The 57,979-nt window shown below is 46.5% G+C and overlaps 2 protein-coding genes across 3 annotated transcripts; one reads left to right on the top strand and one right to left on the bottom strand.

Annotated features, from left to right (window-relative positions):
- The first annotated feature begins 4,707 nt into the window (after positions 1-4,707).
- Positions 4,708-8,765, top strand: LOC132427932 (group IID secretory phospholipase A2-like). Its single transcript, XM_060015470.1, has 4 exons — positions 4,708-4,795; positions 6,294-6,438; positions 7,082-7,188; positions 8,620-8,765. The coding sequence occupies exons 1-4, from the start codon at positions 4,708-4,710 to the stop codon at positions 8,763-8,765; spliced, it is 486 nt and encodes a 161-aa protein (XP_059871453.1).
- A 21,638-nt stretch (positions 8,766-30,403) lies between these two features.
- PLA2G5 (phospholipase A2 group V) lies at positions 30,404-52,935 on the bottom strand. 2 transcript variants are annotated; one of them, XM_059995021.1, is made up of 5 exons: positions 52,778-52,935; positions 41,670-41,719; positions 40,332-40,476; positions 31,312-31,418; positions 30,404-30,604 (listed from the first exon to the last, which is right to left on the bottom strand). In XM_059995021.1, the coding sequence occupies exons 1-5, from the start codon at positions 52,819-52,821 to the stop codon at positions 30,480-30,482; spliced, it is 471 nt and encodes a 156-aa protein (XP_059851004.1). In that variant the 5' UTR covers positions 52,822-52,935; the 3' UTR covers positions 30,404-30,479. The 2 variants fall into 2 exon arrangements, with proteins under 2 accessions (XP_059851004.1, XP_059851090.1); XM_059995107.1 differs by lacking the exon at positions 52,778-52,935 and adding an exon at positions 50,527-50,655.
- Between the last annotated feature and the right edge of the window lie 5,044 nt (positions 52,936-57,979).

Here is a 57,979-nt window from a genome sequence, read left to right as displayed (position 1 = left end):
AACCTGTACTCTTTTGTGTCCAGCTTTCTTCATTCAGCATTATGTTTGTGAGATTTTTCCGGGTTGTTATGTGTAGCTGTGGTTTGTCGATGTGGTGTAATCACGCCATCTACCATTCTGCAGCAGACAGACATCGAGTGGTTTCTGGTTGTTTAATTCACTTACTTTAGTTCTGCTTGGGTGCAGCGGGAGAAAAGTGGGTCACTACCCAACAAAGGAATCTCAAATCTCTCCCTCCCTCCTCGCCCCCTGCCAGATGGTATCAGAGATGAAGTTCAGAAGACCCTGAGGAAGTCCAGCTTCTTTATTTTTTTTAACCTGTTTTCCTATTTTTATTTTTTTAATTTAACTTTTATTTTATATTGGAGTGGAGTTGATTTACCATGTTGTGTTATTTTCAGGTGTACAGCAAAACGATTCAGTTCTACATAAATCCATTCCTTTTCAGATTCTTTTCCATATATGTTATTACAGAATATTGAGTAGATTTCCCTGTGCTATACAGTAGGTGCTTGTTGATTATTTATTTTATATAGAGTAGTGTGTATATGTTACTCTCAAACTCCTAATTTGTGTCTTCCCCCTACATTTCCCCTTTGGTAACCATAAGTTTGTTTTCAAAGTCTGTGAGTCTGTTTATGTTTTGTAAATAAGTTCATTTGTATCTTTTTCTTCTTTTTTAGATTCCACATATAAGTGATATCATATATTTGTCTTTCTCCGTCTGACTTACTTCACTTAGTATGATAATCTCTAGTTAAGCCCAGCTTCTTTAAATTTCCTCTTCCCCTGCAAACCTTCAGTAATCCTGAGCTGCATCTCTAACCCCCTCTGGCAGGTTTCATCATGAATGGAATTCAGGCAATGGGATCATTTCAGTAAATGGGGCTTTGCGGGGAGGGCTGCATCAAGTGGAGGACGCTGGTCACTGGCTGAAAGGACATGTTCTCAACCCATGGGGGTGTCTCTTAGGAGATGGGAGTCCACCTTCTTCTCTGCACTGAGGCTGGGGGCAGCAGTCTCCAGGCTCTGCCAGCTCTTCTCATTTCCACCTCCATCTATGTTGGGAGGGCAAGAAAGTAGCCCCTGGGTAAAAGGACTCATCTGTAAAATGGGGATTAGGGCACTACCTGCTTACATTTACTTAGAACAGTGCCTAGCACGTAGTAAGGGCAGCTCTGGCAGACCTCTATTCTAACCCAATTTCTGCCACGTACCTGCTGTATGACGCTAGGCGGGTTTCTAACCTCTCTGAGCCCCAGCTGATGGTAACTATTCTTAATAGAATTTGCACTTCAGTGTCTAAGTCCTCTCCTGCTCCTTTCTGTCCACCACTTGGAGATATTGATGGACTGTGGCCTAATAGTATCACCAAGTGTTCTCCCCACTGTTTCCAGGAAAGTAAAAATACAGACTTTCTGGCAAGTCTCAGGAAATGACCAGTTCTAACTATTATATGCTGCTGATGGAACCAGAAGCAAGGGAGTTTCTAAATTCCTACGAATTTCAGAAAGAGGAAGAAGTTTAAGAACGCTTCAATCTTCTAATTCAGCAGTTTCACTTCTGGAAACCTACTTTAGAGAAACCCCCTTTTAAAAATAGACAAAGCTTTATTATCATAGTGCCTTCTTTTCTTTTCCTTTTTTTTTTTTTTTTTGGCTATGCTGGGAGGCATGCAGGATCTTAGTTCCCCATAGTATTTTCAAACCAGTGCCCCCTGTGGAGTCTTAATCACTGGACCACCAAGGAATTCCCCATAGTATTTTCTATAACAATGAGCAATGGTGACCTAAAAGTCGTAATAAGAAAAAAAAAGCAATCAATAGAAACAGACCTAGAGACAATGCAAATGATAGAATTAGTAAATAAAGACATTACGACAGTTGTTATAACTATATTCTATATGTTTAAGAAGATAGAGGAAAGCTTGAGCATGTTAATTAGAAACATAGAAGATATTTTTTTAAAAACCCAGGTCACATTTCTAGGGAGAAAAAAATACACTGAGATGATAGAGTGGATAGGATTAACAGCTGACTCCAAATGATTGGAACCAGAAGGTTAATGAGATTGACCCCCAATTACCTCACCACCAACCAATCAGAAGAATGTCCATGAGCTGATCACACACCCTGCAACCCCCTCTCCCTCACCCTGTCTTTAAAAACCTTTCCCTGAAAGCCACCAGAGGAATTCAAGCCTTTTGAGCATTAGCGGCCTGGACTCCTTGCTTGGCACCCTGCAATACACGGTGCACTTTGGTTCACCACAGCCCGAGGTCAGTAGATTGGCTTTACTGTATGCTGGCAAGCAGACCCAAGTTCGGTTCAGTAACACTATCACTGCCCCATTTCACACATGAGGAAATGGAAGACGGAGCCGAGCAGCGTTCTCCCAGTGAAGCAGCTGGAACACTGGGGAGGCAGCCTGAGTTCGAATCCCACGTCTCGGCCTCTTCACCTCCACGTGATGCTACATAGCCCGTGTTGTGATCACCATAATGGCATCGTCTCTGTGGGTGAGATTTGGTGTGGTGTGCTGTGTGCATGTGTTCTCTAAACCCCACAGCAATCAGAGGAGGGAGGGACTGTTGCCCCCACATTGTCCCCATTCTGCAAACGAGGAAGCCAAGGCTCATGAGGTCAGGTGATTTGCCCAGGGTCCCACAGCTGGTAAGAGAAGAAGCCAGAGTTTTAACACAGTCCCTTTGATCTCAAACTCAGCCTTTCAGCTGTGCGCTGGGGCCTCTGGGAGTATCGGGGACAGCAGATTTTGAGAACTCTTTGTAGCATCTATTCTGGAAGCAGCAGAGAGAGGTCCTGGCTACTTTTGCTCCTGCCGAAATGATACCAGCCTGGGGGAAGCTGGGGCTCTGGAGAGAAGTCCTATGTCCCATCAAGACCCCAGATCTAGAAGACTGTACAGTAAGGTCCCACATTGGTAAGAGCACCAGGGAATGACTACTGAGCACACAGAGGGGAGGAGTGTCAAAGAATATGCCAGAGACATTTCATTTACTTGCTGCTTCATTATTTTGCATGCAGATTGCTTTCTCACATAGGAGATGATCAGTTGGTGACTGAGTCTAGGAACAGAGGAAAATTAGATTGAAAAGAGAGAGCGAAGAGGGCTGGGAGAGGGAGAGGGAGAATACCTAGCAGTGTCTCGCTTTTTTGGGTGGACTGATTAGCTAGCAGCAAAGAGGTCAGCCTATGCACTGTGTTCTTGAACAGCTATATGACGGGCACGGAAGAAACCCAATTTCTGGTCTCACGGACTCTCCACCAAACCTTGGAAGGTTACCAGTGGAGCCTTTGTGGCAGACCATCCCTTTGTAATGCCATGTGTGTCCTGCCATCAGCATCTCCACCCTAGTTGGGCTGGGTCCACACCATTTGCCTCATTAGGATTCCCATTGTAATCTGGGGCAGACCTTCCGCAGGGTAAGTAGTCAACACACTCAACACACGTCAATTGCCTTCAAATTGTGTGTGTGCTTTGACTCAGCAAGTTCACTTAAGGAGTAGATCCTATAGAAACAATTTTGGGCAGAAACTGAGATTTAACAACAAAGATTTCTTTCACTGTACCACTGTATGGTCTAAAAGAGTACGAAATTGACCTATATGCCCATGAATAGGGGATTTGTTAAATGAAGAGCATAGTCATATAATGGAATACAAGGCTGCCTTTCAAAACATTTCTGCAGGAGAATAGTTAACAACATAGAAATATGTTCAAGTTATTTTAGTAAATGAAAAGACAGACTACAAAGTACTACCTGTAACATTTTCCTAATTCGGTCAGGGAAAAGTGTGGAAAGATGTATATAGCAATAGAACCAGAAGGACATACACCAAAGTATTAATAGTGGAAACAACTTAAGCTCCCATCAACGGGTGAAGGGATAAAGATGCCATGTATGTGAGTATATATATATATATATATATATATATATATATATATATGTACACAATGGAACATTATGCAGCCGTAATAAGAAGGATATCCTGCCATTTGCAACAATATGGATAGACCTTGAGGGCATTGTGGTAAGTGAGACGTAAGACAGAGAAAGACAAATACTGTATAATATCACTTATATGTGGAATTTAAAACAGCCAAACATATAAAAACAAAGAGTAAAATGGTGGTTACCAGGAAGTAGGGGATGGGGAGGGATAGGACCAAAGTTGTTTAAAGGTACAAACTTGCAACAAGTAGTAAATAAGTCCTAGAGACAGTAGAGTGAATATAGACAACAGTGTTGTGTTATAATCGCCAAACTTGCTAAGGGACTAGATCTTAATTATGCCAACCACAAAAAGAAATTGTAATTATGTGACATGATAGCAGTGCTAATTATTGCTGCCATGACAACTCATATTATAATATATAATGTATCAATATGTTGTACACCTTAAATTTGCACAATGTTGTATGTCAATTTTTTTTAAAAAATGAATGGTGATGAATGGATTCACAAGTGATTTTAAATTTCTTCTCATCGCTTATGTTTTCCAAATCTTCTACGCTGAACTTGTTTCTACTGCAATCAAAAAGTTGAAAAAACAGATATTAGAAACAAAAATCATAAAATTCCTCATTGCCGGAAAAGAGGAAACAAAGAGTATGGGTGACCTCGTCCAGAGCTGGGAGGGGTACATGCATCCAGTAGGGTTGCATCTGATATAAAGAGCTGCTAGCATGGAAGGGGACTTCCAGCAGCTGCCTCCACTGCTCTGTGCTGGGATCATGCGACTTGCCTCGCTGTGCATGCTGGTGGTGTTTGCTGGTAAGTGGGGACAGGACCCACAGCTGGGAAGGCAGGGAGGGAAGCGGAGATACCCTATGTCTCTTTCCTAAGCTGAGCTGTTGCTCTGATCCTCACTGCCCTGGCCTCGCAGTCCCCAACTCTTTGGCCTCCTGCAAGGAGCCATCCGTGGCTGTCAGTCCCCTGGAACAGTGGCTTCGGCCAGAGAGCTCTGGACCGCCAAGCTGTGTGGCATACGAAGGCGGGAAACTACAGAAACTGTGGTCCAGCTGAACTGATGCCTCTGGTACTTCGGACACAAATTATAGAAATGGATCTGCTCCCCTCTGTCCCTTTGACCAGATAATAGCAATCTCTTACCTATGTACAGCACTCTACATTTTTAGAACTCTTGCACGTTCATTATCTCCCTTGAACCTGGGAAGAGGGTTCTGTTGACCGCTGGGAGATGGGGCAGTTTCCATCCGATCTTTAGCAGATCAAATGTACAAATCTGGTTCCTGGCAAACTGGCGTTTTTGTTTCTTGAGCCATCTCAAAATATGTGATTTGAGAAAGGATTTGCATTTTTAAATGTGGTTTTGTGTTATTTTGGGGACTTCCAAATTCTCAAGAGGAACACATCTCCAAGGTTACCGTAAAAACCATTAGGAAAATTGCAATCAAGCTGCAGAAATTCATCTCTCAGATGCAAAGAGGCAATACAGTATAGAGATAAAATACACAGATGAACCTGCATTCAGATGCTGGCCCATCACCTCCCAGTCGTATGACCTTGGCCAAGTCCCCCTACCCCTCTATATCCTCATCTGTAAAGTGGGCACTACTATGCCCTGGAGCAAGTTACTGAGCCTCAGTGTGTTCACCTCTAAAATGAGGATTAAAAATAGTATTTATAGTACAATGTTGGTTTTTTAGTTTTCATAAATATACCACGATTATCTAAGAAGACAATAACATTAGAGGAAACTGAATGAGGAGTATATAAGAACTCTCTGTATGATCTTGACAACTTTTCCATACACCCAGAATACACCAGAAGAAAAAGGTTATTTATTTTTTTTAAAAAAAAGTGTTTATCTCATGGGATGGATGGAGTCAATATGTCACTAGATGAAAAGATGCAAGGTAAGCACTCACCAACTATCCTTATATTTTCAATAACCTTAGTGTTAGTTGTCATTTTATTTTATTTATTTCATTTATTTATTTTTTTTGTGGTACACGGGCCTCTCACTGCCGGGGCCTCTCCCGTTGCAGAGCACAGGCTCCGGACGCGCAGGCTCAGCGGCCGTGGCTCACGGGCCCAGCCGCTCCGCAGCATGTGGGATCCTCCTGGACCGGGGCACGAACCCACATCTCCTGCGTCGGTAGGCGGACTCTCAACCACTGCGCCACCAGGGAAGCCCTGTTGTCATTTTATTATCCAAGGTCATTGGTTTGATCCAGATGCCAGGCCTGCAGCCCACTGGCTTCCACTTAGATTCATGTCCTCTCCTTGTGGCTGGGCTCCTTGACAGGTGTGATTCCAGCCCAGGGCGGGATACTGGACCTGAACAAGATGATCAGACGAGTGACGGGGAAGAGACCCATCTTCTCCTATTTTCTCTATGGCTGTCACTGCGGATTTGGTGGCAAAGGCCAACCCAAAGATGCCACAGACTGGTAACTCCTCCCAATCATGCCCTGCCCCTACCCAGGGACCCTCCCCTTTCCTCTCCATCCATTTATTCATGTGGTACTATGTGCTAGGAACTCCGCTGAGCTCCAATCCAGCCCCAGCCCTTCTGGAGGATTCCCCAGAATCTCTAAAGGCCCCCTTGTACTCTCAACCCCAAACTAGTTAGAATACCCACATACTCCCCAGTGCCATTGAACATTGTTTTTTAAAAGCCTTACCTCTTTTTGCCATGATCACATTTGGTTTTCACAGCAACCCTAGGGATCAGCCAGAGGAGGGATGAGAGCCAGCCAGGCCCGGGGTCAGTTCCCTCATCCACCACTTACAGGCTGTGTGATCTTGGTCAAGTGGCTTGACCTCCCAGAGTCTCAGTTTCTTCATCTGTGAAATGGGGATAATGCAAGCACCTCCATCATAGGGTGGTCAAAAGGCTTAAGAGAGAATTCATAGATAACACAGGTGCCTGGTACACAGGAAACAATAAGAGTTAGCTAGAAAGAAGACTAGACCCTGCAGGCCTTGACTCTTGCAAGATAGGCACACAATTTCTGCTCTGGGGCAGGGACAGCCAGAGACCCGAGCTGGCCAAGGACTCATCACCACCATCCCCGTGTCCTCTCCCTCCAGGTGCTGCCACATCCATGACTGCTGCTACGCTCACCTGAAGCACCACAAATGCAATATTCACTTGGATCGCTACAGCTACACGTCTTCCCAGGGGAACATCCAGTGCTGTGAGTGCCCAGGCCTCAGGGTTGGAGTTGGAGGCCGAGGAAGAGAGTTCTAGCCTGCATTGCCTTAATGTGCTGTGTGACAATGCACAAGCTACTCAACCTCTGTGTTTTTCTCATGTGTCCAGTGGCAGTAGCTGGGCTGTGGAGGAGAGGCAGGAATGGGGGTAGGAGTATGGAGAGGTCCAATAGGGGCTTTGACGCCTTGTGGATCTGGAAGGCTGGCAGACCTCAGCTTAGATCCCTGACCCACCACTAACCAGCTGTGTGACCTTGAACACGTTGCTTAACTTCTCTGAACCCCCTCTGGAAACTCAGGAAGATAACAGTATTCTACTCCATAAAGTCAATTCAAGAACTAAAATAAGAGCAGACACAATGGGCCCTGCAGATGCATGCTCGATAAATTACACAGGCTATCGACGTTACTGTTAATTTTTTCATCATCATTTGTCCTCAGAGCAGCCCAGCCACGAGGCAGCACCACCCTGGTGATCTCTATTTTGCAAACAAGGAAACTGAGACTAGAGTGAACTGTTTGCTTAGGGTGACACAGATGTAAATGACGAAACCTGGGCTGTAACCCAGGTCACCTGGCCCCTGGGTCCATGCACAGAGAAAGGTGGCAGGTCCCAGGGCTGGGAGTTGAATGGGCTCATTAGCTGTCACTGTTAATTGAAAACTTAACAATAAAAACAGTAATAGTCAACATTTACTGACCACTTACTATGTGCTGAGGGCTTTGCCTTCTTGCTTTAATCTTTTATATATACATATATATATATATTTTTTCAGATTCTTTTCCCTTATAGGTTATTCAAAATATTGAGTACAGTTGCCAGTGCTATACAGTAGGTCCAGATCTTCTTACCCCCATTTTACAGATCATGAAACTGAAGCACCATGGTCCTTTCCCCAGAGGCTTTGCGCATGCTGTTCCACCTGCCTGGAACAGTCCCCTCCTCCACCCTGACTTTCGGGAATGGGGGCAAACCCTTCCGATCTCAGCTCAAATGGCTCTTGACACTGAGTCAGATCCCACCCGTTTCCCATCTCGTAGCCCCTGCATTGTTCCTCACTCCCGGGTAGCACAGTTGCTGGCACTCATTTCTGTGGTTCTCTGATATCTGCCCTCCCCAGCGGGGTGTGAACCTCACGTGTCCATTCTGTTCAGTCCTTTCCCCCCAGGGCCTGCCACAGGATAGGTGCTCAACTGTTTTCTGAAGGGATGAATAAACAAAGGAGCAATGGCACACAGGGAGGCCATGGCCCGCGCCCAAGGTCACAGAGCTAGAGTCAGAGTAGCTGGCAAGGGTACCAAAAGCCATGAAAGAGCTGAGCTGCCATCAGCGTCTCCCTCCAGGGGCCCTGAGACACCCCTGCCCCGGCTGGGGAAGGGATAGATGCTAAGTGCCCTCCTCCTCCACCCCGCAGCTGACAAGGGGAGCTGGTGTGAGCAGCAGCTGTGCACCTGTGACATGGAGCTGGCGCTCTGCCTGCAGCGGAACCTGGACACCTACAAGAACCACCTGCGTTACTACTGGCGGCCCAGATGCAAGGGCCAGACCCCCACGTGCTAGGAGGAGCCCCCTGCACCGTGCCACGCCCCCTACCCCGCTCCTGGCTTCTTGAGCCCCAGAAGTCCTGCAGGACCACTGCCACCCAACCCCCCCGCAGGATCTAACCCCTGAACCAGCCTGGCTTCTTTAAAACACTCCCTGAAAAAGGGAGGGTCTTGGCCTTCCCCCACCCCACCCCCCACCTTGCCTCTTGGACCTTCTAAATCTTCCCAGCCAAGGCAGCAGCTGTCTCCCCTGAGGGTGGAATGGGGTCTTAGGAAAAGCCAAGGCCAGGGAGCCCCCAGGGATGGTGTTTAGGCCAAAGCAGCGGGCGTTGGGCATGGGGTCTGGGGGCGAGGTGCAGCAGATCCTCCCTCTAATGCCGCTCCAGGCACCCCCCTCCCCAGGTCCCCCCCCCACCAGTCCAATGCACCGTCCAAGCTGCCACTGGAGTGGCCTCTCTAAAGGGTGATATTGATCTTTTTGTCTGCATGACTCTACTTCTTAAAACCCCAAGGTCCTCCACCACCCAGGATAGGGGCGGAGTTTGGGACCTGCACTGTCTGGCACTGTGTCCCTCTCCCTTGGAAGCTTGGGGATCCTTGCGGGCATGGCCTATGTCTGTCTTGGACTCAGTTGCATCCCTGGTGCTCAGAGCAGTGCCCAGAACCCAGAAGGGACTCCGTAAATACTTTTTGAGGGAAGGGCTTGTCGACTTAAAAAAAAAAACACATGAGAGTTGCGAGTTAAGTTTTATTTGGAGCAAAATGGGGACTATAGCCTGGGAGACAGCACCTCAGATAGCTCTGAGAAACTGCTTCAAAGAGGTAGGGGGGAAGATCAGTATATATGTGATTTTGGTGAAGGGGGAGCACAGGCCATCGAGCACATTTTTTTGCAGAAGTTTGCTGCTAGTCTCGTGAAGGTTACGGCCAGTCACGAGGAACAGAAATCACCGTGAAGGATTTTAGTGCTTTTCTAGATTTGAGGAGATGCAAGTATTGGGCTCATAAAATCTTCTCCTGAAAATATCTAACTATCTAAAGGCCTGTTCTGCCAGTTTTTCCCAGAGCACAGAGGGCCTCATTTCTGCTCTCCACCCTGAACTCCTTTCAAGGGGTGTTGAAGGTCAGAGGCTGCAGCAGCTCGTGATTGAGTCCTTGTAGAGGTAGTTGGCAAGGGCCAGTGGCAAGTGTCAATTTGCTGTTGACAGGCTGGACCAAGCAGTCCACCCCCTTTGCTCCAGGCACCTGGTCCACAGGCCATGTGTCCTCCAGGCACCCGTTCCTTTCCCGCTGCCAGGCTTTTGCTCAGCCTGGGCTTCTACAGCGATGCTCCACTGTCCTGCCGTCTCCAGGTGGCTAAGCCCACGCTAGGCTCCTTGGGATCCACGGGCAACTTCCTACAGGAGTCTTCCCTGGCTGCTTCCTCCCCAGTCCTAAGGGCTCACTCCCGCCTTTGAGCTCCCACAGCACTGTATGGGTCTACAACTTGCCAAGCTCTCGCTTGAGTGGCCTATGATGGTCCAGACTGCTCTGACCTCCCTGGACCAGACTGGAGCTCCCGGAAGATGGAGGCCACATCAGTTTCATCTTTGTTTCCTCTGCTGCCCCACATAATGGGTGCTCAGTCAATGCTTTGAGATCAAAGGAGCCCATAATGGAGAGATGGTTGTAGGGGCGGGTGGCGTTCGTGCCAGCTAAGCCAAGTGTTGGCTGCCACGTGCTCACATCGGCCTCCTTCTCTTGAGGGTTGCCCTTGGCTGCTGGGAGCTACCGTGCCCATCGCCCACCCCACCCCGCCCACCTTTAACCAATGAGTTGGGAGAATAATACCATGTAGGGCATAACCGCCCCCCGTCTCGTGCAGGACCATCTGGGTCACACGCTGTGTGCCCCAGTGCTCCTCGTGGGGTCAGGCTAGATGTCTTGCTTTGTCCCCTGGCCTATCCTGTTTTCCTTGTCCTCCTACAGGTTTCTCCTGAGACCACTCCCTCAATAAATCATTCACTTGCACAAGAATTCCCATCTCAGGCTTGGCTTTTAGGGAAACTAACTTTGGACGGATGGATGGATGGATGGATGGATAACATTTTCATATAAGGAGTCCCAATCTGTCATTCATATGTGATTAGCGGTATTTCCAGCTACGCGGCTGGGGCACCTGGAGCCACCCACACCCTTCTGCCCGTAACACACATCTGTGAAACAGCTGACCAAGGGCTTTTCCTTCCATGTGAAGCTCAGTGGCTCATGCTGGAGAGCGTAATAGGAATAAAGAACTACGGGTGCTGGGTTCGAATTCCAGGGAATTCCCTGGCAGTCCAGTGGTTAGGACTCCACTCTCTCACTGCCAAGGGCCCAGGTTCGATCCCTGTTGGGGGAGCTAAGATCCGAAACCTGCGCCCTGCGGCCAAAAAAAAAAAAAATTCCATTATACCATTAGCCAGCCAGGTGACCTTATATAAGAAATCTAGGTTTCCTCGTGTGTGAAGTATAGATGGAAATACTAAAATAAAAGAAGATGAGGCTAATGTATTAAACAAGATTAACGCATATTAAGCCTTAGCACAGTGCCTGGCCCATAGTAATCCCTCTTTCAAAATTAACTGTGTTATTACTGTTGTTGTTGTTGTCATTATGCAGAGGCCAGATCTGAAGTCACCCCCAGAATGAAACAGGAGGAGAAAATAGTTAATCAGTGTTGCCCTCTTTCCACCCAATTCCTCTCTCCTTTCTGCATGAAAGCTGTGTATGTTAGATGATGATACACGAGGTCCATTTATTCAAGACACACAGTCAAGAGCTGGCGACCCTACCTGCCCATCAGAGCTCCCCTGTGCTAGGCTCTGTGGCTTTGTGACAGTACAAGTGTTGGCAGATACGGACACTATTATCCCCATTTTACAGCTGAGCAACCTGAGGCTCAGAATGGGAACAGGAACCTCCACAGGTCCCACAACCAACAAAAGGCAGAGCCAGGATGCCACCCCAATCTCTTCCCCCTCTGCTCCCTTACACCCCCTCCCATTTGTACCGATCAGGAAGCTTCCATCCAAAAACTGTGACTCGATGGGTTTCAACAATGAGGGCACTTATCACCTCACATGACAAGACATCCAGGAGGAAGGTGGCCCTTCAGTGGCTTGATGATGTCGTCAGCACCGGTTTCTTTCCTGGTCTCGGCTGGCCACCCTCACTGTGCTGGCTTTGTCCTCTGGGTGGCTCCCCTTCCCGCTCCAAGATGGCAGCCATCATTCAGCCCTCAAGCCAAGGCAGGATAACATCCAGAGGAGAAAGTGTTGTCTGTTCCGTGTCTCTCTTTAGTAAGCCCTACCACCACCACCCAGCAGACCTCTGGCTCAGGACTGGCCACGTTAAACCATGGTGGCCCCAGACCACCATGGAATCACCATGATTGGTTTAGATTCCTCAGGATTTATTTACTCCTGAGAAGGGACAAGGTCAATGTCCCTGAGGGGAGGAGAACTGCCAGAATCAGGGCTGTCAATGTCCCTGAGGGGAGGAGAACTGCCAGAATCAGGGCTGTTGGAGTTATTGATGGGATTGGTGTTGGACGGGCAAGTCCAGGGCTGGGTCAGGAGGAGGACTCTGCCTGGAGAACCCTCTGTGAGCCAAGCACCTTAGTGTTGGTGCCTGCCCATCACATACTAGGTGATCAATAGATTGTTGAATGAATAAATGAATGAATGAATCCCAGGTTGGTAAAGACATAGGACTTTGGACCATGAGGTGGGATGGGCAGATGGGGTCTCAGGGTAGCCAGGACAGAGTCCCCAAAGTAAGGGGAGAACCTCCTGCCCTATGAGTTCTCATTCTGGGCCAATTTCCAGCTACTGGCATTGGATAAGAGGCACAAAGGAAGGAGAGGCTCACAGGCAGCTTCTGTCCTCCACCTCGTGTCTCACATACCCCAGGATGAAGGAAGCAGATGGAAGGACACAGACGCCATGCTTCCTCTTTCCTCCAGAGTCAGACTCGGAAAAGGCAGGGGCTGGGAGCGGTGGACAATGAACCCCTGACACTGAACACCTGTGGCGTCCACTCACGCGGTCCTCTTAACTCACTCGGAACACTGGAATTGTCACCTGCATTTTCCAGCTGCAGAAACTGAAACTCGAGGATGAGTCACTTGCTGATAAATGGCAGGGCTGGTATTCGAATCTGGGTCTCTTTGGCTCCAGGGCCATGTCTCACCCTACCTCCCACACTCTTTATTAGAACAGTTGTTGACTCAGCCCTCCGTGACCCTCAGAGGGGAGCAGCTACCCCCAGGGACAAGGAAGCGAGGTTGGGGTATGGCAAGGAGGGATCCTGGAGGAAGGTATGGTGAGTAATAATCGTATTGACAATAACAGTTGCTCTCAGTTCGAGCCCTCACATTTGGAGCACTTTATCCTGCACTAATCCCCTTCCCACCAGGGGCTGGTCCTCTGTTCACCTGGATGTCGGGTTCCACCTCCATAGGTCAGGAGCCCAGCCCAGGGCAGTGATGGGCCGACGACTTCTCCATGTCTCTGCCAGTTTTTCCTGCTGGATCTTGCTCCTTCCTTCTTTCCTGGGCTGTGCAGGTGGGGCTGGGGCCCCTGTCTCTGCCCCCTCGCCTTGAAGGGGGGATGAGGGTGTTCCCACCTGGGGTCCTTGACATCCTTGCTAAAGTCAGTCCGAGAGCTGACCTGACCCCGGGCCAGCTGGATGACCCAGAGTCAGGACCTGCTGTCTCTCTCCCTCTCATTTTTTTCACTTAAAATAAAGAAGAGATTTTAAGACAGTTTGTGAAAACTCGAAGCAGGTCAGAGAAGGCGGTGCGGGGGATGCCTCTCTGTTCCCTCTGCTGTAGGTTCCTGGCCAAGCCGTGCCCACCTTGGGGCTTCTGGAAGGCACTTTCCCGAGCTCTTTGCAAAACTGGCCCCTTCTGTCACCCCGAGCTCAGCTGATAGTCACTCCCTCAGACAAAGCCCCCCCCTACCCCTGCCCTGCCAACCTGAAGCCACCACCTCTCCGCCCTTACTTGCTCCCTGTCTCCTGCCTTATCTTCTCTGCTTCACAGTTTCTGATGGTTTTCCTCGTCACTTCCTCATCCACTTGCCTATATCACCCCAGAGCTCCACTAAAACGTAAACACGACAAACTCAGGGAGGGACCACCACCTCACCAGCACCCAGAATGATCCAGAATGACGCCAGAGGCACGTGAAATAGCTGCTGAACGAATGAGGATTGATAGGGAAACTTACCCTGTTTCTCTCAACTGGCTACTTCCCAGCCGTGTGACCTCGGGCTAGTGGTTTTACTCCTCTGACCCTCACTTTGTGATCAATCAAACGGGGGTGACAACACCTACCTCTTAAGACTGTTTATGATTCCCATGAAAGGGAATTTTTGACCGAATCTTCATCTCTTTCCCGATGAGCGCTTCCAGTTGGTAAGAAGGTTGAGACAGAGTGAAAGGGGTGGGGTGCCCAGATTGGAAAGGGGGCGTGTTTTATCACCTCCCTGCTTCCTCCCTCGGACTATCAGAAATCAGCCACCCATTCTCTGCCAAGAACACTCCCCTACTCCCAGAAGGCCATAGAAGTGAGGTCAAAGGTCATTCTCCAGGTGGGCCGCTTCATCTGGAGCCCCTTCCAGGGGCCGGGCTGGGCCGGGGCCAGCAGAAGCTAAGGCTGTCCCCTCCTGTTGAGGATCCAGCCCTGAGATGAAGTTTGCCTGTGCTCCTGGTTCTGCTATGGCAGATTGCCCCTCCCAGGCCCCAAACACCCCAGGTCTGGGAACCACAGTGTAAAAGAAAAAACTCAGCTGTGGTAGCTCCTGGCTTCCCGAAAGGGAGATGGGAAGATGCCATTTTCTGGATTTCCCTGCGCTAAGAACCTTACATACGTTTTCTCATTTACACCTCGTTATACATGGCCCTGCCTCACTGTACAGATGAGGAAACAGGCTCTGACAGGTTAAATATCTTGCCAGAGGTGACTCGCTCAGCAGGAAGTGGCAGAGGCCGGGAGCGGGAAGTAAAGCCATCCTGGCGCTGCCTTCTCCAGCCCAGATGGGGCACTGCTTAAGGCAGTGTGTTTCTAAATCATTATGGCGGACAAGAATCCCCTGGGGGCTTGCTTAAAATGCAGTTTCCTGGGCCTCACACTCAGAGGATCTGATTTTGTAGGTCTGGGGCGGGGCCCAGAGACCTGCATTTTTTTACAAGTGCTCCTGGAGATTCTGATGCATCTGGATGAGAATCACACTCCCCCTCTCCTCTCTCAGTGGGTCTCCATGACCCTCACATTCCCTATGCTTGGCACCTAGAGCAGGTGGAGTCCATCCCCATGACCAACCCAAGGGCTGACCAGCCCATTAATACCAAGGTTGTTCCTCCTGTGCCTGCCCAGCTCACTGGACTGAAAGATTGGAGACCCACATCTCAGCTCAGACTCTGTGTAAACCCCATTCTATGGGCCTCCACTGCATCATCTGTCAGACAGGAGGGGGTAGAGAACGGACGTGTGCACACGGCCTTTCACACATTCCCCAGCCTTTCACACATCCCTTTCCTGGTGTTTGGTTTAATATTTCATTTTTACTCTATTTTTTTCAGGTTTCTTGGCCACACCATGCAGCTTGTTGGATCTTAGTTCCCTGACCAGGGATTGAACCCACGCCCTCAGCGGTGAAAGCGCAGAGTCCTAACCACTTTCCCTACTTTATTATTTTTTTAAAGCTTTCTTAATCTAAATAAATTTATTTAAGAAGGGAACTTACAGCACCCTGGCAAAGGGAAAACTAGCATCAATTGTCATAAACAGAAGGTGACCATGAAAATAAAACTCTTTTTTTTAAATTGGAGTATAATTGTTTTATAATGTTGTGTTAGTTTCTGCTGTACAATTAAGTGAATCAGCCACATGTATACATATATCCCCTCCCTCTTTTGGACCTCCCTCCCCCCTGCATCCCACCCATTTAGGTCATCACAGAGCACCAAGCTGAGCTCCCTGTGCTATATAGCAGGTTCCCACCAGCTATCTATTTTACACATAGTAGCGTATTTATGTCAAACCTAATCTCCCAGTTCATCCCACCCACCCCTTCCCCACTGCCGCCATGTCCACATGTCTTTTCTCTACATCTGGGTCTCTATTCCTGTCCTGCAAATAGGTTCATCTGTCCTATTTTTCTAGATTCCACATACATGCGTTAGTATACGATATTGGTTTTTCTCTTTCTGACGTACTTCACTCTGTATGACAGATTTAGACAGACAAGATGCACAACCAATAGTTGTTGGGTGAAAGAGCAAGCACTTGAGAGGAGCTGAGGACACCCAGCCCCCAAGCTGAGACCACCTTCGCCTTGATGTTGTCTGAAGGATTGGGAAGGAACCAGAAGGGAAAGAATGAGGCACCCTGTGAGCCAGTGTTATGTGTCCTCTCCTCTGGGAAGCCCCACAACGGGGGAAATGCCGGGCTGGGTGATGCTGTAGGTCCTGGAAATGAAGGATGAGGAACATGGGGTCTGCTCCTGGAGAGCCCAAGCATGGCAAGGGAAGGGGGCAGGGAAGGAGTACTGTGCTGGGAGACAAAAGACCCCAATGTTAAGCCTGATTTTCTCACTCCTCCGCTGCATGGCCTTGAAAGTTATCAGAATATGCCACCCAAAATATGCCACTTTAGCATAAAAGTATTTTGAGCTGAAGGCAACTGAGAATTAACAGATGCATGAAGAGTTCTTTTTCCTCCTGTTACCTGCCTAAAAGCAGATAAAAATTTCCCTTTGAGGAAAGTGCCCTCTGCCCACCACCCTTGAACTAGGGAGAGAAATGCAACTTTGATCATCAAAGACGGGGAGTCAGCTCCAAGATGAGTTTGCATAAGCAGACTTTACTAAAATAGCTCTTACCTTCCATTTTCCCCCCATATATTTCCAGGTTATTTCTCTACAATTTATTGTCCCTTGAAATCTAAACCCTCTTTCCTTCGCAAAAAAGGTAGATGAGTCCCTGAGTCTAACCACTTCTTTGAGTTTCACTTCTTTTCTGTGAACTCCTGTGCATGTAAATATTAATAAATATGATGTGCCTTTTCCCCTATTTATCTGTCTTTTCTTAGTTTAATTTGCAGGCCCCCAGGCACTAAACCTAAGAGGGGAGAGGAAAAGCTTTTCCTCACCAACACTGGTCTGCAATTCCCCATTGACACCAAAGTGACCAAGGTGAAAAAGCTCACGTTAAATGGAAAAATAAAACAAGAAGCACAACTGTATGTTCATCTTGACTGTATTGGGGAAATGTGCCACATGAAAGGTTGGCAGGAGAAATGCTCTAACATAGTAGTCAAAAGTGTGTGTTCAGGGTCCTGAACCTGAGCATGATCCTGTGGGGATCCTGGGCACCGAAGTTTTTCTGTATCCTCCGTTCCTTGTTTGTAGGAAACAGACTCCGGCCTCCATGACCTTCCCTGAGTCCCAAAGGGCAGATTCAAACAGTTGCTAATCAGGGAAGGGAGGGGACACAGACAAGAGAGGGGCAGCCAAGAAACAATAGTGCAGCATCGGGGCTCGGTCCTGATTCCACCTCAAGGGATACATATAACAATATCTTTAAGCTCTTTATAGAACCAAACCCCCAATAAATGAAAGATGTCAGCATTCTTCATTCCAGAGAAGACCATCTGAGTCCAGATTAAAGGAACCAGAGAAGCTCATCAAGAAATTACCTGAGACCAGATGAAAGGAGTGCAGGCCCTGCACACACCTTAATCTTATCAGCAACCCCACCCTTGATGAATTGCTATAAAACTCAACAAATCCTCCCAGGATGGGACACACAGTTTTCGAGGGCAGGACCCTGCCGTGTCCCCCTTTGCCTGGCAAAGGAATGAACAATTCTTTTCTAGTTCAGCCAAAACTCTGTCTCTGAGATTTGATTCGGCACCTGTGCACAGAGGCCAAGTTTTTGGCATCAGTCCCACACACAAGGGTCTCCTGACTCCTGGGCATGGGATTTTGTCATTGAACCTCTCTGAGCCTCAGTTTCCTGAGGCAGCTATCCTCAGTGGTGAAGCCTGAGGGAACTCAGGAAGGAAACAAAGAATACCTACCATCTAGCAGTCAGCAGACAGCAGCCACCCGCAAAGGTGCAGCTTGAGGAAACTCAGGATGTGAAAACACAGGATACTGGTCCCAGATAGCTGAGGCGCATATCAAAGGAATGATTTCAGTGAGCTCAGACGCTTGCAGCTTCCCATATAGAAAAGGGCTCAATTCCTTAACTTGAGATATCTAGTTTTCTTTTATTAACAGTACCTGTTAATAAATAATAGTCATAATAATAAATTAATAATAAATAATAGTATTAACTACCTGCCCTTTATTGAAAAACTATATATCCTAGCCCCCCCCTCACCTCCTAGGAGCAGTTTTCTCAGGGTTGCTGGAGATGCTGCCTCCTGGGCTTGAAGTCCTAAGAATGTCTGCTGAATAAAACATAACCCTCAGCTTTTAGGTTGCACACCTTTTTTCCGTCGATGGCAGTCCCAGTGGCTTGGGGGACCAGGGGCAGCCTATGGTTGATACCGACAGGTAACTCTCCTGTCTGGGGACAGCAGGCAGGCTGGCTGAGGTCTACACTGAAATCTTGCCCGAGCATCATGTGAGCAAGGGGCAGCCACATCGATTCAGCACACCGTTCCTGGGCAAAGAGGGCAGGCTCTGGGGTTCATACCCTTTTGCCCTGTTTACCAGCTGTGCTTCCTGGGGCAAGCTCCTTGACCTCTCTGTGCCTCAATCTCTTCACACACAGGATGGGGGCATTCACAGTACTTCCCTCATGAGTGAATATGAGGGTTCCGTGGAACCGTGGTGAAGCACACTTCAGACACCGTCTACACTGGGCTCTGCTCCATTGTGTCAGGCACCAGGCAAGGCAGCGGGATTCATTAAGTAGTCCCAGTCAGTCCTCGAGAGATCACCATTCACACGAGGCACTCTAACATTGCTACAGGGAACCAGCTTGGGTTGGGGAGACTGCCCCAAACTTCAGGGTCCGAGAACCTGGTTCAAGTGCCACTAACTTGGGTGTGACCTTAAGCAAGACAATTTTCTCTCTGTCTGTCGGTTTCCCACCCAGTAAAATGGGATGTTTTGAGGCTATATTGGATCATGGATTTGAAAATATTTTGAAAAGCATAAAATATTAAAAGGTCTGGGGTGCAGAGCAAGATACATATTATATGATATCCCTTACATGTAGAATCTAAAAACATAGTACAAATGAACTTATTAACAAAACAGAAACAGACTCACAGACATAGACAACAAACTATGGTTATCAAAGGGGAAGGGGAGAGGGATAAATTTGGAGTATGGGATGAACAGATACACACTACTATATATAAAATAGATAAACAGCAAGGACCTACTGCATAGCACAGGGAACTATATTCAATACAGTGTAATAACCTATAATGGAAATGAATCAAAAAATGTATATATATAACTGAATCACTTTTCTGTATACCTGAAAATAACACAATATTGTGAATCAACTATACTTCAGTTAAAAAAAGAAGGTCTGGAGTGTTCTACACAGAATGGGAGTCTGCACACTAGTTACAATTGCCAAGACATGGAAGCAATCTAAATGCCCGTGGACAGCCATGGGCATTGATTCCTTTTCAGCCATAAAAAGGAACGAAATTGGGTCATTTGTAGAGACGTGGGTGGTCCTAGAGACTGTCATACAGAATGAAGTAAGTCAGAAAGAGAAAAACAAATATTGTACATTAACACATATATGTGGAATCTAGAAAAATGGTACAGATGAACCAGTTTGCAAGGCAGAAATAGAGACACAGACGTAGAGAACAAATGTATGGACGCCAAGGGGGGAAGTGTGGGTGGGATGAATCAGGAAACTGGGATTGACATATATACACTAATATGTATAAAATAGATAACTAATAAGAGCCCGCTGTATAGCACAGGGAACTCCACTGTACAGGAGAAACAAACACAACATTGTAAAATCAGTAGACTGCAATAAAAATAAAAAATAAAAGATTTCATTTAGTGCTTGGTTTGGGGAAGGCTAGAGTGTCAAAAATGTAAAAAGCCTTAGATCCTTTTAAAAGTGAGAAGTCTCATTCTCTTAAATAATCTAGGATATAATAAACGTTAACATAAACCACAGGAAATTATTCTGATAAGGCAAAATTTTGGTTCCTGGGCAGATTACCTTTTACAATCTCATTAAGAGCAGACCAGTATTCCAAGAAATCGTTGTCATTTTAGCAGAGACAAAACCAAAGTCTAATTTTGCATCAGTGTACTTTTTTTTTTTTTTTTTTTGCAGTACGCGGGCCTCTCACTGTTGTGGCCTCTCCCGTTGCGGAGCACAGGCTCCGGATGCGCAGGCCCAGTGGCCATGGCTCACGGGCCCAGCCGCTCCGCGGCATGTGGGACCCTCCCGGACCGGGGCACGAACCCGTGTCCCCTGCATCGGCAGGCGGACTCTCAACCACTGCACCACCAGGGAAGCCAGCATCAGTGCACTTTTGATATCAAAATTTATTTTTTTAAAAACTTTATAAATAAATCAATTCAGTCTTACCCACTTGACCACATATAAAAATCCATGTTCTGCAAACCTACAACTTTCTACATCCATTTAGGTTTGTCCTTTTTTTTTCTCTCTCTCTCTTTCTCATTCTGGAACAACCAGTCATCTTAATTTAAGACAAAATTACTCTGTTTTTTCTTGAGAAAAACACAGCCATCATACCTTGTATATTTTTCCTTATCAAAAACATATCCTAATTTCCTTGCATACACTGTTCCTCTTATTATTTTTAGTAGTTTTATTGTCATATTTTGATTATAATTTTTAGCCACTAGTAACCTCTATTTTACAGAGAAAACTACAAAGTTTTCTCTGCGAAATAGTGAGCTGTCATATACCAGCATCCTGTAGCAGACAAGCCAATTTTACACATACGTGTCACAATTTCTAGAGACGTTTCTTTATAGGTGGTTCCCAACTTACAACTGTTCGACTTACGACCTTTTTGTTTTACGATGCTGCTAATGCCATACGCGTTCAATAGAAACCATACTTTGAACTTTGACCTTTTCCTGGACTAGCGATATATAGTGTGATGCTCTCGCGTGATGCTGGGCAGTGGCTGCCACTGCCGCTCCCAGTCAACAACATGATCATGAAGGTAAACGATCAATACACTTACAACCAAGTTGGTGGAGCACATCGTCAGCAGGGGTTTGAGAAGGGAGTTTTCGGTCGACTGAGAAGCTCCCATGTTCTTAATTATCAATTAGACTTAATTAGACTTATGAACAGAGATAACCAGGGCTCCAGCCCAGCTTCTGTGTGCCTAGGGCTCCAATGCAGCTTCTGGAATATACTCAGAACCTTAGGAACCAAAATCTGTCCTTACTGTGCTTCAGTGAACATTTGTCTGGAGCACTGGCTCAGGAGTCAGATTCGTCAATGGGTCCCCAATCAATGAGTCAGGAGTGAAGACAAAGGCTTCAAAGAGACCCACTCAGGGTCCTGGGTGAGAAGTCTGGGGGCCCATTGATGAATCTGATCCTATCTGAGTCTCCAGCACTTTAACTGTTAAAGAAAACCAGAGCTGGACAGTAGTCATAGCAGGAAAAGCAGATTTTTAACCAAGAATGATTTCAGTAGAAGAAAAGAGACTTCATATAGAACTGGGGTCAAGTCCAAATACAGCATGGACAAGTGGGGATTGACAGCCAAGGAGCAGGGTGGGGGTCAGTGGATGGAAAATTACTAGGAGGAGAGAGACATCATGGGTAAGGAGGGGATTCTTGCTGAAGGCCGCCCAGGATAATCAGACATTACCTGGGGATGGTGGGGATTGGACATCTGATCAGATATGCAGGGTAGGGGATTCTCGGTAAACTGCATTATGATTCTTGCTTTGGAGGACCATGTCCGAGGACAGGGTCCCGTCAAAAAAGGACCGAGAGGAGCCTAACTCAAGTTTGGTCAAAGAAAGTCCCCGTCAGTAACAAAGTCCCAACTTTAAAAGGCAGAGATTGTAACACGTTTGAAGAGAATGTTCTCTCGTAAAAGATGAACAATTTTTTAAAATAATTTTTTAATTAAAAGAGAAAGTTATAAAACATACACACATGTGGGGGACAAAGACAGGGACACAATTCTGTTTCCATTAGGAGAACACGTCTTTACCCTGGGGGCGCTGTTGTAAATTTAGAAATGTACAAACTCAGGACCAGGACCACAGCTTGTCCCGGCCTCTGGGGTCGACATCAGGCTATCCCCGTGGATACATGTGAGTCCATAAGGTAAGCTTTGCTCATCTTTTCTGACCTATACAACCTCCCAGCGTCCCCATACCTGACCACTATCTGCTTCACCCTGGAGCCGGTTTATAAATACAGATTTCTGGTCCCCAAACCAGAAGTGCTGATTCAGCTTGAGGAGTTGTATTTTTAACCACAGGTGATTCTGAGACAGCCCTTCTACCTGTCAGTCCCTAGGGCAGCCTTAGAAGGCATTGGGTTCCACCTGTGCAGAGCTTTCTTCTCCCCACTAGGACGAAATGCTTAACCCTTTCTATCGCTATAGAGACCGTACCTGACACTGGGAAATTGTGGTCTCTGAGCTGGAGTCACCAGCCCCCCTGTATTGGTAGGTGGGGCTGAGTGACCTCTTCATGGCCTGAGAGTGCATGACCCGGGTCCTTTATGCGCAGTGTCCGTGCTCTTTGCTTGCCCTGGTGGAGGGAGATGGAGTAGAATCTGTAGGGAGGCTGCTGGCCCATGGCATTAAATGATGCCTCCTTAAATGATAGCCTCCTGGTTTAACTCAAAACTCCTTCATCACGCATCCCATCCTCATCACGTGTGGAGTGCTTGTCTATTGCCTGTCTGTCTCCTTCCCTAGACCGAGCTTCTCGAGAGAGAGAGAGAGAGAGAGAGAGAGAGATTTATATGTTGTTGTTGTCGAATCTCTGTGTCCCCGGGGCCCAGCCAGGCCCAGCACAAGCAGGTGTCCCATAAACGTGCACTGAAGAACTATTGACTTGTCCTCTATGGGGACCCAAAAGAGGAACAATGACCTGTGCTGGGGAAGCCGGGACAGGTGTCACCTGGAAGCAGCATTTAGGCCTGGCCTTGGTGGGTGGGATGGACGGGGAGACAAATGTTCCAGGCTCAGAAACGCACAGCCCCTGGATTGGCTGTAGGACCGCTTGTCCCAGGCCCAGTTTGGGTCTCCCCACAGCTGCTGCCTCTCACCCACAGCTGCGGCTACTGCTTCCGGAGAGCTCAGTGGCGCTCCCCCAAATGGGACCACTACAACCACTGCATCACCAGTTGCCACATCCAATGTGGTAAGGGCTTCACGGGGCAACCTGGGAAGACGAGGAGAAGACCACCTTCTGCCCTGGACACCAACCTTGGCCCCTAGGGCTTGTGTTTGGAGTCAAAACTCTTGGGCTTGGGTTTAATGGTACTCTCCCATGACAAGGGCCATTTATTGAGTGCCTACTGTATGCCAGGCACTGCAGTGGGTAATTTATGTGCATCGTATCATCAAATATTCCCAACAACCTAGCGAGGAAGGTGTTATTAGTCATTTGACAGCTGAGGCTTAGGGAATGAACTCACAGCCCGGAAGGCATGTGGCGAGGAAATCCGCAGAGCTGCAATGTGAGTCCCTCTCGGATCCCAAAGCCCTTACACGCTAGCTCCCCATGACTGAAACTCAGTGGCTTGGGTCTCTGTTTTCCAATCAGGTGCCACACACCTGTGCTTATGTCCTGTTCCTTTGCTGGGAAGTTAGTGAAAATTTACGGACTGATGCTATCACAGGCTTGGAGATCCACTGTCAAAAGCCTAGTCCAAATCTAATATTTGAAGAGAAGCATGAGGGAGTCAGACATCGAGCCCCATGGGAGACTTTATGGGGTTTCGTAAAATTAAGGCTAAGACATGGAAGCCACTTAGATGTTTGCAACTTCAGAGCCAGGCGGGCCCTGAGAGGTCACGTGAACAAGGGTTTCTCAAATCCTTTTGATGGCAACCCGCACAATGTAATAAAATTGACACCCGGACCCAGTCAACCCACATATACACTCCCAGGATAGAAACACGGTTTGCTGAAGCAGCACTTTTTGACTTGTGCTGTATCGGCACAAGCACGCACACACACATGCACGCACACAAGCGCACGCACGCGTGCACAAGCCAGACGCAGCCCTCTAAACTCATGTCACGATCCACTAATGGAGCAGGGCTACAGTGAAAACTATCTCTCAGACCCGCGCCTGTGGGAAAGCTGAGGGCAGGCAGGGTAAGGGGCCTGCCTAAGGATACCCAGGACGTGTGCAAAGTCAGACTAGAACCTGGTGTCTAGTTCCCAATACTTCTAGTTACCCAAAATACTGACTAATAGAATGTTAACCCAGGTGAGCGTGTAGGAGGTATTTGGATGCTTTGGGGTTCAGAATCCCTACAGCCAGACGGGGTCATACTGTGCTTCTTGGAGGGCTCAGAAGCTCAGGGCCTCTGGGTCACTTCTGTGTCCATCAGGTTTCACTGATCCATGGGAGTGTCGGTGGCCGGGCACCCCCCAAACCCGATTTTCTGTATTGAGTTCCTAATTCTGACTCTGGGCTGTGGTTTCTGAGAAGACGTAGATGTGACCCCTGCTCTCTGGGCGTCTGTGATCTAAGGCAGCACTGATGGAAGCAAATGAGGCAGCGATGCGCAGGCGGTCTGACTCATGGACATTTACTAGGCGCCCCCTCTGTGCCGGGTCCTGTAGCAAGCAAGGCAGGGAATGCTGAGAGCAATGAGGCATGGGCCCTGCCCCTGTGAGCTCAGCCTCTGGATTTGCACAGTCTCAGGGTCAAACCCTCACGCTGCCTTTCTCTGGTTGCATGGCCAAGATTACATGCTCAGCCTCAATTTACTCATCCATTAAATGGGGTAATCACCCCCACCTGTTGGGTTGTTTGGGAGGATCAAATGAGATAACCTCTATGAAAGTCCCCGGCACATAGTAGGCAATCAGCAAGTGGTAGCTTTTATTATTATTACTGATAAGAAGAGGATGCAATTCACAGTTATAGATAGGGAATGAACATTCCAGAAGGGAAGAAACAGCATGAGCGGAGGCAGAGTGGAAAGCATAAGGCAAGATTCGAGGAACAGATGTTTTTGGAAGTAGGGAGTAATCGGGAGAGCAAACTGGAAGCACACTACAGCCACAGGCGGAAAGACCATTGTCAGACTGAAGAATTTGGCAATAGGGAGCCATTGAAGGCCTTGGAGGAAGGGAATGATGTAATTGGAGCGCATGATAGAATAGATGGATAGAGGACACTTGATTGATAGTAGCAAACCCTGCCAGGAGTTCACTTATCCTATAGTTGTGGCTTTCGGAAATTAGCAGGAAATGGGATTCTGTCACCATCCTGGGAGGCTTCCAGGAGGTGGCAGGATTTCTAAGGTTCCCAAAGGAGGCTCTTCCCACTTGGGTGGGATGGGTGGGGTGTCTCTGATTGGCTAACTGGAGCTGAGCACTCCGGTTTCCTTGCTGGGCTGCTACAGGTTCCAGGAGCAAATGCCAGAAGCCGATCTGCAGGAGTGACCAGAAGTTGCCCTTGTGTCAACCGCAGCCAGCCTCTGGACACATCCAATGGTTGGAACCTCATTTTCAAGAGCAAGCCATGCAGGAAGTCCATGTTCCCCTAGTGGACATTAGGACACTGAGTTATCTTCTCCCATCCCCCTGGCCCTCTGATGATACCACCTAGCATGGCTGTCTAATAAAGTGCCCATCCCCTCATCCAGTGCAGGCCCAGACCAGGGAGACATCAGTGACTGGGAGGCCAAAGGTTGGGCCCAGCGCTGGTCCAGACTGCTCCACCAAGGAGGTAAAATGCCACTGTATTTTCGGCCCAACTTTTCAGTTCTCTGTGCTCCCACACTGGTCTGTGAACTCCTTGAGGGTAGGGACTGTGTCTCATTCATTCATTCATTTGTTCATTCAGTCACTTATTCATTCAGCAAACACTTGTTGAGCACCTGCCATGTGGCAAGCACGCTGTTAGGCACTCAGAATCCCGCTGTTATCAACCAGGGTTTGGTCAGAGTGGCAGAACTACTAAGAGGTACCTAGATATAAAATGAGGGATTTTTTTTTTTTTTTTTTGCGGTACATGGGCCTCTCACTGTTGTGGCCTCTCCCGTTGCGGAGCGCAGGCTCCGGACACGCAGGCTCAGCGGCCATGGCCCACGGGTCCAGCCGCTCTGCGGCATGTGGGATCTTCCCGGACCGGGGCACGAACCCGTGTCCCCTGCATCGGCAGGCGGACTCTCAACCACTGCGCCACCAGGGAAGCCCAAAATGAGGGATTTTAATAGGGATTTGTCTTTCTGTGATGCTGGGAGCCCATGAAACAGTCTGTGAGAGGCTATTCCCTTCTGTGCTGTTGCTGGCTGCCTGAAATCTTACCGCCCAAGTGGCAGGGCAAACTGGAACTGCAAGGATAGGTGGAGCCCAAGAGGAAAGCCTAGAACACCCTTCTGCATCTCACCACCTCCAAGTCTTCACCCAGAGAAGATAAAGGAGGCGATCTGGCAGGACCCAGAGTTGCTGCAGCCCTGGCTTGTTCGCCACAACAGCACGGTGAGCCAGCAGATACAGGACAACGTGCATTAGCCACAAATGTATCCCATGCCGGGCTCCGACTTTCTGATTGTACAAATCAAGTGACGTCTAGTCCCCCTCTGCTTCCAAATCTCAGGCCAAACATCTCTTAAGAGACCCATGCTAACCTGGAACTCTGCAGGGATGGGAATTCTGGGAAATACAGCCTCAGCATAGCTAAGTGACACAGTAGAGACCCATGACAGTCTACCCCTTGTTGACTTGGCATCCACACACACCTCTTTCAACCACTCTTAACCTCCAAATAAAGACAATAGCAAAATCCTGTTTCTGCCTAACATAACGAGTACAACTTGAAACAAACTAACATCCCCTAAAGAGGATACCAAGTCCTTTTACACATCATTGGGTCATGCTCATTTCTATTCCAGTTGGGTCGTAACCCCCTTTTGATATTCTCTGATTTAGATACTGAGATGTAAGGTTAGCTGCATGAACACAGCTTCTGCATGACAGGAGGGCCACCCCAGAGGAGGTCTGTAATGTTGCAGCTGTCCACATTCGTGGAGTGCCAGCACATTGTGGACAACCATCTGTAAGACAGGCCCAGAACTTTTTCTTCCTTGGGCATCTGGTCGTGGGGAACTCGCCCATGAAGTCACTGGTACAGATTAAGAAAAAGGAGACAATACAGCAGGTCTAGGGGCCGTGGACCTCTGTGCTCCTTACTTATGCAGCTCACCTGGGCCTTCAGCTCCTGTTTAGGTCCAGATATTGTGATGTGATGATGTAATTGCTGTCATGCACACCCAGTTTCGTAACCTGGTGGGTCAGATAACAGCCAGTCTCACGATAACTTATTAACCCAAGGTCAAGAATTCAGTCTCCCTGAAGAACCATTAGCCAGATGTTGTTTCTCAAAAGGAGAACAGTTATCTGCAGCTAATGGAGGGGCTTTGCTCCAAAATCCTAAGGGTTTACCCTGTGCTTTACCAGTAGGGCCCTGTGAAATCTTCCATGTGACATTTCTACCTGCACACACTCAACAACCATTGGTCTGCTGGGTCTCTTGTGCATTTTCAGTTTGGTAACAGCTATAATTAACACGCCCCCATGTACGTGTGCTCTACAGATGATTTTTCATGTTTGAGGGGGTCCCAGTTGTATCTGAAGCCCACTTTCAAATGCCAGTGAGGGCCTGTACTTACAAGGCAACCTGTCCTTAAGTGTCTGTGTATCTGTGTCATCTGCCAACTTCTGTATAAAGATCTATCCAGGGAGGCATTTATGGTCTGGTCTGTACATTACAGTATCTCCCTTGAAAGGGTGGGGGATGTGATTTTGAAAGGGAGACCTTCCCGATGGTTCTCTTTACAGCCAAGGAATAGTCAAGAGAGCAGTCAAGGAGACCAGCTCTTCCCAGGTTACAGGGATCGCGTGACTCCATCACTTCCCCGTGGCTGCTGACTGCAGTGAGAGTGGGGCAGGGGAGCACCATGGAGGACCTCAGTGGGGTCCCCTCTACTGAGGATGAAACCAGTGCACCAGCGAGTCTAACCACCAAAGGACAGACTCTGGAATCCCCAGAGGGAGTCAGAGCAGAGAAGAGATAGAGCTGGCTCTCAGGCTGAATCCAGGGGATTCTCCTAAGAACTGCCAATGTGGGTGAGTCCCTGAACCACTCCAGGTTCCATTTTCTCTCTTTTGGGGCCAGAGTCGAAGACAGTGGGATAGTGGTCAGAACCTAGAGTCTGGAACGAGGATCTGAGGTGTAAACCTACTTCTGCTATTGATGTGCTGTGTGACTTTGGGAAAGTCTCCTAACCTCTCTGGGCCTCAGTTTCTTGGTAGATAAATGAAGGCTCTCCATGAGCCCTTCCAGCTCAAACCCGTGTCAGCCTGTGGTGTTGCTTTCATAATATTGCAACATCCCTCATCCACAAATGCCTGTCTGAATACCAGTGCTTTGAGCTTACTTGGATGCCCCAGTAAGAGGGGCCTGAATGCAGCCCCCTCCTGCAGAGCTTACCAGCAAGACACCACCCTGCCTGCCACCTGACCCTGACGGGAGAAGGGAGAAGCCTGGGCTGAGGTCTCTTCTCCATCGTCCAGAATATCGCAGTTGAAGAGAAATGGCATTGAGAGTGAAGCTCCCAATTTCCTTTACATACCTATTTAAAAATGGATTTGGAAAATGGCTCTGATCAAAAAAATTTCATGAGCGAATTGGACATTTGAATTGCTTTCTTTGTTACTCTGTCAAATTTAGACGCGAGTCCATGGCAAACTTTTCGAAAACACTAGTACATTCAGGGTAATTGCATAAAATTAAATTTTATTTTGAAAATGTTCAACATTGGAGGTTTTTAAATATAGATCCCATTATCATGTGGTTATTTTGGGATTTGTCAATGGAAGGAAGCCAAATGTCCTTTCTTGGAAAGGACTCTCCTTTGTTTTGGGATATGTCCTTTCTTCCTGCAGTCTGGGTATTAGAACACCCTTTCTTTTATGAATAGATAGATGAGGTGGGCTCTTTAGTGTCCTTCCTTGGTAAAAATAAACCCCATAGTTGAACTTTTTTTTATATATATAAAATATTTATTTATTTTTGGCTGTGTTGGGTCTTCGTTTCTGTGCGAGGGCTTTGTCTATTTGCGGCAAGCGGGGGCCACTCTTCATCGCGGTGCGCGGGCCTCTCACTGTCATGGCCTCTCTTGTTGCGGAGCACAGGCTCCAGACGCGCAGGCTCAGTAGTTGTGGCTCATGGGCCCAGTTGCTCCGCGGCATGTGGGACCTTCCCAGACCGGGGTTTGAACCCATATCCCCTGCATTGGCAGGCAGATTCTCAACCACTGCGCCACCAGGGAAGCCCGAACTCTATTTTTTAATGTCTTGCTCTGTGAAATCCCAGAACCTCAGCATCGCCAGGTCATCATCAAGGTAGCTTTGGGATTCCCAATTTACATCGCAAAAAACATTACAGTTTCTTTTCTTTTTTTTTTTTTTTTTTTGCGGTACGCGGGCCTCTCACTGTTGTGGAGCACAGGTTCCGGACGCGCAGGCTCAGTGGCCACGGCTTACGGGCCCAGCCGCTCCGCGGCATGTGGGATCTTCCCGGACCGGGGCACGAACCCGCGTCCCCTGCATCGGCAGGTGGACTCTCAACCACTGTGCCACCAGGGAAGCCCTACAGTTTCTTTTTTAAAGAGACCAGAAATCAGAGGGGTTCAGTAATGAGCCTGAGACCACACAGCTGGAGAAGCCAAGTTGGCATTCAAATGCGGCGCTCGCTGGCCTGGAAGCCCAAGACGGCACGATTGCCAATCATCTTCTCCCCGCTCCCTGGAGGAAGAATGAGGTCCAGTGCTTGGCTCGAGTGGACCCAAGGTTTAAGGAGATGAGCCCCAAAGAAGGCTCGGTACTCATCCCAGGAAACCTTCTAGTTACTAATCTGTACCTTCTTCCTCTGAAGGAACATGGTTAATGCTGGGTCTGGTGCCCCAACAGCAGAGAAAGAGGTGCAGGCAATCCTCCACAGCAGGGGAAATACCTGTGTGGTTATTATTAGTCTTGAGAAGGAATTTTATTTAATATCTATGTGGCAGAATTATGGAGTCACTTTTGCTTCCACTTCTGTGAAAATTCTCTACAGGATGGTAGTGATAACCCAAGTGCAGAACTGAAAAGTCAATGCATCCCAGGAAAGCCTCCCTCCTGGAGAAGCAGGGCTGTCTTCAGGGATGAGGAGAAACACAGCTGGCCTGGAGTGAAGGGCGAGCTTTCGGCACCAGAGCGGCTGATCTCACAAGTGGAGGCCGGGGACCCTGACCTTGCCAAGTCTAATGACCAGAGTCACGCTCCTGGAACTCTGGAGGATGAAGTGTGGCTGTGGGCCTCCTCCGAGCCCCGTGGAACATCAAGAAAGAATGAGGTCCCAGACCTGGGAGCCTCTCTGGGGATTCCAGCAGAGTGGGTAAGCTCTGTGCTGTAGGAGAGGGTGTAAGAATCTTGGTCCAGGAGGAGCTCACTGAGGCGACTAGATGCAGAGGAAGTTGGGAAAGTATTGATAAAGAGGGTTGTAGCTCCTCATGTTTCTTTTCAGGCAGTAGACGAAATGCCGGTCACAGGCGCAGAGCTGCATCTGGCAGAGGGACCCACGTCCTGCAAACAGGACACCAAATGCAGGATGAGGAAGAAGAGATGCTCTGTGACACTGACTCTGGACTTGCTTCAGTCCGGACTTGCTGCTAGCCTGAGCAGACTCCCCAGTCTCCTTCCTGCCCTCAGTCTAACGTGGGAGGCACAGCATCTACACTGGGGGTGCAAAACCTGATGGAAGAGGCACAGCTGCTGCCCAGGGCGACGTTTCAGCTGAGGGAGACACAACTCCTGCCCTCAGGGAGTCCCCAGTCTGATGGAGGACACGCATTCCTTCCCCATCAGACTGGGAGCTCTCTGTCTGGTGATGGAGACAGCCCTGTCTCTGGAGGAACTTCAGTTCTCAGAGAGGAGACACCATCCCCAGATTTAGCTTTGAACTCAGAAGGACCTGAGCTTGAATCCCGACTCTAGCTGTGTGCACTGGCAAGCCTTTGAGTCTGTTTCCTCATCTGTAAAGTGGGGACACTAAAGCCACCCCACGGCGAGCAAAAGGACATATGGAAAGCACTTGACTCCTAATACATGCTGAGTCTAAGATGTTTCCGCCCGCCCCCTAGAGGTCAGATACAGCTGCAATAATTCTGCCCCTGTTGCCCCCATCTCTGCCCCACCAAGATATAGACTGGCTGACCTCTTGGGGCACCTGACCTCAGAGGCAGCAGGGACCCAGGCTCTTCCAGTGGCCTGAATGGAAGCCCCAGCCTTACCACAGGTGACCAGGCCGCATGCAATTCTGTATCTGTACACCTGTGTCAAGGCATTGCAGCCTTTTTTCTCCAGCCGCGCGTAGCAGCGGTCATGCATCCAACAGCACCTGTCAATGCAAGAGATTTAGATCCTAAGCAGAATGGGCCTGTCCCCTGAGCAGAGGCCATCATGGTTGGTGAGATCTGACCAAGACAGAATCTCATAATATGGCTGAGTCCTTCCTGCTCTTCCATTAAGTCTGTCCCACACATGTACCAGTTCACGGACCAGCTCTTTCCTCCTGGGCACATGGTGAGACTACATTTCCCAGCCCCCCTTGCAGGTAAGTGTGGTCACATGACGAGGCTGGCACCCTGGAAAATGTACAGCACTTCTAGACCTACCCATAAAAATCTCCCACTCTAGGAGACCTTCAAGATGGCGGAGGAGTAAGACATGGAGATCACCTTCCTCCCCACAGATACATCAGAAATACATCTACATGTGGAACAACTCCTACAGAACACCTACTGAACGCTGACAGAAGACCTCACACTTCTCAAAAGGGAAAAGACACCCTCAGGAGACCTACACACAGAGGTGGGGCCAAATCCAAAGCTGAACCCCAGGATCTGTGCAAACAAAGAAGAGAAAGGGAAATCTCTCCCAGCAGCCTCAGGAGCAGTGATTAAATCTCCACAATCAACCTGATGTACGCTGCATCTGTGGAATACCTGAAGAGACAACGAATCATCCCAAAATTGAGGCGGTGGACTTTGGGAGCAACTGTAGACTTGGGGTTTGCTTCCTGCATCTAATTTGTTTCTGGTTTTATGTTTATCTTAGTTTAGCATTTAGAGTTTATTACCATTGGTAGATTTCTTTATTGATTTGGTTGCTCTCTTCCTTTTTTATATATATATATTTTTATATATATATATCTTTTTTTCCTTTTTCTCTTTTTGTGAGTGTGTATGTATATGCTTCTTTGTGTGATTTTGTCTGTATAGCTTTGTTTTGACCATTTGTCCTATGGTTCTCTCTGTCTGTTTTTGTTTTTTGGGTTTTTTTTAGTATAGTTTTTAGCGCTTGTTATATTTGTGGATTTCCTTTTTGGTTTCGTTGCTCTCTTCTTTCTTTCTTTTTTTAATTATTTTTTTATTTTTAATAATTTTTTTTATTTTAATAACTTCTTAATTTTATTTTTTTTCTCCCTTTTCTTCTGAGTCGTGTGGCTGACAAGGTCTTGGTGCTCTGGCTGGGTGTCAGGCCTGTGCCTCTGAGGTGGGAGAGCCAAGTTCAGGACATTGGTCCACCAGAGACCTTCCAGCTCCACATAATATCAAACAGCGAGAGCTCTCCCAGAGATCTCCATCTCAAAGCTAAGACCCAGCTCCAGTCAATAACCAGCAAACTACAGTACTGGACATCTTATGCCAAACACCTAGCAAGACAGGAACACAACCCCATACATTAGCAGAGAGGCCACCTAAAATCATAATAAGGTCACAGACACCCCAAAACACACCACCAGACGTGGTCCTGCCCACCAGAAAGACAAGATCCAGCCTCATCCACCAGAACACAGGCACTAGTCTCCTCCACCAGGAAGCCTGCACAACCCACTGAACCAACCTTAGCCACTGGAGACAGACACCAAAAACAATGGGAACTACGAACCTGCAGCCTGTGAAAAGGAGACCCCAAACCAGTAAGTTAAGCAAAATGAGAAGACAGACAAACACACAGCAGATGAAGGAGCAAGGTAAAAACCCACCAGACCAAACAAATGAAGAAGAAATAGGCACTCTACCTGAAAAGGAATTCAGAGTAATGATAGTAAAGATAACAGAAATTTTGGAAATAGAATAGAGAAAATACAAGAAACGTTTAACAAGGACCTAGAAGAGCTAAAGAGCAAACACACAATGATGAACAGCACAATAAATGAAATTAAAAATTCTCTGGAAGGAATCAATAGCAGAATAACTGAGGCAGAAGAACAGATAAGTGACCTGGAAGATAAAATAGTGGAAATAACTACCACAGAGCAGAATAAAGAAAAAAGAATGAAAAGAATTGAGGGCAGTCTCAGAGACCTCTGGGACAACATTAAATTCACCAACATTTGAAGTATAGGGGTCCCAGAAGAAGAAGAGAAAAAGAAAGGGACTGAGAAAATATTTGAACAGATTATAGTCGAAAACTTCCCTAATATGGGAAAGGAAATAGTCAATCGAGTCCAGGAAGTGCAGAGAGTCTCATATAGGATAAATCCAAGGAGAAACATGCCAAGACACATATTAATCAAACTATCAAAAACTAAATACAAAGAAAAAATATTAAAAGCAGCAAGGGAAAAACAACAAATAACATACAAGGGAATCCCCATAAGGTTAACAGCTGATCTTTCAGCAGAAACTCTGCAAGCCAGAAGGGAGTGGCAGGATATTTAAAGTGATGAAAGGGAAAAACCTACAACCAAGATTACTCTACCCAGCAAGGATCTCATTCAGATTCAATGGAGAAATCAAAAGCTTTACAAAGCTACGAGAATTCAGCACCACCAAACCAGCTTTACAACAAATGCTAAAGGAACTTCTCTAAGTGGGAAACACAAGAGAAGGGAAAGACCTACAATAACAAACACAAAACAATTAAGAAAATGGTAATAAGAACATACATATTGATAACTACCTTAAATGTAAATCAATTAAATGCTCCAACCAAAAGACATAGACTGGCTGAATGAATACAAAAACAAGACCCAAATATATGCTGTCTACAAGAGACCTGGGAACACATACAGACTGAAAGTGAGGGGATGGAAAAAGATATTTCATGCAAATAGAAATCAAAAGAAAGCTGGAAGGCTTCCCTGGTGGCGCAGCGGTTGAGAGTCTGCCTGCCAATGCAGGGGACGTGGGTTTGTATCCCGGTCCGGGAAGATCCCGCATGCTGAGGAGCGGCTGGGCCCGTGAGCCATGGCCGCTGAGCCTGTGCGTCTGGAGCCTGTGCTCTGCAACTGGAGAGGCCACAACAGTGAGAGGCCCGTGTACCGCCAAAAAAAAAAAAAAAAAAGAAAAGAAAGCTGGAGTAGCAATTTCTCATATCAGACAAAATAGATTTTAAAATGAAGACTATTACAAGAGACAAAGAATGACACTACATAATGATCAAGGGATCAATCCAAGAAGAAGATATAACAATTGTAAATATTTATGTACCCAACATAGGAACACATCAATACATAAAGCAAACGCTAACAGCCATAAAAGGGGGAATCGACAGTAACACAATCATAGTAGGGGACTTTAACACCCCACTTTCACCAATGGACAGATCATCCAAAATGAAAATAAATAAGGAAACACAAGCTTTAAATGTACATTAAACAAGATGGACTTAATTGATATTTATAGGACATTCCATCCAAAACCAACAGAATACACTTTCATCTCAAGTGCTCATGGAACATTCTCCAGGATAGATCATATCTTGGGTCACGAATCAAGCCTTGGTAGATTTAAGAAAATTGAAATTGTATCAAGTACCTTTTCTGACCATAATGCTATGAGACTAGATATCAGTTAGAGGAAAAAAATCTGTAAAAAATACAAACACGTGGAGGCTAAACAATACACTACTAAATAACCAAGAGATCACTGAAGAAATCAAAGAGAAAATTTAAAAACCTAGAAACACGTGACAATGAAAACACGATGACCCAAAACTTATGGGATGCAGCAAAAGCAGTTCTAAGTGGGAAGTTTATAGCAATACAAGCCTACTTCAAGAAACAAGAAACATCTCAAATAAACAACTTAACCCTACACCTAAAGCAATTAGAGAAAGAAGAACAAAAACCCCCCTAAGTTAGCAGAAGGAAAGAAATCATAAAGATCAGATCAGAAATAAATGAAAAAGAAATGAAGGAAACAATAGCAAAGATCAATAAAGCTAAAAGCTGGTCCTTTGAGAAGATAAACAAAATTGATAAACCATTAGCCAGACTCATCAAGAAAAAAAGGGAGAAGACTCAAATCAATAGAATTGGAAATGAAAAAGGAGAAGTAACAACCGACTCTGCAGAAATACAAAGGATAATGAGAGATTACTATAAGAAACTCTATGCCAATAAAATGGACAAACTGGAAGAAATGGACAAATTCTTAGAAAAGCACAACCTTCCAAGTCTGAACCAGGCAGAAATAGAAATATAATATATATTATATAAACAGACAAATCACAAGCACTGAAATTGAGACTGTGAATAAAAATCTGCCAACAAACAAAGCCCAGGACCAGATGGCTTCACAGGTGAATTCTGTCAAACATTTAGAGAAGAGCTAACACTTATCCTTCTCAAACTCTTCCAAAAGATAGCAGAGGGAGGAACACTCCCAAACTCATTCTCCGAGGCCACCATCACCCTGGTACCAAAACCAGACAAAGATGTCACAAAGAAAGAAAACTACAGGCAATATCACTGATGAACATAAATGCAACAATCCTCAATACAAGTAAACAGAATCCATTAAAAGGATCATACACCATGATCAAGTGGGGATTATCCCAGGAATGCAAGTATTCTTCAATATACGCAATTCAATCAATGTGATACACCATATTAACAAAGTGAAGGAGAAAAACCATATGATCATCTCAATAGATGCAGAAAAAGCTTTTGACAAATTCAACACCCATTTACGATAAAATCCCTCCAGAAAGTAGGCAGAGAGGGAGCTTACCTCAACATAATAAAGGCCAGATATGACAAACCCACAGCCAACATCATCCTCAATGGTGAAAAACTGAAACCATTTCCTCTAAGATCAGGAAGAAGAGAAGGTTGTCCACTCCCACCACTATTATTCAACATAGTTTTGGAAGCTTTAGCCACGTCAATGAGAGAAGAAAAAGAAATAAAAGGAATCCAAATCAGAAAAGAAGAAGTAAAGCTGTCACTGTTTGCAGATGACATAATACTATACATAGGGAATCCTAAAGATGCTACCAGAAAACTGCTAGAACTAATTAATGAATCTGGTAAAGTAGCAGGATACAAAATTAATGCACAGAAATCTCTGGCATTCCTACACACTAATGATGAAAAATCTGAAAGAGAAATTAAGGAAACACTCCCATTTACCATCACAACAAAAAGAATAAAATACCTAGGAATAAACCTACCTAAGGAGACAAAGGAGCTGTATGCAGAAAACTATAAGACACTGATGAAAGAAATTAAAGATGATACAAACCAATGGAGAGATACACCATGTTCTTGGATTGGAAGAATCAGCATTGTGAAAATGACTATTCTACCCAAAGCAATCTACAGATTCAGTGCAATCCCTATCAAACTACCAATGGCATTTTTCACAGAACTAGAACAAAAAATTTCACAATTGGTATGGAAACACAAAATACCCCGAATAGCCAAAGCAATCTTGAGAAAGAAAAACGGGCTGGAGGAATCAGGCTCCCAGACTTCAATCTATACTACAAAGCTACAGTGATCAAGACGGTATGGTACTGGCACAAAAACAGAAATATAGATCAATGGAACAGGATAGAAAGCCCAGAGATAAACCCACGCACATATGGTCACCTTATTTTTGGTAAAGGAGGCAAGAATATACAATGGAGAAAAGACAGCCTCTTCAATAACTGGTGCTGGGAAAACTGAACAGCTACATGTAAAACAGTGAAATTAGAACACTACCTAACACCATACACAAAAATAAACTCAAAATGGATTAAAGACCTAAATGTAAGGCCAGACACTATAAAACTCTTTGAGGAAAACCTAAGCAGAACACTCTATTACATAAATCACAGCAAGATCCTTCTTGACCCACCTCCTAGAGAAATGGAAATAAAAACAAAAATAAACAAATGGGACCTAATGAAACAAAAGCTTTTGTATAGCAAAGGAAGGCATAAACAAGACGAAAAGACAACCCTCAGAATGGGAGAAAATATTTGCAAATGAAGCAATTGACAAAGGATTGATCTCTAAAATTTACAAGCAGCTCATGCAGCTCAATATCAAAAAAACAAACAACCCAATCCAAAAACGGGCAGAAGACCTAAAAAGACATTTCTCCAAAGAAGGTATACAGATTGCCAACAAACACATGAAAGAATGCTCAACATCATTAATCATTAGAGAAATGCAAATCAAAACTACAATGAGGTATCACCTCACACCAGTCAGAATGGCCATCATCAAAAAATCTACAAACAATAAATGCTGGAGAGGGTGTGGTGAAAAGGGAACCCTCTTGCTCTGTTGGTGGGAATGTAAATGGATACAGCCACTATGGAGAACAGTATGGAGGTTCCTTAAAAAACTAAAAATAGAACTACCATATGACCCAGCAATCCCACTGCTGGGCATATACCCCGAGAAAACCATAATTCAAAAAGAGTCATGTACCACAATGTTCATTGCAGCTCTATTTACAATAGCCAGGACATGGAAGCAACCTAAGTGTCCATCAACAGATGAATGGCTAAAGAAGATGTGGCACATATATACAATGGAATATTACTCAGCCATAAAAAGAAACGAAACTGAGTTGTTTGTGGTGAGGTGGATGGACCTAGAGTCTGTCATACAGAGTGAAGTAAGTCAGAAAGAGAAAAACAAATACCATATGCTAACACATATATATGGAATCTAAAAAAATAAAAATATAAAAAATGGTTCTGAAGAATCTAGGGGTAGGACAGAAATAAAGACGCAGACGTAGAGAATGGACTTGAGGACACAGGGAGGGGGAAGGTTAAGCTGGGACAAAGTGAGAGAGTGGCATGGACTTATATATACTATCAAATGTAAAATAGATAGCTAGTGGGAAGTAGCCACGTAGCACAGGGAGATCAGCTCAGGGCTCTGTGACCACGTAGAGGCGTGGGATAGGGAGGGTGGGAGGGAGACGCAAGAGGGAGGAGATATGGGGATATATGTATAGCTGATTCACTTTGTTACAAAGCAGAAACTAACACACCATTGTAGAGCAATTATGCTCCAATAAAGATGTTAAAAAAAAAATTCCCACTCTGTCCTCCACTCTCTCTTTCTCCATCTCAGCTGGATGGAGATGACCCAGCCAAGGACTCTGAGGCCATGGGGAAAGTCATGAGACAGGAGAAACCTGGGTCCTGGAATTGATATGTGATTCACATGGTCAAATGAGCAAAAACTAAACTTCAATTGTGATAGCTGTGGGCAACTGCATTTTTTTAAAATTTAGATTTACAGAAAAATTGAGAAGATTGTACCAAATGCCCCCTTTTACCCCACACCCAGTTTCCCCTATTATCAACACTTTTTATGAGTATAATATGTTTGTTACGGCTAACAAACCAATACTGATACATTATTAAATAAATGTTAACTAATTAAATAATAATATATCACTATTGATTCATGAATTGTAAAAGTCCATAATTTCTTTAGATTTTCTTAGTTTTTACCTAAATGTTCTTTTCTATTCCAAGATCCAGTGATGGACACCATGTTACATGTACTTGTCCCGTCTCTTTAGGCTCCTCTTGCTTGTGGCAGTCTGTCACACTTTCCTTGCTTTTGATGACCTTGACAATTCTGAGGAATGGTGGTCAAGTCTTTTGTAGGATGCTCTCCCACTGGGATTTCTTTGATGTTTTTGTCATGATGAGATGGGTTATGGGTTTATTTTGCTGCCCATGTTGTTCCAGTTTTGGCCATTAGGGGGCTCTCCCAGTTGGCTCCTGTGCTCTTTGACATATTCCTATCAACGAGGGGTTTGGTTTGGGTTTGTTTTGTTCGAGCCCTTCCTTAATTTGGGGCACTACAAAAAGCTCCAGGTTCATCGTGTATATTTCCTGCCCTTGTCCTAGGATCAGCCATCTCTCCAAGGAGCGTTGGTTCCTCTTATTGGAGAATGGTGTCAGAAACCAGGTCTGGGCACTAGGTGCTGCTTCTTGCTTCTGGGGTATTGTTTCTTTTAGGGCCTCTCAGACGACAGAGTAAAAAAAATATGTGTCTATATTAACCCACGTAATTACACATATCTCTACATATTTTTATATGTAACCATCTGCATCTATATACAGCTAACTAGGAGTTTATACTGAAGTCTCCAACTCTAATCCATTATCACATAGATCATTCTAGCTTCCTGTCCCTGCTTGTCTGGTCTGTAAACTCCCACTCCAGCAGCGACAAGCTTGGCTCCAACCATCTGCCCTCCATTTGTTTAAGCCCCTCATCCCCTTATACGTGTCTAGCTGTATAAGAATTGTTAACCCAGCAGATTGTATTTTTCAAAGAGCAATCTCTCCCATCTCACATGTTCTTCTAGAACATTGCCACTTCCCAATCAAGAGGTGGAAACTAGGCCCCCTCTCTCTTAGAGCCTTTGTGACTGCCTTGATGAAGAGAACAGTGGAAGTGACACAGTAGAATTTCTGAGGCTGGATCACAAAAACACCATGCTCTTTTGTCATGCCGTTCTGGAACACTCACGCTTGAAATCCAAGAGGCACCGTGCTGTGAGGAAGTCCAGACAACCTTAGAGAGGCTTAAGTGAGAGGAACTGAGGCCCCTGGCCCACAGCCTCAGCTGAGCTCCCAGCCAGCAAACAGCAACAACTTGCCAGCCATAGAAGTAATCATTCTAGAAAGCAGATCGCCCAGCCTCAGCGGAGCGGCCCAAGCCGAAGCCAGGTGGAGAAGAGACAAGCCATCCCGCCAGGCCCTGCCCAAGTGGCAGAATCTTAGCAAAATAAGGGGTTGTCATCACTTTAGGCTACTACATTTTGGGGTGGTTTGTTATGTAGTGATAGATCAACTGATATATTAGGCACTGAGATTCAGGGAGTTACTAGATGTATCTTGGGCAAGTCAGTTAACCTCTCTAAGACTCAGTTTTCTTATCTATAAAATGGTGCTTTAATACTCATCTTTCAGAATTGATATCGAATTAGATGAGATAATGTGGATACAGAGCCTGGAGCATAAAGGGCAGTTATGACAATTAACTCACCAATCAGTACAATCCTTGGGGGTTCCTTGACCCCCCCAGCCGCAGTAACAGCCGTAGAAGCCATAGCTCATCAGGGCGGGCTTCCTAGTCACCTTCTCAATCATCACCTTCAGCTGCAGCAAGCTCCCTGGGACAGCAGGCACACCTGAAAGACAGCCCAGGCAGACCCGCTCCAGGCCCACTTTCCCACGTGCTCCCTCCCTTTCTTTCACCTTGAGGCTCGGAGGGACCAATGTGTCCCTTTTTTATCCTCCCCATTCATGGGAGAGGGATGAGAAGCGTGAGGGCAAACAGAGAAGGGATTAGAAGTTTGGACGTGGATGATCCCAGCTCTGCCACTAATTCACAGTATGATGTTGAATAGGTCACTTCATCTCTCAGAGCCTCAGTTTCCTCATCTGCAAAATGCGGGAGCGGAGGGGACCTAAAATGAACGCCTACCTTTTGGAGATGTCATGAGGGTTGAAAAAAGATAAAGTATGTAAATTTCTAGCACAGTGACAGACACATGGTAAGTGACCAAGAAATGTTCAGGATAATGAATATCGTATCAGTATGAAGCAGGCAGACAGGCACTTCCTGTCTCTCCTGATGATACACCCGTCCCTCCCCGCGGTTGACACCATCTGGAACGGGAGGCACAGAATCTTAGAGCAGTGTGGGACCCGTAGAGATCACTGGAGGCAGCTCCCTCATCTTACAGTTGGGCAACTGTAGCTCAGAGGGGAAGGTGACTTGCCCAGGGTTTTGCAGGGAGCCAGAAGCACTCTCCCACTCTCCCTGCAGTCTCCAGGGATCTGCCAAGGCATCAGTAGGACAGCCTGTCAGAGGTTGTGTACATGGTGACGGGGCTGCAGGGGAGGCCTAAAGCCAGGCTCCCCCCACGCTGGGCAGTTCCCTCCAGCTGGGAGGTGGCAGCAGGTGGGACATGTAGAAAACCTGGACAGGCCTGAGCAGAGAATGCCCAGGAATTGTGGAATGGAATATTTATATAAGGATCTTGTGTTGTGATAGTTTTACCGTATTTTATTTGGCATTAAAGTAAAAAAATCTGCCTCCCATGTCTACAGGCCCCATGTCTTCCACATGGCACAATCTTTCCATATCCCCCCCTAGAATCCTGCAGCAGCCCAACCGGTCGACTATTATTCTGTGTCACAGATAAGGAGACAGAGGCTCGGAGAGCCCAAGGCTCTTGCTGAAATCGACATGGTCAGGGTAGGGCCAGGATTCAAAATCAGGTCGCCAGGACTTCCAAGACTGGTCTCCTTTCCACTACCCTACTGTTCCTGTGGGGTGAAAGGTCAAAAGTTCAGAGATCTCAGGGCAAGCACTTACTACAAACCAGGAACCAAGCCAGTGTGAGGAGGCCCTTCATCTCCAGAGTTCTGGAAAAGAAAACACAGCCCATGACATGTCGATCGGGAGAGGCCCTCATGGCCCATTCAGACCCACTCCTGGCTGGGGAGGGCCACTCCATGGCCCACCAGGCCCCACCCTCTCAAGTTGGGCAGTAAACAGGCAACAGCAGCTGGAAAAATGAGGCAAAAACCTCAAGGAGTTGACCCAAGGGGTCCCTGGGAGGAGAGGGGCACCCTGGGTCGTTGTCCCCATTAGAGATGGGAGAGAATTTTCCCATGGCAAATACCCCCAACACAATCGCTCCTTCCTGAAAATTCTTTTTCAATTATATTTTACAGCTGTGTTGGTATAAATACAATCCAGGCTGGATTCATTCTTATACGTTCATTATATTATATTATTTTTTCTCCTGATTTTAAAAGAATTTAAAATTAAAACATTTTCATGGGCCCCAGGCACCATGTCTACCTACAAAAATAAGTCAACCCTGGGTACTCACAACAGCTCTGAAGGGTAGGTATCATTGTTCTGTAGGGGAGCAAAATTTGAACCCCAAAGTGTGTCTCTTTGGCATAAGGATTAATTTAGGCTGATTAATTTTAAGAAACAGAAGATTAGGGGAGTCTTTCTTTTTACCTCTCCCTTAGCTGCCTTAAGAATTTAGAGAAAGGTTCTGTTCCCGGCACAGAACTATTATAGAGGTATCTGTAAGGAACACGGGAATAGCTGTGGCTGGAGAAATTTGACAGGACCTAGAAACCAGAGTCGACCCTGTGTTCCACAGTCTCTGCAGGCCCAGCAAACATTTGCATAACAAACATCCGCTTTTCCAACTCTATGTGAATTGCCTTCCTCCCCTTTGAAGTCCCAAACCCCTACCCCCAACATCCTCTCTGGTCTTTAGCAGGAGATCGTATTTAAGATAAGGGCTTGGGCCATTTTGGTGAGTTCCTTAGTTTTCCTGGATCTCTCCCATGTGTACGGGTTACTAAACTTTTGTTTGATTTTCTCCTGTTAGTGTATCTCATGTCGATTTAATTCTTAGACCAGCCAAGAGAACTTAGAAGGGTAGAAAATGTCTTCCTCCCCAACAGTTCTCATTTTGCCAGTGCAGAAATGGAGGCTCAGAGAGCTCAAACAACCTGCCAGAAGTTACGCAGCTGATAAAAAGTGGAGGTGACGTTCAAACCCAAGCCTGGCGCGTCGCTCACTGCCCCATACATCCTCCCTCCCTAGAGGGATGTGTTCCCCTCTGAGCGGAGCAGGCTAGGGTCCTTCACATGCTCTATCCCATGGGCCTGGAGGCCCCAGCTTCCCTCCCCAGCATCTACCTTTGACAAACGCATGAATCACTAGCCGCAAGTCCAAAACAATCACACCCAGAAGGCAAGGGAAATTCCTTATGTCTCGGGCCAGTGATGGATTCTAACTTGGCCTCTTAGGAGTTCCTTACCAGTGGCTGCCTGCTTCCCTTTCCTCTCTGGATCCCAAAGTCCTTGTTCACCCAGAGCTGCTCAGCTGACCTATAGTCTGCCAGGATTCCACTCCGATGCCCTGCTGTCTCTGATCCCTGAGTTCCGTGGTCACTCTGCCAGAGCTCTGCCCCGGGCCCTGGTACCTCCTGTGGCCTGGCTCCAAACACACAACCTCCAGCTCCCCAGGGCTCCCAGCAGCTGGGCTGGCCTCTCCATGCCATCCTTTGTCCAGCAGCTCCTCTGAGTTCCAAGAACATTCCTGAGGGTTCTGTCCGCCCACAGCCTCCGCTCTGAGGGCTCTAAACAGACAAGGAAAATGACCCTAGACCTTACCCTTCCAAGTCAATCTTCCTCACTGCTTCCTGGAGCTGTGACAGGAGGAGGACACCAGCTACCATGTACTGGGCACCTAAGACATGCCAGACACCGTCCACTGTCTCCTTAAACCTGCAAATGACCCTAACACATGGGTACTGTGAAACCTGCTGGCAGTGTCTGCCCTTTAACAGGCATTTATTGAAAGAGAGAATAGCAGTTGTTGACTTTACCTGCGAAGAAATGGAGCCTCAGGAAGGGAAAGTGAGTTGCCCAAGGATTCAGCCCAGGACCGTGAATCTGCTCCTTTGACTGACCCTACTCCGCTGCTTCTGAACAGCCCCTGTGTACTAATCATCTTGTTCATTTTCTATATTTCATGACACTTTAACATCTTGGGGACCTTGCTGGGCTGGAAAGAGACAGCCCCTCCAAGACTAGCTAATCCCTAGATAAAGCAAAACACTCTCCTGTGAACACGGCTTTCAAGTGCAAACCAACCGATCCTAAACTCCCATGCCCAACCACTTCCTCTGTCTCAATTTCGCACTCCCAGCCAATATTTCCCCTGGCCTAAATCGCCCCAGGGCCGGGACCAGCCCACCAGGGACCACCCCTACTGCCTGAAGTCCACTGAAATTATTCAAGCTAGCCTGTCCTAAACTGTTTACCCTGGCCTGTCTTGCCGCAGCCACAGAAGACACAATGCAGGCTCTGGGCCATGCTTTCCCTCATTTCTTCTGTCTCCTGATCAACCCTCGTGCTTCTCTGTGTGGCCCTGCTAGGTGTGGTACGTTCCCTTCTCCTGGAAACTGTAACAAACTAGCTTTTAAACGCAATCGTCTCCTGATCTGTTGCCTTCACCATACCTGAAGAAAACCAAAATCCCAGGTGCACATTAGATCATCTTGGGACATGGCTGTTGACGTGAGGGAGCAGTGCCAGGTCCCACACAGAGGAGTCAGGAGGTGCACAAAAGACGTTTCACAGAGGACGTGGCACAGGCATTGAAATAGCTGCTCTGGAGGCCGGGAAAGGGGACCATCGATGGATCCCAAAGGAGGCTTCCAGCAGAAGGATGTGGGGTTGGATATTTTTATCAGGCAACCACGGAGGAGAATGAGCGAGGCCAAGAGATAATTGTGGAGTGGAGCTCTGGCTGCGGTAATGTGAGGTGGGGAGAGTGGAGACAGACAGCCTGACAGAAGCATGGAGACATGGGGGCCGGGGAGTGGCCGGGTCACTGGGGAGACAGGTCCTCCAAGTCTACATACAGCAGCCCCCCTGCTCCCAGGACCACTCCCCTGCATCCCAGTTCATGTCTCCTGGATGGAGATGATCAACAGCACCAAACCCCCACTATACAGAAGGTGCTACTGAGACCTCCCCGAAATCTAGGGGAGGCCATGAGGGGCCAGGGGTCTCCTCTCACAGCCCCGTCCCTCTATACGCCCTGACCCCACCCCCCTCGGGCAAGGCAGCCCCCAGAATGAGATTCCTCACCAGTGACACCTTCTCTCTGTCCTCTGTCTGGAGTAGAGGCAGGAGCTGGGCCCAGCTGGTTTTAAGGGCCTCCCTGCCCACCTCTTACCCCCCACCTGGGCCAGCTCCAGGATGCATGGTAACTCCCACAGAAAGCCTTACTTCACCCCTCAAGACCGCTGGGGATATCTTTCCTGTCTGCGCTCAGAAGTAGCTATTTCCTGAAGCACGCCAGGCGCCTGGGAGGCTTCCGGGAGAGACACAGAGGAGGAAATAACCACAGTCAGGGTTATTCTCCATCCATGGCCCATTTTCCCTGACACACCCCCACTCCACACACAATTTTCTGAGAAGATGTGGGTGTGAGCTCCTTCCTCTCCTTGCTCTTGACTCCCTTTTCTCTCCCCCTCCCCTCACGGCAGTATCAGAGAGAAGCCCCTCCTTGGGCTCCGATGAGCCCTTCTCTTCCCAGGACCTACGCACCAGGCACCCGCAGGAACGCTGTGAATTCATTTCAATACGGAAAGTACTTATCGAGTGTCTAATCCCTGCCAGGTTACTGCTGGGGATCCACTGTGAATAGGACAGCTTCTCTTCTGGTTGGGAAAACAGATAGTAAAGGCATCCAATAAATACACAGTACGTCCAAGGGCAGTAACCGCTGTGGGGAAAAGTCCTCTCTGTTCTGCATTTTCATTTCTTTTTCTCAACCAATTCCTTCCTCTGCCTACAGGTATAAACAAGCTTCACCATCCTAAACCAAACAAAAGGAAGCCAAAACAAAAAAAAAGGAAAACATCACTTGCCTCTGCTGACCTCTCTCCAGCTCTTTTTCCTCTAAAAGCCAAAATTCAGGACAGAGACACCTCCTCTTGTCCATCACCCACTCTCTTCTGAACACCTTGCTGCGTACCTTTTGTTGCATCCCTAAGCCGGCTCTCAGGGATCCCCCAAAGCCTGGCATTGCCCAAGCTTGGGCTTCTCTTGAACACTCCATCCCACTGATCACCTCCTCCTTCTTGAAACTCTTTCCCTCTGGCCTTCAAGAGGCCACAGTCTGCCATCTCTCCTCCGGCGGCTCACCCCCCATCTCTGTTGACCCCCAAATGCAGATGTTTTCAAGGGACCTGCTCCTCTCTCTCTACCCCTCTCTCAAGGTGAGTTATCCGTGTACAGGGATTTAGGTCTTATTTCTAGGCAGATGTCCCGAGATATCCCAGGTCAAGCAGTATCTGACACTAACTCTCACTCAACAATAAACTTTCAGCCCAGGGCAACAATGAACTCCCAGCCCAGACCTTGGAAATGCTTTGCTTGTCCTACCAAGTGACTTTAAAACATGGAATTAGTAGGGCTTCCCTGGTGGCGCAGTGGTTCAGAGTCCGCCTGCCGATGAAGGGGACACGGGTTCGTGCCCCGGTCCGGGAAGATCCCACATGTGTTCATCAGTAATGGGACAGGGAGTGCCTTGAGAGCAGAAACCATCTCTTCTGCAAACGCGTGTTTGAAGTGCTCAGCTCAGAGCCTAGTCCATAGTAGTTGCTCAGTAAATGTACTATAAGCACATTAAAGGAACCCATCCCAGGATGAAGAGGTCACTGAGAGCTTTCTAGAAGAGGAGGCACCTGGACTGAATCTCTAAAAGTAGGTTTGAGAAATTGGAACCCTTGTGCACTGTTGGTAGGAATGTAAAACGGTACAGTTGCTGTGGAAAACAGTATATGGCAGTTCCTCAAAAGTTAAAAGTAGAATTACTATACACCCCAGCAATTCCACTTCTGGATGTGTTCCCAAAAGCATTGAAAGCAGAGTCTCAAAGAGATATTTGTACAACCATGATGATAGCAGCATTCTTCACGTAGCTAAAACATAGAAGCAACCCATGCGTCCACAGACAGGTGAATGCATAGGTAAAATGTGGTGTGTACATACAATGGAATAGTATTCAGCCTTAAACGGGGAGGGAATTCTGAAATAAACCAGTCACAGAAAGACATAGACTGGGCTTCCCTGGTGGCACGGTGGTTAAGAATCCGCCTGCCAATGCAGGGGACACAGGTTCGAGCCCTGGTCCGGGAAGATCCCACATGCCGCGGAGCAACTAAGCCCTTTTACCACAACTACTGAGCCTGCGCTCTAGAGCCCGCAAGCCACAACTACTGAGCCTGCGTGCCGAGAGCCTGCGCACCGCAACGAAGAGTAGCCCCCATCCACTGCAACTAGAGAAAGCCCGTGTGCAGCAACAAAGACCCAATGAAGCCAAAAATAAAATAAATTGATGAAAAAGAAAAAAAGACTGTATGATTCCATTTACATGAGATACTTAATCAACATCATAGAAACAGAAAGTAGAATAGTGGTTGCCAGAGGCTGGGGGAGGGAGAATGGGGAGTTAATGTTTAATGGATGCAGAGTTTTAGTTTTATAAGATGAAAAGAGTTATGAAGATGGCTGGTGGTAATGGTTGCACGACACTATAAATGTAGTTAATGCCACTGAACTACATACTTCAAATGGTTAAGATGGTAAATTTTAGGTTATGTGTATATTACCACAATTTTTAAAAATGAAAAAAAAAAGAGAGCGAGAGAAAGTGGATTGGAGTTCACCAGGACAAGAATGTGAGGAAGGGCATTCAGGTAGAAGGAACAGCACATGGACTCATAGGCATGAATTATAAGGGCTCATTCAGGGAACTGCAAACAGACGGGGTAGCTGAGGGTGTTAGGCAGCGATATTCTAGTAAATATTTAATAAATGACCCTCCAGGGGGGTAAAAAGCCCTGGTTTTTAACATTTGCCAATTTCTGTCGTGTAAATACTCTCACCCTGAGCAATTTCATGCAACTCACATCATGTCACTGAATGTAGAGCTGGGAACACACACTTACCAGGCAAGGATGCTTGGTAGCTAAGAGCCCGCGTTCTGGAAGTGCCACTTATTAGCTGTGACCTCGGGCAAGTGCTCTGCTCCTCAGTTTACCCACCTGAATAATGGGGTGAATCATTTTCCCTGCCTCATCCCTATGTTCTGAGTTGACACATGGCAGGCGTTTAGAATTGCGCTGGCACAGAGTAAAGGCTCAATTCATGTTTGCTCTTCTTCCTAGGAAAGACGGACATGCACGCTCTTGACTTCTCAGAAAAGGGAAGTTCCTACGTGTACAGTAGGAATTTAGGAATGGTGGGAAAGGCTAGCTGAAGAGATGCAACTGGGTGTGTCAACAAAGAGTCTTGGGTGTCAGGCTAAGGAGTTTTACTCTTCTGCTGAGTGTCCCAGAATGACCTCGATCAATAGCAAGATGATGTGACTTCAATAAGAAGAGACTGAATAGGTCTTATCCTAAGATCCCCAGAACTGAAGCACACAAGGACAGGGGTGGGTGACACAGCTCAGCAGTCATATGTATGGTCCCCAAGCCTGGTACCAGTCAGATCACAAAAGCAACAGCTGTGTCGGCAGTGACGGCAGGAGTGGGTGCCCAGAATGTGGTCCTAGCTGACCTTACCTGGAGGGGAGGGCCTGTTCCTGAGCCCCATCTCCAGGAGGGCTTCTTGAAACCTGGGGGTGTCTGGGTCACAGGATGCCTGTCAGATAGACGGAATGGGGGCCGACTGGTGTTTGGAAGGGGGTTTGGGGTACCCAGCCTCTGTCTCCAAACTTCTGAAGGATATTCAGGGGTAAAAAGCAGCATCGCTGTCCCACGTGGCTCCACTGCAGAGCTGGCCCCAAGTGTGGGCACCCCAAGGAGTCAGGTTTGAGCTAGAGACAAGAAAGATTTTTCTAGCAACTCCAGTGTCCTGGGGAAATAATGAGCTGTCTTGGGAGTGGTGAGTTTCCTGTCTCCAGGGACACTTTTTATTTACCACTTTTTAGTAACAGAACTGTAGTAGGGGCAGGGGGGATGGGGTGGGGGGGGGAGTCACGCCCTCACATGATTCCACAGGAAAAGGAGCTTTCTTTAGGTGTTGGGAACACGAGAGCCTCATCAGAAACACATGAAGTCAGTCGTGCCAGTTACGAAGATTAGGTTCATAGGTTTGTAAAAGTGTAGAAAAAATATTACATTTTACCAAGATTGAAAAGAAAAAAAAAAACCCAGAAAACTCAGGACCCCTTCAGTTGCTCTATGGCATGGAAAAATCTATCAAATATTCTCTGCTCCCCACCTTCTTGGGGGTCCTGCCCCAGCACTGATTCACGCCCAAGTCATGTCCAGGGATGTTGCAAAGAGCAACATTAAGTCGGACACGGGCTGGATGAGCTCCAGGGCCGACCTTCTGTGACAGTGGGTGCTCTCATGTTAACCTGTTCCTGAACATTCCAAGCTTTTCTACTGAGGACTTTGGCACTTGCCGTTCCCCCTGCCTAGAATACTGAGACTTAGCAAGACATGGTGCTCTTCATTCCTAATCCTCTAGGTCTCATCTTAAATGACACCTCTTCCAGGAGGCCCTCCCTGACCATCTACCCAAGGTAGCTCCTCCTCCTCCCATTAATCCCATATCACTGTTTTCCCCCTGCACAGCACTTACCACCATCTTTTTTTTTGATGTTGTATGCAATATATTATTCAACAAAAATTTTTTTTCCTTCTGCAAACATACAGATGATTTATCTACTTAGGTACAAATGATGAAAATTCTATATAGTTGAAATGATTTCACATTCAGTGATCATATTCCTCAAGATTAAACCAACAAATCATAGAAATATTCTGACCCAACTCAATAAACTACTAAATTGGATTTTTTTCCCTTTATAAGTTTTTGCCAATTATCAACATTCAGCTAACTTTAACTTCTCCCATTAACCTAGCCAAACCTAAGTAATTTAGCAATTTCTCATGCCCATTTCACCTTTCTACAACTCGACAGCCCTCACAGCACTTTGACATCATCTTTCACTCTCTTTGATGTATTTCTTTACTTGTTTATGACATCCGTCTCCTACCCTTTCCCCTAGAGAGCAGGAAACTTGTCAGTCTTGCTTTTCATCACATTATCAGCCACTAGCCCAAAGCCTAATACATATTCGCTGGTTGATACTTATTTGTGGAGTAACAGCAATTGGATTGGTAAACCAATTCACTCCGGCGGGAGTAGCAGCCTCACTGGATTTCAGCCATTCTGTAGGTTGGCAGTTTACTCTAAAGACACACACAGCCAGCCCAGTCTTGGTCTCAGTCTATTGGTACATATGTAACAGGCTCAAGTTCAACTTTCACCAAAACTTTTGCTAAAAATGCAATCCAAACACTTACTTGGTAGCAAGGACATGTTTTGCTTTGTCTTTGAAAAACCAATTCAGCTGTTCGTTCTCGGGAAACATTCCCTGAACGAGTCTTCCGTTCTGACTCTGTTTCTGTTGGTCCCTCCATCTGGAATGGAGGCACCAACATCACTCTCTTTTTCACCTGGTAAAAGCCTACTGTTCTTCCATGCAGTAATGCCACCTCTTTTTTGGAGGCAGGAGAAACCCAGAACAACCTATGGCTCTGACTGGCAAGATCCGAGACCTAAGAGCAAAGCTTCTAGGCTCCTGATCCTGAGATACTCACGATTCCAGGCCAATCCGCTTGTCTTCAACCCCAATCCAACCCAGCAACCATTTCCTGAGCAAGTCCTGCGGACAGAGCTGCAGTGAGGCACTAAGGAAACAGACGCAAAGCGAAATCAAGAGATGGTGATCCGGCGCCTGTTAGCATGGGGGAGATGAGAACAGGGCTTTAGAATGCCCGCGGCATCTAGAAGGACGTTTGAACTCCTTCCCAGAGCTTAAGGGGAGGAGCCACCTCTTCCAGACGCCTCCCTGATATCTGCCTGGCAGAGTTCACGGCCTCCCCTTCTGTTCCTGGGTCGATCGGTCTCACCTCTATGACAGCACGGGCCACAAGCTGCCAAAGTACCCCGGCAGGTCCGTGGCCGATCAGGACCTGCTGCCACGCCTCTCCAGGCTTGCCTTGGATCTGCACACAACCCAGCACTTTGCTGGGAAGAAGACTGATGCCAACCCCTTCCAGTTCTCAGACACACCGTCTTGTGCTCTCTCTCTCTCTCTCTCTCTCTCTCCACCCCCTACTCGCCTCCCTCTCTCTCTCTCTTTTTTCCTCCTTCTCTTTCTTCTTTTACTCCCCCCCCCACTTTCTTCTCTTCCTCTATTCCTTCTCCTCTTTCTAGATTTAACATGCTTAGCATTCAGTAACTCTTTTGTGAGCACCTACTATGTGCCAAACTCTGTTCTGGGGAAAAGCAATGAACAAAACAGATGAGAACTCCACGCTCATGGCCCCCAGAGACCTTGCATTCTGGTGGGAGCAGACAGAAATAGACAAGTCAATAAAGAAAATATATAGAGTTTGGCAGGTGTTGATAAACGCTGTGGAGAAAAATCAGGAAAGGAGGAGAGTGGTGTGTGTGTGTGTGTCTGTGTGTTGTGGGGAAGAGGGCTGATGGTGGGAGCAGACAGTTTGAATAGGGTGGCCAGGAAACATCTCAGGGCAGAGGGAACATGAAGGAGGGGAGGGAGCAGGCTGTGGGGACACCCTGGAGAAGAAGGCTCCAGGCAAAGGAAGTACGAAGGTCCTGGAACAGAAGCATGCTTATGAGTTGGAGAAATAATAAGGAAGTTAGGTCTACCTTTGCCAAAAAGCCTTCTTCTGGACCCATCGTCCTGCCCCAAACTGGAAAAGTTCTGCTTCTCTGTGTTCTCCCAGCAGCCTGTGAGCTCCCACATCATAGCATCAATCACAGTACATTACAACGTCTCCCCACCAGACAGGGAGCAACTTGGGGACTTTTGACTTTCCAGCACCCAGCATAGGGCTTAATACATATTTATTGACTGTCTAACTGAATCAATCAATGAATAAACAAACTAGGCTATGAATCCTGGAGGATGTCTCATTCATCTCTACCCCTGGCAGCATCTAGTACACAGTATGGCACAGATTGGGCCCTAGAAAAAAAATGTTTGTTGAATGACTAATAGAAATAGCTAATGCTTATTAAGCACAGACACCACGCTAAGTCCTTTATGTGGCTTACCCCATTTATCCTTAAAGTGATCCTATGAGGGAGGCACTACTGTCAGATGCAGTTTGCAGATTAGGACAGCGAGGCTCAAAGGAAAAGAAATGACTCACCCAAACCAGACAGCTGCTAAGTGGCAAAGCTCTGAGTTGAACCTCGTTAGTTTGACTCCCAAGGCCATGTCTGCTCAGCCCAAAGCTAAACTGCCTTCCAGAGAAGACAGCCTGGGAGTGGAGGGAGGGAGGGGTAGGGAGAGATAGAGGAAAGGAGAAGAAAGATCTCCCTATACGGGCCAAGAACAGCATCTTCCCCATCTCTGTATTCCTCTCCACATGTACCAAAGTGTATGGCATACAGAGGAGTCTAGTAAAAGTTAAGGAATATTAAGTAGATGTTGATAATTCCTTTTCCCAAAAAGCAATAGTTTTGTTTGGTTTAAGTTAAAGAGAAATTCCGGCAAGGCCTCAGATTAACACGAACAGAAGTCCCAACTTGAATTCTACGGATAACCCTGCCCAGCTTTGCCCCTACTCTTAGGAATGATCTTCTGGGTAACCTCCATCTCCCTTTAGGTGTGGCCTTGCCTCTTTAAGAATGACACAGCTCACAAGGTTTGACACATTCTGGGTAAAGGACCCTGCAGCCCGAGGGATCTCCTCTTACAGGGTCTGTGCCTTGCCCACCCCTCCCAGGGCCCCCTCTTTGGCTTCCTGGACCCCATCTTCTCCAGTCTCACCCACTCCAGCTGGTTGGCCTGCAGCCTCCATGCCCACAACTGACCTCTCTGGCCTGGCCTCAGCTCCTGTTCCCACGAGCAGCGTCATCAGGCAGAGCCTGGAGCCCCAGGCCCTGCTGGCTCCCCTCCTGCAGCCACAACATTGGGGTCCACGGGCTGCGGATCCCAATGGATTCTAGGCTTCCAGATTCTTAAAGTCGTGAATGAGAACGAGTGGTGAAGACAGGCCTGGAGGTGGTGAGAAGGAACTTCTGCCCAGACCCAGCCGGGCATCCGCCTGCTCAGCCCACAGCTGCCCTGGCAGGTGCAGGAAGTCCAGCAAAAGCCTGGAGCCTGGAACTGGCTCTCCTGCCAAACAAGCCTGGGCAGTCACCCAGAGAATTCCAATGAGGGTTGATGTGAGTCCTGAATTATCCAGGTCACAGCCTTATCCGGTTTCACAGGCTTTGCTAATCTCCTCAAGCCTGGAGGGATCACCCCCACCCACCCACCTCCTGGGTCCTGAGCTCAGAACTTTCTTAAGGATCCGACAGTCTGCTAAGTAACTCGGCTATTTTAGTCCCTGGGGTCCTCAGTCTTGACGGAGGCAGAGGCCTGAACACAGAGCCTGGGGATGGATGGGATGCCTAGGAAAACAGATGGGGAGGAAGGTGGTCAGAGGGGGAGGTACTGGAGCCGTCAGGGAAGCAGATGTACTTCTGGAAGTGAGTTCTGAGAGTGGGGACCAGTGGCCAGAAATCAGGTGGTGTCATTCATCTCTGAATACCTACCATCATTATTTCCTGAAGACCTACTGTGTGCCAGCTGCTGGGCTGAGAAGCAGGTACAGAGATGAATAATGGAGGGGGCGGTGCGGGAAGGTCCTTGCTCTCAAGGAGCTCAGAGTTTAATGCTGGAGGAATGAGCACACCACCGAAAACACTGCAGAAGTGCCGGGATAGATACGCCCGGAGCAGCAGCGGGGAGAGGGAGGCCCCGCCCAGCCAGCACAGGCTGGGGACTAATAACTCAGCAGCCACAATAATGATGGTAGAATTAACGTTCGTGGGTACTTACTGTGCACCCTGCTAAGTGCAACACATGATTTATCCCGTCTAACATAGGCATTAACTCCATGGGGGAAAGGGCTATTCAGACAGTGATCCAGGAACTTGGCCAAGGTCACACAGCTAACCAGAGCCTCCCGATTGGCAGGCCCTGCTTTGACTGGTATAGTCCTTGACACAATACAGATACTGTCTTTTTCTTTTCTCATCATCAGAGAGGGAGATAAAAGCCTTAAAAAACAATCCAGAAATGCATAAAGTTAAAAGTGAATCAGAATCCCCCCAAGATAACCACTTTTCAGAATGATTTCTATTCTTAAGAATAATATTTAAAATAGCTCTGATTAAAAATAATTTTTATCTCTTTCTTTGAGATTTTGTCCATATTGGCTTTTATTTTATTTTATTTTTTAGAATTAAAGCCTTCAAGATTGAATTGGAATTCTTCCTTGACGCTTCTTCTGCCCTATTTCCAGCCTTCCTTCCCTATCCACAGATAAACAAATCATGAAATTGAGGTGTAGCCAGAAAATTAATAACATTATTTCCTGGTTTTTATTTCTACACAAATGGAATAATAGTGAACTTAACATCTTGCAAGGTGCTTTTTTCACTCTCTCCACATTGATCTCTATACAACTGATTGAAGGTATATAATGAAAAAGGCAATGTTGGGTCATAGACTATCCACATGTTTTCTTAAAATTTTATCTTGAAAAATTTGAAATCGACAGAAAAGTTGCAAGATTCATGTCACTAATACTCATAAATCCTTCAATTCACCAATTGTTGACATTTTGCTATAATTGCTTTACTCCTGTCTCACACACACACATTTGAGGGTAAGTTGCAGAGACTTCATTCTAAATAATTCAGCATCTATCGTCTAAAGATAGACATTCTCTTACATAACTTAACGCAGTTATGACACTCAAGAAATTTAACATTGATAGAATACTATTATCTAGTATACATTAAAAATGTCTAATATCCAATTTTCCCCTGTTGTCTCAATAATGCTCTTTATAACCAATTTTTTCATTTTTTTTTTCAATCCAGAATCCAAACAAGAATCAGGCATTGCATTTAGTTGCAATCCGTTGTGTCTGTTTGGTAATCTTTCATCTAGAATATTCCTCAGTCTTTTCTGTTTGCTTGTGTTTATGACATTGACGTTTTTGAATCCAGGCCAGCTGTCTTACAGAATCCCCCTCCATTTGGATTTGCCTGATTGTTTCCTCATGGTTAATCAGGTTAAACGTTTTTGGTAAGAATACTCCATAGGTCAGGTGGGAGGTGAGTATGGTATGAGGTAGGAATTCCGTATCTCTGTAGGAAAGGTTGATGATTTCAATACCTTTTGTCAAACAGTACAATCTTTCCCTTCTGATTTTAATGCTCCCTCTATCACCTAAGTTTCCACCTATGCTTGGATCTGTTTCTGGGCTTGCTTTATTTTACTTTGATCTATTTGTCTACACTTGCCCTAATATCACTCTGCCCAATTACTATGGCTTTTTAAGTCTTCATGTATACTGAAGACATCTCTCTTCTTCCTCCTTCTTTAGAAATGTTTTGGTTATTTTTAAACACTTATTCCTCCACATGAATTTTAGAATCAGTTTTTCAAGTTCTATGACAACTCCCATTGGAATTTTTATTGGAACTTCATTGAATTTTGTAGATGATGTGACGATATTTAGTCTTGCTAACCCTGAACATGACATGGGCTTACTCTCCATTTACTTAGGTCTTCTTATATGTCCTTCAATAAGGTTTTATGATTTTTCTTCCATGCAGTGAGATACTATTCAGCAACAAAAGACATGAACCATCAGGCCTCAAAAAGACATGGAGGAACCAAAAGTATATTACTAAGTAAAGGAAACCAATCTGAAAAGTTTACATACTGTATGTTTCCAACTATATGACATTCTGGAATAGGCAAGACTATTGAGAGTAAAAATTTCTCTGGTTGTCAAGAGTTTGGGATGGGGAGAGCACATGAGTAGGTGAAACACAGGGGGATCCTTAGGGCAGTTAAACCATTCTGTAAAATACAGTGATGATAGATACATGACATTGCCCATTTGTCAACATCCAGAGAATATACAACACAAAGACTCAACCTGAATGCAAACTATAGACGTTAGTTAATAATAATGCATCAATATTAATTCATTCATTGTAAGAGATGTCTCACACTAATGTAAGATGTTAATAGTAGGGGGAACTCTGTCTGTGTCCAGGATGGGAGGAGGTTTATGGGAATTCTGTACAATTCTTCTGTAAATCTAAAACCTTTCCTAAATACAAAAACAAAACCAAAGTTTATTAACTTATAAAGAACTGTTATTGTAATATGTGCTTTTACATGATTATACACATTCTTTTTTAAAATATTGAAATACAGTTGATGTACAATATTACATTAGTTTCAGGTGTATTACATAGAGACTTGACATTTGCATACATTATGAAGTGATCACCATGATAGATCTAGTAACCATCTGGCCCCATACAAAGTTAGTACGATATTATTGACCATATTCCTTATGTTGTATGTTACATCCCCATGGGTTATTTATTTTATAACTGGAGGTTTGTACTTCTTAATTCCTTTTACCTATTTCATCCAACCCCCAACCCTTCCCCTCTAGCAACCACCCATTTGTTCTCCGTATCTATGAGTCTGTTTTCATTTTGTTTTGTTTTGTTTTTAGACTTTCCCCATATAAGTGAGATCATAGACTACTTGTCTTTCTCTGTCTGATTTATTTCACTTAGCATAAAACCCTCTAGATCCATCCATGTTGTCACAAATGGCAAGATTTACTTTTTTATGGCTGAGTAATATTCCATTGTGTGTGTGTGTGTGTGTGTGTGTGTGTGTGTGTGTGTGTGTGTGTACACCACATCTTCTTTAGCCATTCATCTATTGATGGACACTTTGGTTGTTTCCATATCTTGACTATTGTAAATAATGCTGCAATGAACATTGGGGTGCATATATCTTTTTAAATTCATGTTTTTGTTTTCTTCTGGTAAATACCCAGAAGTGACATTACCGGATCATATGGTAGTTCTATTTTTAATTTTTTGAGGAACCTCCATACTGTTTGGCTGCACCAATTTACATTCCCACCAACAGTGCAGGAGGGTTACCTTTTCTCTACATCCTTGCCAACACTTGCTATTTGTTGTCTTTTTTTTTAATTTATTTTATTTTTATTTATTTTTGGCTGTGTTGGGCCTTTGTTGCTGCACGCGGGCTCTCTCCAGTTGCAGAGAGTGGGGACCACTCTTCCCTGCAGTGCATGGGCTTCTCCCTGCGGTGGCTTCTCCTGTTGCAGAGCACGGGCTCCAGGTGCACGGGCTTCAGCAGCAGTGGTGTGCAGGCTCAGTAGTTGTGGCTCGCGGGCTCCAGCGCGCAGGCTCGGCAGCTGCGGCCCTAGGGCCCAGTTGCTCTGTGGCACGTGGGATCCTCCTGGACCAGGGCTCGAACCCGTGTCCCCTGCATTGGCAGGCAGACTCCCAACCACTGTGCCACCAGGAAAGCCCTTGTTGTCTTTTTGATGAAAGCTATTCTGACAGATGTGAGGTGATATCTCATTGTGGTTTTGATTGGCATTTCCCTGATGACTTGTGATGACTATCTTGATTACAACACAAGTATGGCGAAGATTTTATTTTCTTTCTTTGCCCAGAGCCCATTTTGTGTTTGACTGGCTTCCATGCTCTCGTGCAGTGTTTCATAAATTTTATTGTGCCTACAAATCACACAAGGATCTTTTTAAGATGCAGATTTTGATCCCTGGGTCTTGGGTGAGGCTGGAAAATTTACATACAAGCTCCCTGGTGATCCCAATACTGTGGGCATGTGGTCCATACTTGGAGGAGCAGGACATGCAAACAGACAAACAAACAAGACCGGAAGACCCAGTCTCTGCCCTCTATAATCTAGTTCCTAAATAAGGGGGCAAGAAATATCTAACTTCATGACAATGCTACCAGTGTTTCTGTGTTTTTTTCTAAATCCACCTTTTGTTTGTTTTTTTTTTTTTGCAGTACGCGGGCCTCTCACTGTTGTGGCCTCTCCCGTTGTGGAGCACAGGCTCCAGATGCGCAGGCTCAGCGGCCATGGCTCACTGGCCCAGCCGCTCCGCGGCATGTGGGATCTTCCCGGACCAGGACACGAAC

This window comes from Delphinus delphis, chromosome 1 (genome assembly GCF_949987515.2).
Source record: "Delphinus delphis chromosome 1, mDelDel1.2, whole genome shotgun sequence".
Taxonomy (NCBI): Eukaryota; Metazoa; Chordata; class Mammalia; order Artiodactyla; family Delphinidae; genus Delphinus; species Delphinus delphis.
This window is presented reverse-complemented; position numbering and strand designations above follow the sequence as displayed.

Coding starts and splice junctions, on each gene's coding strand:
- LOC132427932 (XM_060015470.1), top strand. CDS start 4,708: ATGGAAGGGGACTTCCAGCAGCTGCCTCCACTGCTCTGTGCTGGGATC. Junction 4,796..6,293: donor CATGCTGGTGGTGTTTGCTG/GTAAGTGGGGAC, acceptor GCTCCTTGACAG/GTGTGATTCCAGCCCAGGGC. Junction 6,439..7,081: donor CCCAAAGATGCCACAGACTG/GTAACTCCTCCC, acceptor CTCTCCCTCCAG/GTGCTGCCACATCCATGACT.
- PLA2G5 (XM_059995021.1), bottom strand. CDS start 52,821: ATGACGCTGCTCGTGGGAACAGGAGCTGAGGCCAGGCCAGAGAG. Junction 41,720..52,777: donor GCTGAGGCCAGGCCAGAGAG/GTCAGTTGTGGG, acceptor TTTCTTTTCCAG/AACTCTGGAGATGAAGGGCC. Junction 31,419..40,331: donor CCCAAGGATTGTACTGATTG/GTGAGTTAATTG, acceptor TTGCATTGACAG/GTGCTGTTGGATGCATGACC.